This window comes from Nicotiana sylvestris, chromosome 10 (assembly GCF_000393655.2).
Source record: "Nicotiana sylvestris chromosome 10, ASM39365v2, whole genome shotgun sequence".
NCBI classification, from domain to species: domain Eukaryota; kingdom Viridiplantae; phylum Streptophyta; class Magnoliopsida; order Solanales; family Solanaceae; genus Nicotiana; species Nicotiana sylvestris.
Genome location: NC_091066.1, coordinates 84791403 through 84863491, shown reverse-complemented (window position 1 = coordinate 84863491; position 72089 = coordinate 84791403). Strand labels below are relative to the sequence as shown.

Below are 72089 nucleotides of genomic sequence, written 5' to 3'. Positions count from 1 at the left end.
ATTGTTAAAAGGATTTGAATGTATCCTTTATTTTATTTAGTGTAAATACAGTGGTATTTTGTATTTATCATGAGATCGGGCCATGTTTGATTGTATTCTTCCTTTTTAAATATGGTGTATTTTGTATTTTCGTCGGAGATTTGACCGAATTTGATTATATTCTTTATTTCGTCATTTTTAGTATAAATACATTCAAATAGAGTCGAATACGTTCAACCTTGCAACATCAAATAGGGTTGGATACAACTGAACATGTATTCAAATACACTCAAATACAACGAATTGTCCAAAACTAACTACGAAATGTAAATACATAAAATATAGCTATGGGTTGTTAAAAGCTCCTTAAAAGGTAGTGGACTAGTGGTTTATGTAGGTTAAACTACTACGCCCATTGAATCTCACATCATATCAGGTTTCCCTTCTATTCACCGCTCAAACCGTCAAACATAAGGATGTTGAGCCAACAGTTAATCTCTCAATATGAACTTTAATCTACCATATATTTTTTTGTTTTTTCTTGGTGCTTGTACACGTATTAATTATTTAATGAAAGAATAAAGAAAATCATTCTAAAATTAGAGTTTGAAGCTACGTCAAGGTAAGTAAATAAATTGAAGAGCGCAATTTATATCCATCATGGTGTTAAATGAGTGTGACTACCAAAGTTATTTACAACATGTTTTTATTTAAAGAGAGATCCATGCATATAATTTGGATGTCCAATCTCTATATAGTGAAATGAAATATGTATCATGCCAAGACGTTAACACATAATTGTGGAATGGTTAGCATTTATCCGTGGGTCTTGAATTCGATATGCTCTAGAGTCTTTTTTTCCCCCTATTTATAAGAAGGATCTCTTCCTCTCTTAGAAATCCTAGAAGACAGATTTAGAATTAAATATGATTTCCTTTTTACAACCAGTGGTAAACATTTGAAACTAGATAATGGACTTGCGACCTTATCACTAGACCAAATCCAAAAAGTCATATAAGCTGGTACGGTGCCAAGAACGAACTCTATGGAAATTTATGGAGAACCTACAAGCGAGCATTCAACATGTAATTTTCATATTCATTAAAATTACTCACGTAGAGGATAGGCTGATGGCATTTACAACCCAAAAAAGAAAAAGAAAAAAAGCAAGCGATTCAACCCTTTAAAAACTAAAAAAAATTATTATTTGTTTCCAATGTTTTAAAAGGCGGGGGCGTGAGGCGAGGCGTTTTACCTCTGACGAGGCGAGGCATAAGCCCTGAGACATGGGGCGGGCGTAAGTCCTACGGATCTTTAAATTTTACTAATTTCAAAAATTTTAAAATAGTATAAAATAAAAAATAATTATAAAAATTACTTTAAAATCACAAAATTATAACAAATAATCTATTTAAAATATTTATAAATTATAATTCAACTATGAATAATACGAAAAGTATGACATATATCATAATATACAAATTAGCTACAACGTCGTTACAACTCAAACATCAAAAGTAATGTATTCGATACGAAATCTTATACGTATCTCTTAAGGGTAATGAATCTTGAAAGAATTTCGATATTATAATTTGATATTTTTCTTAAAATACTCCTTTTATTTAATATGCTTTCTATTTGAAAGATAATTTATAAAACATAATTCACAATTTAAATATGATTAGCATCATTTATTTTTAAGTTTCAACAAGTTAATAAAGTGACATAATTCACCATACAATACTATAATAACTAATTATTTGTAAATAGTAACTAGCTAATACTGAGCTATTAAATTAATAAGTATTGTATCTTGCAAACGTGAAAAAAGTAATATTTAGAAAAAAAAATTATTAAAAAAAGTTATGGACTATTATATAGTAAAGACATAACAAAAGTTAATACATAAATACTTTTTAAATGAAAGATTTATTAAAAATTAACTATCATAACAGTCTTAGTGGATAACATATAATAATTTTTATTTTAATTATGACATAAAATACTCTTAACTTAATGATTTATAAATAAGAAAAAAGTAATTTTGAATAGTCAACGATTTACTAAGAAAATTTGAGGATTTACAAGGTTAGTTACATACAATTGCATAAAGTTCCATTAGGCGAGCCCAATACGCTGGATTTACAAGGTTAGTTACATACAATTGCATAAAGTTCCATTAGGCGAGCCCCACATTACATATACAACTATTCCAATGTGGGACACTAAACCTACACAAAAACTATCTAACGCTCCCCTCAAGCTAGTGCATATAAATTATTTATACTGAGCTTCTTGCAGATATAACTAATACTAGCACCAGTCAGTGGCGAAGCCAGGATCTTCCTCAAGGGTGTTCAAATTTAAAATAAGTAAAAAAAAATCCGACAAGAGCAAGAAACAGAATGTGGTCCTCGATCTACTGCAGAAGCAGAATATCGAGCAATGGTTGTGGCTATATGTGAGCTAGTTTGGATCAAACAGTTGCTTAAAGAATTAAAATTTGGTAAAATCAGTCAGATGAAACCAGCTTGTGTGCGATAATTAAGTTGCTCTTCATATTGCATCAAATCCAATGTTCCATGAGAGGACTAAACACATCGAGATTGATTGTCACTACATTAGAGAAAAGATGCTCTCAGGAGATATTATTACAAAATTTGTGAAGTCAAAATGATTAGCTTGCAGATATTTTTACAAAGTCCCTCACTGGTCCCAGGGGCGAAGTCACCCTATGGTTATTCTACTTACCAACTAGACGCCTATATCTTAAAGGATCGCTAAGAGGCTCCCCCTGTCCTAGGAAAAGTTTAGCAGTCGGATCCATAAGAGTGTCAATGGGTCTACAACCCGCCATTCCTGTCTCATGAAGAATGTCTAAAGCATCCCATCTAAAAACTTAAGCTGTTAGAGAGAGCACACTTTTATTTACTTAATTATATCTTCAACACGCCTCCTCACGTGCGGGCTTGATTCTTTTTGATGAGTCAAGCACGTGAAAATTCTTTTTGATATTGGGTGGCAATGAGACTCAAACCCAGGACCTCTGCCTGCTCTGATATCATATGAGAAAGCACGGGAAAAATATATTACCGATATGATATTTTGATATTATAAGAAGGAGTCCTATGTATATCTATGCTTTACACAATACATATACAACTATTCCAATGTTAGGGATGGCAATGGGACGGAGCGGGGCGGGGTTGGCGCGCGACGGGTTTGTCCTTGTGCGGGGTGGTGTGGGTTGAACCTTTTCTAAAAAAATCTAACACGGGACGGGGCGGGTTGTGGGTTTTCTCCCTTCACATTTGGAAACTGACTATGTTTGGAGGAAAACTTGCTCCAATCTGTTAATTAAATTGAGTTTAAACGTATCTGGTTCTTATGGGAAGAAAAATTCGACCTAGATGTAATATCAGATTTTCTTGCTAATGTTGATACGTTTCAAAAAAAATTATTAAAATAAAATAAAATCAAACAGAAAGCCATAAAATTCATTACTTTCCAGTAATGTTTGAACTTGTAATTTTGCTTTTTGGAAATTATCTTTTTAGAAACTGCACCAAATATAAAATTAACTAGAATTAATTAAAGCTTACAAAATTAATAAGAATGAAATTTCGTATAATATTGAAACATATTTAAAGATGATACATTTGATATAGGTATTTGTGTGTGTATGAAGAAAACAATTCTTTAATTTATACAAGTATATAAATATAATAATTATAAAATAACTGTAGACGCCAAAATAGTAAACTAATCAAAGAAAAGCAAAAAAAATAAAGATAATTTTTTTAAAAAAAAATTAAGAGGCGCGGGGAGTAGCCTCTCTAATCCCTCGGGGTAGGGTAAGGTCTGCATACAAATACCCTCCCTCGGGTTGGTGTTTTCAATTCAAGAGACTCTTGCTTTTCAAATCAGTGCACCCTTTCTCCTTATTTCATTAGTTCCACTCAAAAGCCAAACCAACTACCCCACACTTTAACTTTTACAAAGTTCATAAACAATTCAAGTGCTCATGAGAGGTTACAATGGTTCAATAGATGGTTAATTCAAACAAATGGGTAAGGCTTGTAATGTGGTTGCCAAAGAAACAAGATTACAGGCTCAAAGGGGTTAACTACGATACATAACAATTAGGTGGGTAAAATATACATATCTGGCTCAACAAAGAAATGTCTATATCACTTCCTAGACTGAATAAAACTACTATTTCGCTTTGCAAACACACGGGGCAAGTTCTAGGCATCAAATGCAATGCACAGAATACAACAAATTCTTACACATACATGGCACATGACTCACTCAAGATTGGATCATCAAGACACTCTAGTCAAAGCAGTTAAGCAAAGTTAAGATCATATAATTTAAGGTACTTCTACAAGAGTCAAAAACTGAGCCTAAGCGTCACAACCAAAGTACTCACTATTCTCAAGGCATAACAAACTCAAGAGATATTGCTTCAATTCAATTCACAACACAATGGCTCCTACTCCCAAAAAAAAACTAACTACACCCGGTTCAAATAAAACCCTTGGAAAAAAACTGTGGTTTAAAGAAAAACCAAAGGGTAATTATTGCACTACCTAACAAAAGAAAATCTTTTTGTACTTTTTCTTTAGACTTAAATCCCTCAAGAAAATTGTCTAATAGATCCATCGTCGGGAAAAGTCCAATCTTTTCTATTTAAAAAAAATTGTTCAATTAAACTAATACAACTAAAATAGCATAGAAAGTTACCCAGACAATCTTCTCACCCCACACTTAAAATTGTACATTGTCCCCAATGCACACCATAACTAATAAAAAGAGTAAAAGAGCTCCCTGGTAGGCCAAAGGCCGAAACATTAACAGCTCATGGGGTACTCAGACTTCTCCCAAGTTTGGTCCTTTGTGCGGGTACCTCACACTTAGTTTCAACCATTTGGTTTGTTGTTGCATCCTTCCAATACCTTTGCTTTCCATGCTCCTAGAAAATAAAAAATTGACACTACAAAAATAATACAATTAAAAAAATAAAAAATAAATAAAAGAAAGCAATAAAGTTAGGTTGCCTCCCAACAAGCGCTTGATTTAACGTCGCGGCACGACGCGGATCACTTTTTGCCTCCACCTCGAGTTTATGAATTGAACCCCAAGCTTTGATTCAAGCTTATGATTATGGTCATGGGGCGGTGGAACGAATCTGACTGGCCCAATAAAATAATGTAGTATTCTGCACTTCTTGGCCTTTAGATGAGGTGTGTAATCCCGACTTTCTGGAAAGAAGAATTCCAGAATGTAAGCACTTTGTTCCTCATTCCTTGACTCCTCAAGTGGCTCGGACGACTCTATTTTCATATCATCATCTAAACACAATGTGGAAAAATGCTTGGAGTGAGGACCAATGCGCTCAACTACATGAACATTGGGACAGTCTACATTCTTAACACTAATGACAATAGAGTCAACTAAATATGTATCCTCAATATCCTTGATTGACTCTAGTATCTCCTCTACGACATCGACATCCTCAAAATCTAGATGGTTAAAGTGTTGGGGTTCTACTTTGGATTCCTCCATTGGCACCTCAATTTCCGTCTCTAATGCAAATTGCTCCCGGCTACTATCCATAATATTGACATATTGAGCATTAAAAGCTTCAACTAGTTGACTCACTTGAGCCTCTAAGTTGCGAATAGTTTCATCTTGCCTTTCTACCTGCAACTGTATTTTACTTTGTTGTTCTATAATGCACTTTAACATATCTTCGATCTTCTTTAGGTCAGCTTCCCTAGGTTCTTTGTTCCTGTTATCCTCACAAGAAAACGTAGAATCATCATAATAAGGGGTTGGGGGAAGATAAGAAATATAAGCACAACCATGAAAGTGACCATCTTGACCACCACACATATCACACACATTCCACACATAAGATTGAGTTGGTGCACATAACTCGCTCTCGGGAATATTTTGATAATTTTGCCAAGGGTAGTTTTCATCACAATATTCGTAAGGAGGATTAAAAGTAGAATTACCAACATCAAAAATTTCATAATTCAATGATGCCATGTTTTTTTTTAAATCAACAAGTTAAAAAAAAATCAAATACCAAAAAATAAAAATAAAAGTTCAAACTTGAAACCTAGCAATATGTACACCTACAGCTACACCGTTAGTTCCCCGGCAACGGCGCCAAAATTTGATCACGCCCAACTATGCCTTATAAAAAGGACAATGCGGTCGTTGCAAATATAATCCGGTTTACAAGTCCGGAGTCGAATCTCACAGAGAACTAAGGCTTAGCTACAGCTGTTCACTATCACCAAGAAGACAAGCTTGAACAGTTCCTAACTTATAGATATTTAGATTCTTGTGTTTAACTAATTGATTAACAAATTAAAATAATAAATTAACAACTAAAGATACTAAGAGTTAGAGACAAGATTAAGGAGGTCTAGAGTTATGATTTCCCCAATTGTCGGAATCCTTCCCGCTATGTCTTCTATAATTTCGCCTAAGTATTCTCTACCGATCATGAGCACTCTTATTACCGTAAATCTCTCCCGAGTAATCACGACAATTTACTAGACGCACTCTCCCGAGCTACGCTAGCTGGCTTTTGATACAGCTCACTTCAGATCGCACCCAAGGCTTCGTTATCCCTAATCCCGCCTTTAAACCCTCGGTTATTGATCCCTCATATACTCTGGGAGTGGTGTTGTTCAACAATTACCTAAATATGCACTCTCTCCCGAGTTATGCACACTAAATAGGCACAGCTAATTGAGAGCTCTTCAATTAACTACAATAAGAACGTAGTTGAACAAATAGAGATTATACTACGGCTCAATTATATAAAAACATAACAAGAATTTATCCTACAAAAGGTTCTATCAAAACTCTAGATAACAATTTAGCTATTCATAATAGTATGTAAAACTACAATACTAAAAGTCATAACCAACAATAAAAAATAGGAAGAGAAAAGAAAAAACTTGTAGAAGCCTTGCTCCTATTGTGTCTCTGCCTCCTTAGGTCAAATCTATGTCAAAAATATGTCCTATCCTTTTCTTGGCCGGCTTCCTTGGTCTAATATAGGGTTTAGGGCTTAAAATCCCGTGTTTTGCACCTTGGTCCCTGAAATTTACGCATCCTGCCGCGGTTCCACCGCGGTCGCGCCGGAACCGCGGCCAAACACCCTCTCAGATTCTTCAGTTGTCCGCGACTGCCCTCTGCCGCGGTTCTGCCGCGGTCGCGGTTTTGACCCTGTTCCCTTTGGAATTTGGAAAAACTTAAAACATGAAAGTTGTAGCCCTTTGAGTTAGCTTTCTAACCATATATTGTGGAGCCCAAATGGAGTTCTGAGTAAAAAGTTATGTCTATTTTACTAGACAGTGCGCAATATGCCTCTTTGAGTTTTCGTTTTGTTGTTTTATCATCCGTTGATCCCCGAACGCGATCCCGGCTTAATTCCTTGAGCTCTTACTCAGACTTCAAAGCTCCAAACCACTTAAATTTATTACATAACATCTATATAGCTCGGAATCACACCTACAAGGCATAAAACACACAATTAGTGCAAAACACTAGCGATTAAAGCGCAAACTCAACTAAAGTGCAGTAAATTAGAGTGTAATAATCGACTAAAATACGTAATTATAGCCTATCATCACGCAGGTTGGAAATTTTGTGGGTTAAGCTCAAATCTGCCCCGCACCCGCCCCATTGCCATCTCTAAAAATTTCCAACGTGGGATGCTAAACCTACACATGAACTATCTAAAATAAAATATAGACCGTAAATATATCTAAGACGGAAAGAAGGAACATCAAGGAAGTTAAACATTTCGAATCATGGAAAACACCAACCTCGCGTGGCATGTAATTGGAGTAGCAGCAGCTATAAAAGCTCTCTCTATATGCCTCAAGATTGGGGTGGCAGCATTCATAGCAGCTAATACTGGCACACCCAGAATCGGTAACAACCTACAAAACACAAAAAAATGCTACAGAAATTCATCCTATGGATTAACAATTATTTTTGAGAGAGAGAGAGAGTAATGACTCCATAGAGTTTACTTGAAAAATGATTGGTACAAGCAATCTGTTACACTACTAATAAAAATTATCATAATATTAAGAAGCAACCTACTACATTACTCCCTCAATCTCAAAGTTACTTGACCCGTGTCTCTTTTTCATTTCTTCCTAGTTTACTCACTCACTTCTCGCCAATACCAAAGCTAATACAACCTCATACCATTGTTATTATATTAACACTTCTGCCTAAATTAATTTCCATGCTTGACAAACTAGGTCATCCATCTGGGTTAGCAGTGTAAACTACTCCGAATATGTACTAGCTTGTTCTAAGCTACAACTATAGCTTTGGAGGTGCTCCATCAAAATTGCCAGTATACTGAACAACATACATAGAAAGGACCAACAACAAGTTACAAGAAGGAAACACTAGGATCAAAATTTTAAAGTTGGAGGAATTGAAACCAGATGCCAAACAATAGAAATGCTTAACTGCACAGGGAAACCACAAACTAGAAGCCCCTTCACAAAGCATAAAGAAATGATATTTGGTCTTACCCATATTAGCTCAATAGCCACCTATGCAACTTCTGCTTGCAACTGTTTCTATTCACTGCCAGGAGTACGGTTACCTGAATCACAGATGAGCTTCCACAAGTTTTCCCCAACCTGGAACAAACAATATTATTAAACAAGTTTATCCTGATCCAAACCACCGAGGTCCAAAACTGAAGACCACTATATATAAAACTGATTTATCTGTGGCCAAAGACAGCTATAGCGCAGGTCTTGAACATATTGAAATTCAGGTTAGACGAAATCTGAATAAATGTTCAGTGACTAATCGACTTGGAAAATGAACTAGGATGAAATTCATAGGACAATCAAACATCCTGTACAGATGCGATATGACACACATTCGCTGCCATTATATGGACCACATAAAGAAAGGCTTCTGGAAACCAGACAATGCCCTGGAAAACCTGAAAGGGTAGTTCTTTTTTTCCCTTGATCTCCTAAAAGGTTATCTAAGAGATTGGAAATTTATTGTATATACCATGTGATTTTATCCGTCACCTCGTTCTCACATACTCTTCTCCACTGCTATCTTTGTCGGACACTGTGACGTAGCTATTCCAAATTTTCTGATATGTTGAATCTAGATGCAAAGAAACTTCTGTCCAAACAGACTCCTATAAGTCACTTGAACAGATACCAAAAAGCCTAACGATTATGTAGAACACAACACAATCTTGGAGTCCTAATTGCTTCTTTTTCACTTTAATTACCTTTCAGAGTACTAACACTTCAAATTCCCCATGTTTTAATAGAAATGAAGGGATGCTTGATTAAGAGTCCTTACTGGAATTCATAAGGATTCATTGTACCACCAGCGTTATCATTTTTGTTGACATAAATTGCAAATTAGCAATTCATATGGGAGGGTAAGGGTAGTGTTCAATGGGTCCCATATTTGTATTTTTAATTTTTTTTTTTTTATCTTTTTCCTTTATTGGAATGTATATTTACCACTTTGTACAAGAAAGTTGTTGGAATAGTGTTTGAATTTAAGGGCAAAACCATCACGCAGATTTTGATGGATAAATTTGTAATTTAGCTTTTGACTTGAAGTGTTCCCGCTTTTAATATAGTATGATGTTCTTCACATTTAGAAACCACCAAAGCATTTCCACAACAAATGCCACCACGTCCCCTCCCCTAACTTTGGATATACTCTTGTTTCTTGGGTTCTTTTTGGGGAGTGGGGGAGGGAGGGAGAGGGTAGGAGGAGAGAAGATGCATGTGCGGTCCTTGGTGGTGGAGTAAGTGAATCACAGGTCTGCTTCAGGCTAGAGAGAGAGAGAGACAGGGAACATCTAATCAAACTTAAATAAACTCTTCCTAATCAAGACTTCAAACTTTAATCACATTAATACATTTTAATGAAGAGGTAGAGTAAGTTTTCTTTTTTTTCCTTTCAATTTCATCCCTTCTTTGTCTGTCGGATCATCATCTGATTTAATCTACTTTGGTCCTTCTCCATCCTTCATGTTACGCACTAGTATCTCCACTTTATCAAAGAAAATAGTGCAGAAGAGTAGCCGTTTCAGATACCCTATTGGTTGGAGATATCCATGAATACGCACAACAAGAATTTTCATAATGGAAATCAATTACTTCCCTATAATTCATGAAGGATTTGCAGCTGAAATCTAAAAATATGACTATCATTTCACCTGAGTTCAAGATACTACTGTAGAAACAGGTGCTTGAGAAGTACCACTGACTGTGCTTGAGAATGTGCCAAGAACTCTGTGCTGCCTGGGACTACCAAAGCAGATTCTTCATTTCGGTGTTCATGCTGGGTGGTAACATCAACACCTCGATTTGGAATGCTCCACTCTACATTTCTGTCAATTGTCTCACTCCACTCTGCATTACTTTCTCTAGTCTTGATGAGCTCTTTACTTCTTTCTCTAGTCTCACATCACTCTGAAGACAGATACAATTCCGTTCAGGATGTCAAGATGTACTGTGTTCTTCTATTTCATTTTTGGTGTAAAGAAAGTCTTGTAGAGGATATAGAATCTTCGGTAGACATGTTAGGCTTTTTGTAGTTAAGATAGATCAAGATTGATCTATTATTCCCTGCACATATGGAAAGGCACTGCCTTAGTGCCTTTTTTTAAATACAAATGTTACCGTTCTCAAAAAAGAACATCGCTCTGCATTTCTATCTCCAATCTCACTCAAGTCTGCATTTGTCTCTAGTCTCCACACCAGGACATTTGCAGATTGGATGGACGCATTTTGCCGTACTTGAGTGGTGAAAGATGGTTTCTTGCTGATTGAAGGTGAACGACATACGAGACAAATTAACACATTCAGTGTTGTTCAACAGTCTACCAACGGAAAACAAAAATGAATAAGCATATATATAGCTATAGGGCAGGGGTGGGTTGCTCTGATGGTAAGCACTCTCCAACCAAGAGGTTGTGAGTTCGAGTCACCTCAAAAGCAAGGTAGGGAGTTCTTGGAGGGAAGGATGCCGAAGGTCTATAGGAAACAGCCTCTCTACCCTAGGGTAGGGTAGGTCTGCGTACACACTCCCCTCCCCAGAACCCACTTGTGGGATTATACTGGGTTGTTGTTGTTGTTGTTGCATCTATATAGCTATAAAGGAAACAATGAATTTAGTTCATTGAGCCCTTACCTCAGGTTCAACATAACCAGCACTGTATGCTGCATCGAGAATAACAGCTATACCCACACAAGCATTATTTAATGTTGCATTTACGGTTTGCGGATATAACGCATGAAGGTGACTATATGAAGTACACCCAGAGCATATTGAAGCAAGTCATGCTTATAAAGTTCAACAGTGCCTACTGCAGGGAAAAATAGTCAATAAATAAGAGAACATCTATTAGTACAACAGAGAAACCATTAAAATACATACACTACCTGACATAATTCCAACATGATAATATGCCCGTTAGAACTCAAAAAACTTGTCAACCACATGCCAAAGGGCCCTTACAAGTTACAAGTGCTGGGCCAAGTTCACGATCTTTCTGTATTTGATGTAATACTGCATCCTATAACCTCATTACTAATGTCAAGAGGCTTATATGTAGCTCTAACAGACACGATATTTCGGCAGTACTTCATACATATTTATTAGAATGAATTGAACCAGCAACAGAAGATTTGCTCTGAAGTACTGTCCAAGTGCGACACGTGTGATAAGCTATTTGTTTTTCATAGGAGGTCAGCACTTCTGGAGCAGTTAACGCCCCAGAAACTCCAGATCTTACTGATGCAGCACCATGCAGAAGATTAAGCTGTCCCTGTAAGCAGACCTGAGCATCAAAAGTATCTAGAGCAGCTCTGAAAACGAATGCAGCAGCAGAAAATAAGGCTGTTTTTTACCCTGGCTTGATCTTGGGGACACTCAAGAAGCTGAAGGGCGCAAGCACGTTCCATTATCCCCTGAACAGTCAGAAGTTAAAGGCTTCTCTGAATCAACAACTAAAACAACAAGACTCACAAGAACATCTAGAATATGTCACTAAATATTAGGACATAAGGATATGATAAAACCAAGGGCAAAAACCGCCAAACTGTTAAATCAAAGAGTAAAAGGAAAAGAGTATACACACAGACACCTGAATTGAACCTATAGTGAATAAGCATGAGGGAAGGACAAAAAAGTCTGAGGAGCTCTTGGACAGAGAGCAATTTTTGCACGCCACCACGATCCTCAAATACTGCAGCAAATTCATGATAAACGGCGAATGTACTGATCAGCATTCAGCTTCTGCATATCAGGAAAAATAAGAGAAATCTTTGAACTCTCTTTATATTAAGAACTTTGCTGCAATAGCACAAGACACATCTATCCCCTTTTCGTTCGGCACAGGTTCAAGCACTTCAACATACTCTCCCAAAACAACAAGACATTGTATGCACAACTTCTCTTTCAAGAAGGAAGTTTAAGACCACCAGAGTAAACACATTGAAGAGTGACACTTACAGCATGAGTAAGTGTAAATTACTGATAAACCAAAGAGAAATGTAGAAAGCAGCAGCAAATTCTAATTTCTGTATCAAAGAGAACATTTCCAACCACACAGAACTCATTATTCCTGTAAAGATGAAATACGATAGAAGAAGAGGCGACAGAGAAGTAAAGACAAAAAAAAACTGTCAAAAACAAATCACAACAATAAAAATAATAGAGAAGGAAGCTTGACCGACTATGAGTTTAGTTCTTGAAGTAGGTAATGATTCTCCTTAGGACAGTAGGTTTCCCAATAACAAGTTCCAGGATTGAATGCTAAGTTGTTCAGTACACAACAAATTAAAGATATTTGTATTCTCTAAACTGAATGAGATAAATAAATTAGTCAGGGAAAACAGGTAACTGAGTCTTGTAGTTCTGCAATAAGAAAAAAATGTAAGTACGCTAATAGAGGGAGCTGCATCATGGGGTAAACGCAAGAAGATATTTGGTTATTGATCTAATACGGAATGCATCTGGAGTTCCACTAACTCCATTTGCACTTTGTCTCACGTAAATGGTCTATGAAGACATACTTTCAAATAGAGTCAGTGGCATCCTCTCTGCAAAACTGATCTGGAACGAAAGGAAAAGGGAGGGAAGTGGGAGGAGTGCTTCTCCAAATAACCAAACTAGTGCTAACATGATTGAGAACGAAGATACAATTAATGTGAATCTTTCTGGAGAAAACTCAGAAGAAATAAAGAATTCATTGATTTCTAACAGAAAAAGCTAGTTTCTTATTCATTTTATCACAAGTTTCAGTTGAAATCCCGCAATCTCTTCTTCAGCACATCCATTGATTTCTTACGGGCACTCTGCTTTGTATTTCTGCTTGCAAGACTTCCAAAGAGTCCATCAGCTGAGTCCTTATACTTGTCACAGATAGTGGCAACCTTTTTATAATCTAGAGCATTATAGTTCTTCTCCCTTATGACAGGATTCATAAAGTTCTCTGGTTGACTGCTTAGAAGGAGGTTTATCAATTGTCTAGCTTCTAGCAAGCAACTTCGAAAGCTACCGTCCTTGTAAACTTCACTCAACCCAGTACTGTGAAACCTCTCATCGGCAAATGACTCCAATACTTTCAAATCATGGTTGATGCTCATTACTGCATTAGCATTGAATCTCTTTATCGAGTCACTGAGAAAAGTTCCCACAATTGAATTGGAGATATGCTCAAGAGCTCCAATCCCAACTTTATACAAAGCATCAAGAGGTAAAATTTGTTGAGCAGTGGACAAGAGGGTGTCAAGATATATAACGACCTCATTCATGCATTCATTGCCATTCTGAGGTGCATCTTCTGCTGTCCAATGGACATTTTCTGTGAGTGACATGAATTCATCCAATTTCGCATTTACTAAGCTTAGCAGTGCAATATAAGCAGCATCTCTTGAAGTTTTGAGGACAATCTTAGCTGTTAAACTGCCTTGAGGCCTTTCAACTGAACGGACTGGAATGCCACATTGTTGGGCTGCATGTTGAAGAAAAAAATCACAAGCCCTTTCTAAAACAGCTATATTTGCAGCAATTTGCATTGCCTGAGACACACCAGTAGTACCGCTGTAAATAGTCTCAAGTAGGACTTCATTCAGTACATCAATCAAGAGCTTATCCAAATACTTTTTGACAAAATCAAAAAAGTTCATTTGGCTCCCATATGATAAATAATTGACAGAATCTTTGATGAATGACTTAACAATGCGACAGCATTCAGGCACCATGGAAGAGAATGGAGCAATAAAAGGGAAAGCTGGCATTATATCAGAGGTCTGTAGATGGAACAATAGGACATTTGCCTGATAATCTGACTCCCTCTTCATTACCATCTGCTCAAATGTATCATTGGTGACTACAGCAGTTATTTGTTGCCTACACTCCGCCAAAAGAAGTTCATGATATTTTTCTCGACTACTATTTAGAGTCCCAAGAATTGGGCTCACTTCATAACCATACTGTCTGAGGGTTGCCCCAAGAAGAGTCACATAATCCTTGACCATGAGGAGATGGCTAGCAGTATCCATGTGGGAAAATTGCTGTTCCAAGAGTGATGTTACTTTACCAACAGCTGTTTCCCACATTGTCTCAACCTGATTTGGCAAGAGCAGCCCACCAGCAGTCCTTAATACCCGATCCTCGACAATGAAATAACCTGCAATCTGAGCCAAGAAGGTTTGATGGGATTCTAGAAATGGTTGTGACAAGGAAATCTGCAAATCTGAACTCAGCTGCAATAAGCGGTTCCTGTAGTAATATTCACGAAACTGTTCTTGGATCCCCAGACAACCATGAATGTGATATGCTCGATAAAGAGGCGTTAGGTCAAACTTTAGAACAGATTCTTCATTAATCTCTTCAACATCAAGGGTATAAGTGAAGTCTCCCAAACCCAAACAACTTTGTTCCTCAGCTTTTCTTTGACGGGCTAGCATATCCTCATCCCTCTGACGAGCAGATGCAGCATATCCTATTGCTGTTTGCCCAATATCCTTTCCTGTACTCCTTATGTGAACAAGCCATTCATTAACTTCACTAGTTACTCTCTTCTCAATGTGCGATTTGATCAGTGGTATTCTCTTCTCTATCATAGTCCTGAGTGGCTTGACAGGAATATGCTGCAAATAATTTTTCTCAATGAGATCAACAGCCTTCAGAGCAGGGTAAAACCGACCTTCAGAAATGTGGTTGTTACATTTGGCACAAAGTTCCAACACTTGGACACAGTTGCCTGACATCTTAATCGCTTCTGTAACATTTTTCTTAATTGAATAAGATTCAAGAAACTCTTCAAGTTTTAAAAGAAGGGTACTCCCAACATCTTGCAGCTTCAGATTATCAGTTTGCAACTCAGCTTTTAACTCTTCTGCATCAACCAAGACACCACGCAGCTCATCCACTGCAACAATAAATTCCTCATAGTGAAGCTTACAAAGCTCCTCTATTTCAACTTCTTTCTTTTTGACGACATTCTTAAGCTGCTGTAGAAGGGCATCAGGCTTCCCGCTTTCAAAAGAAAGCCTGACCATAGGACCTAGATCTTCCCCATTATTGATCATAGTCACAAGAACAGAATCTTCTGCTGTGGCTGTGTCTCCATTTTCTGTGGCCGTTCTCCTCTTGGTTTTAGCACTCATGGTTGCTACCTCGCCCTTCACATTTCAAATTCAAGAGACTTCAGTCAATATGTGACTAAGTTTCTACCCAAGATTCCACCAGAGTAAGAAGCTTAAAGAACACATCATTTGCAAAACAACTTGTACAAATTCACATCTTATAAAAAAATTGTACAAATGCACAGATCCATATCTTACTAGTTTCTCTGCAATCAAGATGTTTAATTTTTTTTTAAAGGCAGCGAAATGGACAATTAGCAAAGTGTTTAACATCGACGCAGAATTAGATTTCAAACATTAAGCGAAACAAGAAATACTAAACACACTAAAATCACCATATCACAAAAAATAAGCCAGGATACCTCAATTTTGGGTCCACATAAGAAAATATCAGCCACTATATTAGATTGAACCCATAGAAGGAAGAAACAAACAAACAATATAAGCAATCAATGTTATAAGCAAATAACCTCCTTTACTTAATCTCAACCCAGTAAGCAAGCAAATAGCAAATACAGCAAAATCATCAAATTTCAAAGCATAAACCAAAATCTGAACATAACACACAAATAAGCTGCAACGCCATTAGCAACAAAAAATATAAAGTTTTTAACTTTAACGCAAAAATTGAGTAAAAAACACTGAATACAATCAAGATCGTCATATCACATACAATGTGCAAAAAAGACCCAAATGGGTCTACATTGTAAAACTTACCCTTGATGGAAAATGAAAACAAAATCAGGAGAGGAAAAAAAAAACGAAACAAGAACGAAGCTGAAATGAGATAAGGGATTTCACTACTTACCCAAAATTAGAAGAACTGGTTCCAGAAAGTGCTGTTTTTGCCTTTCTCTTTTCTGATATAAATAAAGAATCTTGGGTAGATTTGCTACCTTGTGATTTCCTTCAGTGGCATTTCTTTCTGTTCGGCACCTAATGCAGTGCTCTGTTTTCTCAGATGTTCTTTAGGTTTGATTTGGGAATAATAATAAAAATAAAATGAATTTTAAAATAGCTGGAATTATTTTCTTATTATTGATTTATTCGCTATTCCTTTTTCTCTTTATTCGGACAACATGTGTACTGAATATCAATGTCGTCAAACGGAGCAGAGATGGTTTCCCTTTGAAGCAAAGCCAATAACTCCCAGCACATGTTTAGGTGTGACACCTACCGTAAGGGATTTATGTTACAGCTTGTTTGACTTGTTATTACGTGTCATTTCATAATGTATTTTATTGTATTGTTTGATGAATACAATGTTTGAATAGATTGTGTTGTTTGTATCGTTTCATGATGTCACGCACAAACAAGAATAAACTTGCAATATTACTAAGAAAAAATAAGATATTGAGTAGAATTATTATATAAAAAAGTAGGATAAAGAATAAAATATAATTATTTAATAATAAAGAAGGGCAAGATGAGAGGAAAAAAAGCAAAGAAACGACGTCACCACATCAAATCCATCGTTTAATAAAGTGGCATTTTTCGTCGTTACATAACTATGAATTTAACGATACGATACAATAAAATTAAAGTAACAATCAAAACAAACATTATATTTAAAGTAACAATACGATAGGTAACAACCATCCAAATAAGTTGTTACTATTAAGGAGCCGTTTTGGTACGATGGATAAGCAAAAATAATTCTTGGATAATAATTTAGTATCGCCTTATTCTTTATTTGGTTACTAATCCTGGAATAAATTATTTAAGGATTAAATATAGTACCAGAGTAACTTATACTTGCCAAAGGGTGAAAATTAGAATAGTAATTTTAGGATGGCAAAATACATAAGTTGCCACCTGACCTATGACCCAAATCCCCCTTACACACTTTTTGCAAACAAAAATTATTTTACACACGCAATCTTTCTAAAGTGTATCTAAGACACACTACTTTTGCCAGATGAGGCGCGCGTGTTTAATAAATAAAAGTGAGCGTGTCAGATCTATACATATTTTGTCAACATGCCCATCTGCAGCTTTATTCCAACGGCTCAGATTTAATAAAGTCGATCTGATGGCCTACATTATTCTTTTCTTTTTATCTTTTTTCTTTTTACCAAAAAATATCTTTCTAGCCTCCATTTCTTTTTCCTCAAGGTACTGTTCACTCAATCTCATTGGATACCACAATAAACTCCGGCGAAAGAACTTTACGACGCATGTTATATTTTTATTTCTTTTGTTTGCTAAAATATACTCTGGCGAAAGAACTTTGTGGCGCAGGTACAACGCCACTATTATTTCCAGCCATTAACGGCGTATCTCGCTGTTAATTACTTCGATCATTTTCTCTACTCTAGAAGCTTGTCGGTAAACTAGTCATTTTTAAATTTTTTCTTTTCCTTTTTTATTTTTTCTTTTATAATGAGAGGAGCGTATGACCGGAATAAAGGGCCAAAATAAGTTTGACTTTGATTTTGGTTGCAGATTTTGAATCTACAGTTGCAGATTTTGATTTTAATTTTGGTAAATAGAAATTTCAAAATTTGATAAGTTTGGGTGCTTCAATTATATGGATAGGTTCTTGATTCATGTTAATATTTTGTTCTGGTGGAGATTTTCCATGGCTGTTGGAGTTTAGAGGAGGAGGTCAATGGGTATGGGGGGTCAGAAGAAGTTGAGAAACGTGGGGGAGGGGGCTTTGTTTCTTTTTTGTTTGTTTTCTTTTAAATATTATCAGTTGGTGTAAATTTAGTATTTTCTTTTTTTTTTCTTGAGTTAGGACACGTGTCACGACCTTATTGGCGCGTGACCTTACACATATTTTGAAAAGCTGGTCAAGAAAAAAGTGGTGTGTACTAGCTACACTTTAGAAAGGTTGCGTGTGTAATATTATTATCGTCCACAGAAAGTGTGTAAGGGGGATTTGGGCCATAGGTCAGATGGGTACTTATGTATTTTGCCTTTCATGATAAGTTATTCTAGGATAAAGCAGTAAAATTGATAATCTCAGGATTAAAACAACATACCAAACAGTCAATAAGAAATAATACCAAGATTCTTATCCCAGCATATTAATCCCACTAAACTTTAACATAATTAATCTCACCATTACTTGTCTTCAAATCCAAGACCCCTTATTGTTTAACCTCATCCCTACCCCCCACCCCACCCCACCAACCCAAAGAAAGAAAAGGGTAAAGTTTTCATAATGGGGTTAAGTATGTGACTTTGGATTATAAAACGGAAAAGGTTCAGATATGCCATTGAACTGTAAGAAATAGCCTATTTATGTCATCCGTTAAAAGTTGGATATATTTTTGCCACTAACGTTACACTATTGGCTCATATATGCCATTTTTCACTAATGGAACTCTACTACTACTACCATATTTTGCCATGTGGCATCATCTAAAACCTTCATCACTTACCACCCCTCTTCCCTCACCCCCCCCCCTCACGTGTGGCATAGGTAAGCCTTTTCATCAAGTTCAATGCCATATTTGGCCATTTTTATCAAGTTCAATGGTGTATTTGAACTTTTTCCCAAGCCATAACTATGTCCTAACCATTGTAACACCCCAAATTCACCATTAAAACACATACACTCTTAATTCACACACTCATATGTACTTCCATACCCCAACTACACTTCATTAGTGTACTCTCTTTTAAGCTTGTCTCTTTTTTTCTTAAATAATTTTTATGTAATTTTTTAAGTCTTTTTAAGAGCTAATGCACAAGAAATTTGTGAATGATGTAAAATAGGATTAGATTCATAGTCCAATTAAATTAAATAAGAAAATATAATTTTTTCATAAAAAAATAATGTTTTTTATAATATAACGGACAAACTTGTCCTTATAAATTTGTTACATAAAAATATGAGTTTAGCACATAAAATTAGAAAAAACGAAGGTTTTATATAGGAATATGATGCTAAAAGGTCGAAAGTCATGCATCGAATAAAGAATAGGGAAAATGCTCAAATATGCCACTGAACTTAATGAAATGGCTCATATATGCCACTCGTAAAGTGGGAGAGGGTGAGCGGGGAGGGGACTGGTAAGTGCTAAAGGATTTAGATAATGTCATGTGGAAAAATCTGGTAATAGCAGGGTTCCTTTAATGAATAACAGCATATATGAACCAATAATGTAACGCTGGTGGCATCAATATATCCAACTTTTAAAGTATAGCATAAATAAGCCATTTATTAAATTCTGATGGCATATTTGAGCCATTTTCGAATTTAAAAAGTATCCCCAATTTAGTTAAACCATATGACGGTTTGGTAAATATATTATTTATAAAATATTATAATTTAAGGATAATTTATGCAATAATTAATAATAAAAGGGTATTTATCTATATCTATATTCTATATATTATTAAAAGAAAGGAAGTCTAGCCTAGGATTATGACAAGTGGCAATATAGGAGAATGTCATGTGTTAGTTATTAGAACAAAACTTAGTTATTAGTTATTAGTTTTAATAATAAATTAAAATACTTAAATATCTATTATTTGAAGAAGGGGTAGTTATTTACTCAATTCAAATAAGTAATTAATAATTAGGAAGTTACCATTAGAAATAAAATTTCTAATGGTTGCGTAAGAACCTAAAATTAAGGAACATCCCACGAACTCCCATCCCCCAAAATGTGATCTGCATCCCCTTCTTTTTCCCCTGAGATTTCTTAATAAATTAACTAAGTATCATTCTAAAAGATATTACAGATTTTTTACATTAACTTTTTAAATTTAAAAATAAATTTTAGTTATACTTTTTAAATTAAAGACAATTACAACTTCTATTCACGTGTTAGGATTATCCAATATATCATCCAACCTAAACTCAAATTTAACCGCTATGTTGTTATCTAATTATCTTCGATCCTCAAATATCTATAAGAAAAGAAAGATGCTTGAAGATGCAAAAACATGATTTTCACCTTTACACGTAAATAAATTTTGCTTATATATATTAAGTTATTTATTTTATCTATCTATATATTATTAAAAAGAAGGAAGTCTAGCCTAGGATTATGACAAGTGGCAACGTAGGAGAATGCCATGTGTTAGTTATTAGGACAAAACTTATTTAATTAGTTATTAGTTTTTAATTTTAAATTAAAATATTTAATTATCTATTATTTGAAGAAGGGGTAGTTATTTACTCAATTCAAATAAGTAATTAATAATTAGGAAGTTGCCTGATGATAGGCTATAATTACATATTTTAGTCGCTTATTACACTCTAATTTACTGCACTTTAATTGAGTTTGAGCTTTAATTGTTAGTGTTTTGCACTAATTGTGTATTTTATGCCTTGTAGGAGTGATTCCGAGCTATATAGATGTTATGGAATGAATTCAAGTGATTTGGAGTTTTGAAGTCTGAGTAAAAGCCCAAGAAATTAAGCGTGGATCGTGTTCGGGGATCAGCAGATGATAGTTAAGAACGAACAAAGAATCGAATAGGCATATTGCGCACTGTCTAGTAAAATGCACATAATATTTCTCTCAGGCTCCATTTGAGTTGCACAATATATGGTTGGAAAGCTAATTTTTGAAGGGCTACAATTTTCAGGTTTTACATTTTCCAAATTCCTAACAAACCAGGGTGAAAAATGCGCGACAAGTGTGCGGCCACGCACTGGTCGCAGATGTGAGGCAGAAACTGGCCAAAATCCGCGATTGAATTAGCGGCCGCGGACGTCTTGACTTGGAAAAGTGTCCTTTTTCGCGTATGAGAAGATATAATTGTTTGGGTCCGACCCTACTTGGTATATATACATGGAAAAACGGTATTTTGAACACCTTTGACAGACTTTTGACATAACTTAGACCTAAGGAGGCTAAGGAGACCAGAGATTTGACCTAAGGAGGCAAGAACACATTAGGAGCAAGGCGGAGAATTCTTCTACGTGTTTTTCACTTCCTTCTTCTTATTTCTATTATTGGTTATGAATTCTAGTAGTGTATTTTTGCATACTATTATGAATAGCTAATTTGTTATCTAGGGTTTTGATGGAATCTTTTGTAGGAGAAATACTTGTTATGTTTTTATATAATTGAGTCGTTGGATTTCTCTACTTGTTCAACTACGTGTTTATTGTTGTTGATTGAATGACCATCAATTGATTGTGCCTATTTAGTGTGTACTGCTCGAGAGAGAGTACATATTTAGGTAGTTGTTGAACAACGTCACTCCTAACGTATGTGAGAAATCAATACAGTGGGTTTAAAGGTAAGTTTAGAAATAACAAAGCCTTGATGTGGCCATAGTGAGCGGTTAGATGAAGCCAACTAGCGTAGTTCGAGAGAATATGTCTAGTAAAATGTTGTAGTTGCTCGAGAGATAATTACGGCACCTAAAGTGCTCACGATCAGTAGAGAATACATCGGCGAAATTATAGGGAACATACTTGGAAGGATTCTGATAATTGGGGAAGTCATAACTCTATACCTCCTTAATTTAGGCTCCAACCTTTTGTCTCGTTAGTTGATAATTTTACCACTTTCTAGTATTTGCTAGTTAATTAGTTAGAAATATAAATCTCAATCTTTATAATTTAGAAAATTGTTCAAACTTGTCTTCTTAGTGATATTAAACAGATATAGTTAAGCCTTAGTTCTTTGTGGGATTTGACTCCGAACTTTTAGACCGGATTATATTTGCAGCGGCCGCTTATCCTTTTTAGGACTAGGGTTGGACGTGATCAAATTTTGGCTCCGTTACCAGGGAACGAACGGTGTAGCTGTAGGTATACATAGTGCTAGCTTGCAAGTTTGAACTTTTATTTTTGTTTTGTTGTATTTGATTTTTTTTATTTTTGTTTTACTTGTTAATTTGAGAAACATGGCATCCTGGAATATGAGAGTTTTGATGTTGGTAATTCTTCTATTGATCTTCCTTGTGTGAATTGTGGCGGAAACCACCTGGGTCAAAATAGTGAAAATACTCCCGAGAGCGAGTTATGTGCACCAACTCAATCTTATTGTGGAATGTATGTGATATGTGTGGTGGTCGAGATGGTCACTTTCATGGTTGTGCTTATATTTCTTATCTTTTCCCAACCCCTTACTTTGATGGTTCTACTTTTTCTTGTGAAGGTAATAGGAATAAAGAACCCGGAGATGATAATCTGAAAGAGATCAAGGATATGCTAAATTACCTTGTGGAACAAAATGATGAAAGACACATGCAGATAGAAAGGCAAGATGCTACTATCTGCAACCTGAAGGCACAAGTGAGTCAACTAGTTAAAGCATTTAATGCTCAACAAGCAAATATTGGGGATAGTAGTCAAGAAGAGCATGAATTAGACACTGAAATTGAGGTGCTAATGGAGGAGGTTAGAGTGGAACACCAACAATCTATCCAACTAGAATCTAAGGATGCCGATGTCCAAGAAGTAACACTAGAGTCAGCCAAGGACATTGAAGATACAAATTTAGTTGACTCTAGTATGATTGGTATTTAGGAGGTCAAAAATCATGAAGTTCATGTATTTGAGCGTGTTAGACTTCATTCCAAACACTTCTCTACATTATGTTCGGATGGTGAAAAGGGAATGGATCCTTACGAGCATAAAAAGGAGTCCAAGGAAGAGGTAGATAAACCTTATATTTTGAAATTCTCAAGGCCGTCTAGGCAAGGTGACACTCCTCGGCCGAGAGTCAAAAAGTGCATAAGACTTTATCTAATTTTTGGCTCGCAAGAATTTGTACCACCCCAAGAGCATAATCATAAGCTTGAAGCAAAACTTGGGGTTCAATTCATAAGCTCAAAGTGGAGGCAGAAAGTGATTCACGTCGTACCGCGACGTTAAATCAAGCGCTTGTTGGGAGGCAACCCGGCTTTACTTTTATTTATTTATTATTATTTTTAATTGTATTATTTTTGTAGTGTCAATTTTTTACCCTAACCGGGGTGTCACAAGTCACGAACATCTAACAACACTGAATACTCAAATTTAACTACAGAGTTTAACACTGAACTATGGACATAAGGAAAAGAGATAGGGAAGAGCTCCGGGCTGCGAATGCCAACAGCTACCAAAAGACTCCTCGAGATCCGCCTGAAGCTGGAGTGAATCAGCACTCGTGAGCGGGACCAGCTACGCCTGAATCTGTACACAGGATGCAGGGAGTAAAGTGAGTACTCCAACTCAGTGAGTAATAAATGTAAATAACGACTGAAAGTAAGAAAACAGGAAGGTACAAGGCATTATATAATGAAGTAGTAAAATCATTTAAAAGCAATAAACCAGTGAAAGTCAAGTAAAATCCTCTTTCAACAAGTAAACAAGTAATTGATAGGTAGTGAAGGTAAGGTAAACAAATAGAAGTTGTCCCCTCGGGCACAGTATCAACAAATCCGCCCCTCGGGCAATATCTCAGAATAATACCAGCCTCTTGGGCTCAATCTCACATCATAATGGGTACCAGCGCTCACTGGGGGTGTGCAGACTCCTGGAGGGTCCCCTTACGGCCCAAGCGCAATAACAAGCCATCTTGTGGCATCAAAAATAGGCCCTCGGCTTCATATCAATCAAGACACCTCGTGGCGTACATATCTCAGGCCCTCGGCCTCAAATTAGTATCAGTGTTTCCTCACAACATAGGCCCCTGTCCTTACTTAGTCAAAATCCTCACAAGCCCCTCGGGCAATAGTAAAATAGTGTTTCTCAGCCCAAACATCATTTAAAATGTCATTTAAGTATTAAAACTGAGTAAATATGGTTGAGTATGAAAATAGTGAAAAATAACATAACTGAGTTCAAGTGTAAAGTCAAAACAGTGAGGAAATATCAATAAAAAGCCTCGGAGGGTTCAAATAGTTGGCACTAGGCCCAAATATGACATTCAGCACAAATAGTAATGATAGCAAATAATTTTTAGTCAAATATGCGGTAAAATCATCGATCAGGATGGACTAAGTCACAAATCCCCAATAGTGCACGACCACACGCTCGTCATCAAGCGTGTATCTCACCTCAATATAGCACTACGATGTACAATCCGGGGTTTCAAACCCACAAAACATCATTTACAATCATTACTTACCTCGAACCGGCTAAATCTCTAGCTCGCGATACCTTTGACCCTTGAATCGGCCTCCACGTGCGTCGAATCTATCTAAAATTAGAACGAGGACGTCAAAATATGCTAAGGGAATGAAGCCCAAGCGAAAACAATCAATAAAGGGCACAAATCTCGAAATTATCAAAACCCCGGCCCCGGGCCCACATCTTAGAATTCGATAATTTTCACATCAATAGATTCCTTATCTCCCTACGAGTTCATACATATCAAAAGTTCTCAAATCCTACCTCAAATGGTCCTCCAAATCCCCAATCAAAAGTCCAAATTTTCAAGCCCTAGTTCTTCAATATTTTGCTTAAGTTCCATGATTTTCTAGGTGGAATTCACATAGTAATCGAGTTTTTTGTCCAGAATTCTTACCTCCAAACGTTTACCCTTGAATCTCTCTTCAATCTCCTTCAAAAATCTCCAAAAATGATCAACTATGGAAGAAATAAGCCCCAAAATCACGGACAAGACGAGCTTAAAAAACATTCTTCCCATGCATTTATTCCTTCTTCGCGAATGCGGTCAAACCCTCGCGTTCGCGAAGCACAAATTTACTTTGACCAATTTTCTCCTATGCGATCGCGACCAAGACCTCGCGAATGCGATGCTTTACCCAGACAAACCTTCGTGAACGCGCTCCCCCTCCCGCGAACGCGATGAACAACTTGACCTCAAACCCAGCTGACCCAATACCTCTACGCGAACGCGAAGCTTCACTTCCCAACCCTCCGCGAACGCGAAGCCCTTCTCGCAAACGCGAAGGCCAAAATTCCACTAACTTCCACTGACTCTTCGCGAACGCGAGGGTCTACTCGCGAATGCGAAGAGTAAAAACCTGCAACAGTTGAACCTGCAACTTCTGCAATTTTCTTAACTCCAAAATGATCCGTTCAACCCCTCAAAACTCACCCCGAGGCCCCCGGGACCTCAACCAAAGGCACGAACACATCCTAATACCTTATTCCAACTTGTTCCAATCATCAAAATACCTCAAATAACATCAAATCACTCAAAACACATCGGATTCAAGCCAAACTTTCTAAAATCTTCCAAATTCCGCTTTTGATCAAAAACCCAACCAAATCACGTCCGAATGACCTGAAATTTTGCGCACACATCCCAAATGACACCACGGAGCTACTGCAACTCTTGGAATTCCATTTCGACCCCTATATCAAAATCTCACATACCAACCGGAAATCTCCAAAATATCAACTTCGCCAATTCAAGCCTAAATATACTCCGAGACTCCAAAACTCATTTCGATCACACTCCTAAATCCCAAATCATCTCCCAAAGCTAACCGAACCAACAGAGCTCACATCCGATCCCTCTAACATAGAAGTCAACATCTGGTTGACTTTTCCAACTTAAACTTCCTTAAAAGAGACTAACTGTCTCAAACCTTACCAAAATCATTATGGATTCGATCCGACCAACCCGATACCACAAAACACGGATAAGAAGCATAAAGAATCATAAATGGGGTGAAATGGAGTGATAACTCATGAGACGACTGGCCAGGTCGTCACATCTCTTTTACCCTTTTGTATTTATGGGTGTGCATTGGGAACAATGCACAATTTTAAGTGTGGGGTGAGGAGATTGTTTGGGTGACTTTCCATGCTAATTTAGTTGTGTTAGTTTAATTGAATAATATTTTTTTTAAAGATTGGACTTTTCCCGATAATGGATCTATTAGACATTTTTCTTGAGGGATTTATGTCTAAAGAAAAAGGACAAAAAAAAATTATTTATAGGTAGTGTAGCAACTCCCCCTTGGTTTTTCTTTGTGTCACGGTTCTTTTCCAAGGATTTTGTTTGAACCGGGTGTAGTTAGTTTTTTTTCTTTTAGGAATATGAGCCATTTTGCTGTGTTTTGAATTGAAGCAATATCTCTTGACTTTGTTATACCTTGAGAATAGTGAATACATTGGTTGTGACGCTAAGGCACATTTTTTTTACTCTTGTATAAGTATCTTAAATCGTATAAGCTTAACTTTGCTTAACTGCTTTGACTAGAGTGTCTTGATAAAACCAATCCTGAATGAGTTATGTGACATGTGTGTGTGAGGTTTGTGTGTTATTCTGTGCATTGCATTTGATTTCTAGAACTTGCCCCGTGTATTTGCAAAGCGACATAGTAGTTTTATTCAGTCTTGGAAGTGATATAGGCATTTCTTTGTTGAGCCATATATATATTTTACCCGCCTAATTATTATGTATCGTAGTTAACCCCTTTGAGCCTGTAATCTTGTTTCTTTGGCAACCACATTACAAGCGTTATCCATTTTTTTGAATTAACCATCTATTGAACCTTCTAACGTCTCATGAGCACCTGAATTGTTATGAACTGTGTAAAAGCTAAAGTGTGGGATCGTTGGTTTGGTTTTTGAGTGGAACTAACGAAATAAGGAGAAAGGTGCACTGTTGTAAAAAAGTAAGAGCCGCTTGAATTTAAAAAAAATAAATAAAAGGAAAAAATAGTTGTATTGCTGTAAAAAAAATATTCCTTGATAAGTGATGACTCTTGATGTAATTTTGCTTAAAGAAGAATGGAGTTAATATATATTGAAGTGAAGATGGAGTTATGGTTCCACATAAGTGTGGGATTTTAAATGTTAAAGTATATGTATTAAAGTGCTTAGGGAGGTGTAGTCACTCTTATATCTAAATATATCCTACCCGTCCCGCAGCCTACATTACAACCAAATAAAGTCCTACTTGATCCTAGACTGAATGAGCTCGATTAGTAGAGTAGTACACTACGGGCAAGCCTATGGTGCATCTTTTGTGGCATATTAATGTTATTTCTGAGAGTGAATGAATTCTTTCTATCTTGAGTCCTAAGTGTTGTTAAATTTTATTTTATGGAACTACTCTCTTTTGATGTGTGAGGGCACTTGATTCATGAAGAAAAGGTAATGTCAGTGACCTCTATGGTAGAGTAAGTGGGTGAGTTGTGAATAATGCGTGGTACTTGTAAGTCAAATCTTGAGGTGAAGATGTTATACTTTTGTGCTTAGTCTATTTTAAGTATTCTTGGTGTAATGAGTTAGGAGAATTATTTAAAAAGGTCGTATCTATATAAAGTGTAGTTTGATTACTCAAGGACGAGCAATGGTATAAGTGTGGGGTATTGATAGTAGGTGGTCACGCCCAACTATGTCTTCTAAAAGACAAAGCGGTAGTTGCAAATATAATCCGGTTTTAAGTCCAGAGTCGAATCCTCAGGAAACTAACCTATCTATCAAAACTTTTTGGCAATGGTATTATCAACTCAACCACTTTCTAGATGTAAGATTTTGATCAATAAAGATTTGGTTTTCGTTTAACTACTTCAAATAATGTTAAAAATAACAATAAGCTTAAGCAAAGATAATTCAATGGTAAAAGGTCTAGGGCAGTGATGTCCCCAATTGCTAGTTTTAGATCTTGACTCTTTCGCTATAATCTCGTCGTAATATTCTATAAGGATTAAGAGCTGTGGGTTATCGTAATTATCTCTCGATCAACTACAATAATTTACTAGAGCATTCTCTCGAACTACTCTAGCTGACAATGTGTACAGCTCTAAATTATCCCACCAAAGTTTCGTTATCTCTAAGCCCACTTTTCAGTTCAAGTAATGAATCTCTTCAATTATCCAAAAGTGGTGTTGTTCAACATCAATCTAACCCAATATTCTTTCTCAAGCAATAAGAGGTAACTAGACACGATTAATCAAGGGCCCATTCAATTAATCACCATACAAAACATAGTAGAACAATCATATAATAAATCCGGCTCGATTATAACCAGTTGAGTCAAAACTTCAACCAACAATTGGGTTCATCAACCCTAGATAAGTATTTAGCTACTCATAACAAAACAAGAGAAAACTACTAAATTGTCCATATGTAAGATTGCAAGAAAATAAAAGGTAGATAGAAAAACTCTAATATTTGGTTGATCTTCTCACACTTGTTCTTCCTCCTTTAATGTCTAAAAACCAGATAAGCTCTATTGTGGGCGAGCTTCTAAAGTATAATAAGGGTTTGGAACCAGTTTTCCCGATTTTGCAATTTGGTCCCTTAAATTTTTGGCAAATGAATAGTTCACCGCGATCGCGGCAGAACCGCGGTGAACAATAAACATTCTGCCCCGCCACTTGATCTGCCGCGGTTTAACTGCGGTTCCACTGTGACTGTGGTGGATTTCCTTCAGTCAATTCGCCACTTCATGCTCGGGTACTTCTTGATTGGGCGTTTTCTTCACATTATTGACTTCAAAACACTCCTTAGTGCTTCCTCGCTTAGATTATTCCCTGTGAAGCAAAAGAACACTAATTAGAGCATTTTGTTATTAATTTGCCTATAAACCCACAGTAAAGTATGGTAATATTGAGGTGTAAATATCATCTATATAGCCTAATATCAATACCCCACACTTAAATCATTACTAGTCCTCTAGCAATCCACCACACTCTATCAAAGTTCCTTCCCTAAGCTTTCCCTTAATGAATCACATCTTGAACAATTTTATCAAAGTTGCACCTAGAAGTGAACAACCTTTGCCTCATAAGTCGAATCCCCATACCATGCAATACTTGCACTCACTCAAACTACTCTATACAGAAGTCAAGATTTACCTTTCCTTTGTGAGTCACATGCCCTCACATCACACAAGAGAGTAGTTCCACAAATAATATGAGTAAACACAATTAGGAACTCAGATGGACAAAATTCGCTCACTCTAAAAAAAATTATTTTCACATGCCGCAGAGATGCACCATAGGTTTTCCCTTAGTGTAATACTCTACTAATCGAGCTTATCCAGTCTAAGATCAATTAGGGCTTCACTTGGTTGTAATGTAAGCTAAGGGATGGGTAGGATATATTTGGATATAGTGACTAACCTCCCTAAGCACTTTTAATACAAAACACACTAATATTCCATATCATTCTTATGTCAACCAAACATTCCCCACAATTTATTCACAACATCCCTTTTCTTTAGGTGCATTTGCATCAAGCCACCACTTATCAACTACTATATATATATATATATACATATATTCGTGGTGCTTCTTCTTTTATTCATCAAACTGCACCTTTATTCTATTTCATTGGCTCTACTCAAAACCAAACCACCACCCTACACTTTAACTTTTGCATATGTCAAGGTCATTCAAGTGCTAATGGGAGGTAAAAAGGTTCAAACAGAAGGCTATTCAAATAATTGGGTAAGGTTCACAATGTGGGTGCCAAAGAAACAGACTTATAGGCTCAACGGGGTTAACTAAGATGTATTACATTTAGGTGGGTTTACGTTATATATATCTGGCTTAACAAAGAAATGCCTATATCACTTCTAAGACTGAATGAAACTACTATTTCGCTTTGCAACACACATGGCAAGTTCTAGGCATCAAATGTCAAGCATGGAATACAGTATAGCTCACACACACATGACATATGACTCACTCCGGATTGATTTATCAAGACATTCTCTTTTGAGTGTTCAAGTTAGCTACAAGCATACAATTTTAAGGCACTTTTAGCAAGAGTCAACCACTGAGACTAGGTGTTACACTCTAGTGTCGATTGTGTTAAGGTGTACCAACACCAAGGGGTTCTCTTTATAATTCAGCTCGTAGCCCATCAATGGTAACTAAAACTAAAGACAAAATAACAAAACCTACCTATACCCAGTTCAAGATAAACCCTTGGAAAAGAACCGTGGCCCAAAGAAAAATCAAGGGGGAGTTACTATACTACCTAAAAATAAAATATATTTTTTTTGGTATTTTCTCTAGACTACTTCCCTCAAGAAACTGTCTTAAATATCTGTCATCAGGAAGAGTCCTTATATATATATATATATATATATATATATATATATATATATATATATATATATATATATATATATATGAAACTATTACTCACAACACCAAAAACAATCAAAGCAAAACCAAAGAAAAATTCAACAGTTAAATTGTTACAAACACATATATACATTGAAGTATCCCCTACCCCACACATAAAATGTAGACATGTCCTCATGGCATAAAAATATAAAGAACAGTGAGGTAGAGGCACTTCCCTGGAAGATCACTCCTGATCGGAGACGATGTCTGGGTTCACATTGCATGCATGACCCAGAGCTCTTAGCTAGCCTAAAAATTTCTTCTCCGACTTCACTTGCTTGTCAGCCACTGCGTCTACGCGGGCACCCAAATCACTAATTTACGCAACCCAGCCAGATCCTGCTCCAAACCTGTCAGGCGTGTACTTCGGCGGGGCTGGGAAGGGCCTGCCTCTTCAACTCTCATAGGTGGTGGGACCTCAGCTGCTTCAGAATCATCATCATCAGATTCATCATATGATTCATCAACATTCACCATCGCCTCCATCCCAATTCTGATTTTTCTTGCCATGAACGGGGCTTCGAGTGGTAATTTCCCATCAACTCTAAGGTCTTCAGGGATCCTAGCAATATGGCACAACCTGGTGACGAGAGAAATAAAGTAGAAGCCTTTGAGTAGCTCCGGTGATCTAATCAGCATCTCGTCATGGAGGAGCCGTACCACATCAAAATCCCTGTGGGCCATGAAACAGTAGATCAATGCCACTCGTGGTAGATTGACATCAGTGGTATTGCTAGAGGGCAACAACCGACTAGTGATAATAGTTAGCCAACACTTAGCCTCCCAATTGAGAGACTGGGAGTTAAGTGTGATCCTGTGCTTTATCCATATGTAATGTCTGTCTGGCACACATATCGTTTCAAGAATAGTTCCCCACAAGGCACTTGTTCGGCTAAACATACGATAATCATCATATTCTCCCCTGAACACTGGCAGCCTGTACACCCAACGGATGGTCTCGAGGGATACATTTACCGGTATATTGCGCACAGTAACAACCTCATTCTCACATTCCGGGCAGTTCGCATAGAACTCCTTTACCATCTGAATATTGGCCTCCCCCGGTAGCTCGAAGAAGATGTCCAGCTGACGCCTCCGTAGCTCGTTGAAGATATTTGGGCATTCCACCTCTAAGGCATCTCGGTCAATATGCACCTCATGTAGCAACTTCTTATCTGCCTTGGCATTGTACCTGTCCTCCGCCTGTTTGGAGACAAACCTAGTGTTGTCAAATCGCGGCGTACTAGCTTGGCCCCTAGCTCTCGAGGAGCTGCCCGGTCCACTAGCGGAGGACCCGGTGTTGCGTCTCTTCCTAGAAGGATTCATTGTACCCATCAAATAGAGTAGCGCCTATCAGTGAGTGTGTGAATTGTGTGACTATGGGCAGTTACTCAGACTTCACCACAACCATGTCACCTTAGCCCTTATAACTCCATTGGGGCAATTTCTCAAACACCTTATGGGCAAGACAACTTCTTTAAACATATAACCCATATGACATATCTAAGCCTCCCCCAAATCAAAGATTTACTACCTCATTACACACCACAAATATTAGTGCAATCACCCACAAATTTCCACCTTACTACCACTTTATACACACAGCCCCTTCACCAATACATCTAAAAACGAATTTCAAAAGAAAACAATAAGAAAACTAACAAAAATCTACTAAATATTACTATACTATTAAAAATCACTACACAATTACTAAAATGCATACAACTACACAAAATACAAAAAGAAAAGATAAGGGAGAAGGAGTTACATACCTGGAATGATGAAGGAATGAAGATAGAAGAAGAAGAGAGGAGGGATTTTGGGGAGTTAGGGTTTAGAGAGAGAGAGAGAGAGAAATTGAGAAGAAGTGAGGGGGGCGGGTATTTTGTTATGTTTTATTAAGGGGGGGGGGTAGGGGTTGAAAATAATAAGGGTAAAATAAAAGAAGAAGAAATAAAGAACAAAAAAATAAAAAAGTATCTGGTGCCCACTGCAGTCCTACCACGACCGCGGTGGGCTAAATAGTCCAAAACAGAATGTTTATGTTTCAACGCGGTAGATTGGACTACGCGAAGCAGTAAACTCGCCTCTCACCGCGGTCTTACCGCGGTGGTGCCCAGATTATTATTGTTATTATTTATAATATTTTTGTTTTATATATATGTAGGACGTTACATACAAACAAATTCTACAAACAACATTCGTGGGTTGCCTCCCACGCAGAGCCTAGTTTAACGTCGCGGCATGACACAGTCTTTGAGCATCACTCCTCATTCACGTACTGGAGCTCTTCCAACATGATTATCTCTTTGTACCCTTTGTCATTTTCCATTCCAAGGTAATATTTCAACCTCTGACCATTCACTGTGAACTTATTCGTCCCATCATCGGATTCAATCTCAACAGCTCCACCTTGGTAACATTTGCACTACTCTGAAAGGTCCTGACCATCGGGACTTCAACTTACTCGAAAACAATCGCAATCTGGAGTTGTATAATAACACTAGCTCTCCGGATTTGAAGTTTTTGTCCACGATGTGCTTGTCATGCATCAACTTCATCCGTTCATTGTATAATCTAGCACTCTCGAATGCTTGGAACCTGAATTCCTTTAGCTCATGTAATCCAGTGACTCTGTTAGTACCTGCTATTTCCATGTCCAAGTTCAACTGTCGCAATGCCCAAAGTGCTTTGTGCTCAAGCTCCACCGGTAGGTGGCATACCTTACCAAAGACCAATTTGTACGGTGACATATCAATTGGGGTTTTGAAGGTTGTGCGGTACGCCCACAATGCATCATCTAGTTTCCTTGCCCAATCAGTCCTTGTTGCATTCACTGTTTTTGCAAGGACACTTTTAATCTCCTTGTTGGACACTTCAGCTTGCCCGCTTGATTGTGGATGATATGGGGTGGTCACTTTATGACGAACTCCATATTTTTCAAGCAGTCATGCGAACGCTTTATTACAGAAATGAGTTCCGCCATCACTGAGTATAGCTCTTGGGGTGCCAAATTGTGTGAAAATGTTCTCCTTCAGAAAGCCTGTTACCCCTTTAGCATCATTGGTTGGGAGACCTGCTGCTTCGACCCACTTGGAGACGTAGTCAATTGCTACCAATATGTACATGTTACCATATGAGCTGACAAATGGCCCCATGAAGTCGATCCCCCACATGTCAAAAACCTCAATCTCTTGAATTGTGGTCATTGACATCTCATGTCTGCGAGATATATTACCTGTCCTTTGGCATTCATCACAGCTTTTGATCCAAGTATGGGCATCCTTGAACAGAGTTGGCCAATACAAGCCCGACTCCAACACCTTAGCTACTGTCCGAATTCCTCCAAAGCGCCCACCATATGGTGAGGCATGGCATGCCTGCAAAATGGAATTTTGATCTTTCTCGGGGATACACCGCCGGATCATATTATCTATATAGATTTTAAACAAAAGAGGTTCATCCCAATAATAAGACCGACAATCACGAATTTTTTTTCTTTTGAATAGAGGAGAGCTCATGAGGTACAATACCACTTGCTAAATAATTAGCAATGCCAGCATACCATGGTGTTTCCTCCATTGTCATTGCTAGTAACTATTCATCCGGGAATGTCTCTATTATATCCTCAACCTCTACCTTCTTTTCAGCTCCTTCCAACCTTGAGAGGTGGTCAGCTACTTGGTTCTCTGTCCCTTTTCTGTCACGTATCTCCAGATCGAATTCTTGTAACAGGAGAACCCAGCGAATCAAGCGTGACTTTGACTCCTTCTTTTCTATCAAGTACCTAATTGCTGCATGGTCAGTGTAAACAATAACTTTTGAGCCAATTAAGTATGACCTGAATTTGTCGAATGCAAAAACGACAGCCAACATCTCTTTTTCCATCACGGTGTAATTGAGTTGTGCACCGCTACGCATTCTGCTTGCATAGTAAATCAGGTGCATCAGTTTATCCTTTCTCTGCCCCAAGACTGCTCCTATAGCATAATCACTTGCATCGCACATGAGCTCAGACGGTTGCTCCCAGTTGGGTGCAACAATGATGGGTGCAGTCACCAATCTCTTTTTTAACTCCTCAAATGCCAACGTGCAATCATTAGAAAACAAAAAAGGGTGATCCTTTTCAAGGAGTTTGCATAATGGGTTAGCAATTTTGGAGAAATCTTTTATAAATCGCCGGTAGAACTCGGCGTGCCCAAGGAAACTTCTCACTGCCTTGACTGAAGTAGGCAATGGCAACTTTTCAATCACGTCAACCTTAGCATGGTCAACCTCGATTCCCTTACTGGACACTCGATGTCCTAGGACTATCCCTTCTTGTACCATAAAATAACACTTCTCCTAGTTTAGTACTAAATTTGTCTCCACACATCTTTTGAGCACTCTTCTTAAATTGTGAAGACAATCCTCAAATGAATCCCCCACTGCGAAGAAATAATCCATAAAAATCTCCATAATATCCTCCACCATGTTTGTGAAAATGGCTAACATGCACCATTAAAATGTCGCAGGTGCATTGCAAAGCCCCAAAGGCATTCTTCGAAAGGCGAAGACGTCATACGAACAAGTGAAGGATGTTTTTTCTCTATCTTCGGGGGCTATTAGGATCTGATTGTACCCCGAATATCCATCCAAGAAACAGAAGTGTGATCGCCCGGCCAGCCTGTCCAATATTTGGTCAATGAATGGCAGAGGGAAATGGTCCTTCCGGGTGGCTGTGTTCAATTTCCGGTAATCCATGCAAATCCTCCATCTCGTGACTGTACGAGTTGAGATCAACTCGTTGTTCTCATTTTGTACAATCGTCATCCCCCCTTTTTTGGCACACATTGGATAGGGCTGACCCAATTGCTATCAGAGATGGGGAAGATGATTCCCGCATTTAACCATTTGATCACTTCTTTCTTCACCACCTCTTTCATATTCGGGTTCAGCCTTCGTTGATGCTCTCTGGAAGGTTTGTGCCCTTCTTCCAAGAGAATCTTGTGCATACAGAAGGCTGGGCTGATACCCTTTATGTCTGCCAGGGTCCAACCAATGACAGTCTTCTATTCTTGTAATACCTGTAGGAGCTACTCTACCTGCACATCTAGCAAACCGGATGATATAATGATAGGAAAAGTAGAGTCAGGGCATAAGAAAACGTACCTGAGGTGAGCTGGGAGTGGTTTCAGCTCCAGCTTGGGTGGTTCTTCTACTGATGGCTTTGCTGGAGGTGTAGCTCTTTTTTCTAACTCAAGGGACTCGTACTGAGGTTCCCTCTTCTAGAATCCTCGGCCTTCAAGTGCCATGACCCACTCAGCTAACCCGTTACCATCCATTTCCTCTAAGTTTGTTAGGCAAGCCTCTAATGGATCTTTAGCAGTCAAGGTCACATCATCTTTGTGCAGGATCACATCCACTGCCTCCACTAAGGAGCAATTAGCATATTCATTGGGTTTCCTCATAGATTGCTGAACGTTGAATATGACTTTTTCATTGTTCAGCCTCATTTTTAGTTCCCTAGTCTCACAATCAATCAATGCTCTCCCAGTGGCTAAGAATGGCCTCCCTAAAATGATAGGTATATCCTCATCTACTTGATAGTACAGAATAACAAAGTCTGCAGGGAACACAAACTTCCCTAATTGTACCAACACATCATCAAAAATCCCAGTCGACCTTTTAACCAGGCGGTCTGCCAGCTACAACAGCATAGAAGTCGGTCTAGCTCTGCCAATACCCAATTTGGTGTATACAGCCAGAGGCATCAAATTTATGCTGGCTCCTAAGTCACATAATGCCCTTGCAAAGGCATAACTCCTTATAGTGCATGGAATTGTAAAGCTACATGGTCAGACATCTTTTGAGACATAGGTCTTGTCACTACTACGCCGCAGGTCTACGTCAGAGTCACTGTGGATAGGTCCTGAAAATCAAGCTTTCGTGACATTATATCCTTCATCATCTTCACATAACCTAACATCTCCCTCAAGGCATCCATCAAGGGAATATTCAACTGAATTTGTCACAACATCTCCATGAATTTCCTGTATTGATCTTCCTTCTTTTGTTTTACCAGTCTCTTAGGGAATGATGCAGGTACCACTTTTTGTGCACTACTTGCTGGCTTCTCTTTGTTTGGGTTCTGTGGCATAAGAGGCACTTCCTGTTGCAGCTTGTTCACTCGCCTTTTCCTTACCCTTTTCACCCTGATCCAGTTCAACTACCACTTCAGTAAGTTCTGCTGGTTCATCTACCTCTAGTGGAATTGGCGTGGCTGGCGTAGTCTCTTTGCTGGCTTGTGCCATTTCCTGCTCTTTGTCTAAATCTCTCCCATTCCGGAGACTTGCTGCCATCAACTAATTCTAGTTTTTCTCCTTGGGGTTGATATTTGTGTCCGCTGGCACCGTTCCCTGGGGACGGTTGTTTAAATCCATAGACAGCTGCCCCAACGGAGTTTCAATATTCTTTATAGCAGAATCATGCACTGCCAACTTTTCCTGCATCTTACCATTTGTCCCAATGAGTTGCTGAAGTATACCCCTGATCTCTATCATGTTGTTATCTTGTTGCTGAGGAGGTGGCTGATATATCAATTGTTGCTAGTTCTGCTGTGGATAACCCTGCTGCCTTTGGTATGGCACCACTTGGCCTTGAGGTTGCATACCTCCAGACTGTTGTATATTTGGCTTGTATTGCTGATATGGTACCGGTCTCCACTAATGTCCTCCTGGTCTCTGACCCCCAAAGTTCTTGACATAATTCATATCTTCTCTTATCCCTTGATTGTCACCTTCTCCACTCCATAAGAACACATAAGACTGATTAACACAGGGTGTGCACAGTCCTCTATTTGTTGTGTCAACAATATGCACCTGTTTCGTACCCAGCTCATCAATCTTCTTTGTCAATATACTCATCTGAGTTAGGAGTGTGGCCATGTTCTCTGCATGCGAATTATTTCGGTCAAGAGGAACAGAATGCATTATGGGTGCTAGTGTTGTACCTCTAGTCATCCACCCCGAATTTTGGGACATCTTGTCAAGAAGGACTTTGCACTCGGTGAATGTCTTACTCAAAAATGCACCTCCAGCTGAAGCATCCACATTGGTAAATTGTCAGCTAACCCCATGTAGAACCTCTGCCCGAGCATTTGATCCGAAATACCATGGTGAGGACACTTCACTAGCATCCCTTTAAACCTTTCCCAAGTTTCCTACAAGGTCTCAGTCTTCTGCTGCTTGTACTGCAATATTTCATCAATCTGCCGTGCAATTTTGTTGGGCGGGTAGAACTTATTCAGGAACTGCTTGACTAATTCCTCCCAGGTGACAATAGAATTGGGAGCGAATTTAGCCAAGTCTGAGCTTCCCCAGTCACAGAGAACGGAAACAGTAGTAGCTTGATAGCTTCTGGGGTCACATTCGGCTGCCTTTGGTCCACACAAATCGACAATTTTTTTTTCAAGTGTTGCTGAGGGTCTTCAATGTGTGACCCGGAGAACAATCTTTTATTTTGCAGAAGGTGCAGCATGTTGTTGGTGACCTGGAAAGTCTCCGCTTGAATTAGGAGCACAACAATGGCAGTAGCCAGGTTGTCAGCTGTAGGTTGTGCCTCATCATAAAGTGTAACTTCTGGCACAAGAGGTGCCACTACTCCAACATTTGTGGGAGCTGGCACATCCCCGACATTTCTATTGATGTTCTCTGCATCACCCATGTCAAATTCGAGCTGGTGTAGGTGCTGTGATTGGTAGATCCTCTTGTTGGCACAGTTCAATGCCCTGAATGTTTTCTCAGGGTCTGAGAATCCTTCAAGCAGTTCTCCAGTCCTCGAAGAGTTTCTAGGCATACACTTGAAGTTCACAAGAGTTCAAACGTGAGAATTTCAATAAAAAGGTTGTTTAACACCTTCGAAAATTGATTTAAACTAATAATTCTAACACTACTTCTAAGTTGTAATAAATACACTGTTAGTCCCCGACAGCGGCGCCAAAATTTGGTCACGCCCAACTATGTCTTCTAAAGGACAAAGCGGTCATTGCAAATATAATCCAGTTTTAAGTTCGGAGTCGAATCCTCAGAGAACTAACCTATCTATCACAATTTTTTGGCAATGCTATTATCAACTCAACCACTTTCTAGATGTAAGATTTTGATCAACAAAGATTTGGTTTTTGTTTAACTACTTCAAATAATGTTAAAAATAACAATAAGCTTAAGCAAAGATAATTCAATGGTAAAAGGTCTAAGGCAGTGATGTCCCCAATTGCTAGTTTTAGATCTTGACTCTTTCGCTATAATCTCGCCGTAATATTCTATGAGGATTAAGGTCTATGGGTTATCATAATTATCTCTCAATCAACTACAATAATTTACTAGAGCATTCTCTCGAACTACTCTAGCTGACAATGTGTACAGCTCTAATTATCCCACCAAAATTTCGTTATCTCTAAACCCACTTTTAAATTCAAGTAATGAATCTCTTCAATTATCCAAAAGTGGTGTTGTTCAACATCAATCTAACCTAATATTCTTTCTCAAGCAATAAGAGGTAACTAGACACGATTAATCAAGGGCCCATTCAATTAATCACCATATAAAACATAGTAGAACAATCATATAATAAATCCGGCTCGATTATAACAAGTTGAGTCAAAACTTCAACCAACAATTGGGTTCATCAACCCTAGATAAGTGTTTAGATACTCATAACAAAACAAGAGAAAACTACTAAATTGTTCATAATGTAAGATTGCAAGAAAATAAAAGGGAGATAGAAAAACTCTAATGTTTGGTTGATCTTCTCACACTTGTTCTTCCTCCTTTAATGTCTAAAATCCAGATAAGCTCTATTGCGGGCGAGCTTCTAAAGTATAATAAGGGTTTGGAACCAGTTTTCCTGATTTTGCACTTTGGTCCCTTAAATTTCTGGCAAATGAACAGTTCACCGCGGTCGCGGCAGAACCGCGGTAGGATCGCGGTAGGACCGCGGTGAACAATAAACATTCTTCCTCGCCACTTGATCTGCCGCGGTTTAACCGCGGTTCCACCGCGACCGTGGTGGATTTCCTTCAGTCCAATTTGCCACTTCATGCTCGGGTACTTCTTGATTGGGCGTTTTCTTCACATTATTGACTTCAAAACACTCCTTAGTGCTTTCTCGCTTAGATTATTCCCTACGAAGCATAAGAATATCAATTAGAGCATTTTGTTATCAATTTGCCTATAAAACCACAGTAAAGTATGGTAATATTGAGGTGTAAATATCATCTATATAACCTAATATCAGTAGGCTATAATTACGTATTTTAGTCGCTTATTACATTCTAATTTACTGCACTTAATTGAGTTTGAGCTTTAATTACTAGTGTTTTGCATTAATTGTGTGTTTTATGCCTTTTAAGAGTGATTTCGAGCTATGTAGATGTTATGGAATGCATTCAAATAATTTGGAGCTTTGAAGTTTGAGTAAAAGCCCAAGGAATTAAGCTGGTATCGTGTTCGAGGATCAATGGATGATAGTTAAAAACGAACGAAGAATCGAGTAGGCATATTGCGTAGTGTCTAGTAACATGTACATAACTTTTTTCTCAAAACTCCATTTGAGCTCCAAAATATATGGCCAGAAATCTAATTCTAAGGTCTACAACTTTTACGTTTTACGTTTTTCCAAATTCCTAACAGAACAAGGTTAAAAATGTGCGACAAGTGCGCAGCCGCACACTGGCCGCGTATGTGAGGTAGAAACTGGCCAATATCCGCGGTTGAATCCACGGCCGCGAACGTCCTGATGTGGAAAAGTGTCCTTTCACATAGGAGAATGTATAATTGTTTGGGCCCGATCCTACTTGGTATATATACATAGAAAAACGGTATTTTGAGCACCTTTGACAGACTTTTTATACAATTTAGACCTAAGGAGGCTAAGGAGACCAGAGATTCGACCTAAGGAGGCAAGAACACATTAGAAGCAAGGCGGAGGATTCTTCTACGAGTTTTTCACTTTCTTCTTCCTATTTTCATTATTGGTTATAAATTCTAGTAATGTATATTTGCATACTATTATGAATAGCTAATTTGTTATCTAGGGTTTTGATGGAACCTTTTGTAGGATAAATACTTGTTATGTTTTTATATAATTGAGTCGTTGGATTTCTCTACTTGTTCAACTACGTGTTTGTTGCTGTTGATTGAATGACCATCAATTGACTGTGCCTATTTAGTGTGTACTGCTCGAGAAAGAGTACTTATTTAGGTAGTTGTTGAACAACGTCACTCCTAACGTATGTGAGAAATCAATACAGTGGGTTTAACGGTAGGTTTAGAAATAACAAAGCCTTGATGTGGTTATAGTGAGCGGTTAGATGAAGTCAACTAGCGTAGTTCGAGAGAATATGTCTAGTAAATTATTGTAGTTGCTCGAGAGAGAATTACGACACCTAAAGTGCTCATGATCAGTAGAGAATACATTGGCGAAATTGTTGGGATCATAGCTGGAAGGATTCCGACAATTGAGGAAGTCATAACTCTAGACCTCCTTAATTTAGTCTCCAACCCTTTGTCTAGTTAGTTGATAATTTTACCGCTTTCTAGTATTTGCTAGTTAATTAGTTAGAAATATAAATCTCAATCTTTATAATTTAGAAAATTGTTCAAACTTGTCTTCTTAGTGATATTAAACAGATATAGCTAAGTCTTAGTTCTCTGTGGGATTCGACTTCAAACTTTTAGACCGAATTATATTTGCAGCGAACGCTTATCCTTTTTAGGACTAGAGTTGGGTGTGATCATTACCATTAGAAATAAAACATCCCATGGTTGCGTAAGAACCTGAAATTAAGGAACACATCCCACGAACTCCCATCCCCCAAAATGTGATCTTCATCCCCTCCTTATTTTCCCCTAAAATTTCTTAATAAATTAACTAAGTATCATTCTAAAAGATATTACAGATTTTTTACATTAACTTTTTAACTCTAAAAATAAATTTTAGTTATACTTTTTAAATTAAAGACAAGTACAACTGATATCACGTTTTAGGATTATCCAATATATCATAAAACCTAAACTCAAATTTAATCGCTATGTTGTTATCTAATTATCTCCGTTCCTCAAATATCTATAAGAAAAGAAAGATGCTTGAATATGCAAAAACATGTTTTTCACCTTTTGCTTATTAAGAATAGCCAAAATTTACAGAGTTTTTAAAAGTTGGTTACCTAGTGTCAAACTTCAAACCTTCGAGAAGATGAAGAAGCAACAGCTGGATTGGTGTGAAATTTACCAAAATTGGCTAAAATTATAATAATTTCTAAAATTAGATACTATGTTTTAAATATGATGCTAAAAGAGGCTACATAGATGTCCCGTGGCCACTCCCTGACTTTGAAAAATAATAAATGTCCATTTCACAACTAATAGCCCGGTTTGATGAAGCTTTTTTTGGCCAAAAGTGCTTTTTTTGTACTTTTGACCAAAAGTTAAGGTGTTTGGCCAAGTTTTTGAAAGGAAGAAAAGTGCTTTTGAGAAGAATAAAAGGTGATTTTTAAATTAATTAGCCAAGTACAAACTGGTTCTCACAGAAAATACTTGTCAAAATAATAAATTGCTGTACTTATCAAAATAAGGTGCTTTTAGAAGCTTGTCCAACGAGGCTATAAGATTCATGACAACTTGTAAAACTTAAAACTGTAAGACAATGGCTATTTGTGAATTTTACACTTACCTATTGCCATTTCTACCATAGATCCATACATAACTTAATGCGGGTATACTGTCAAACCAAATTCCTGTTTGGTTGTACTTATGCAATAGTTTATATTTTCTTATATGGCCAAAATACACTATATTATCATATAAGGAAATTTTATGCAGAGATTTATTATTCCAATATGATTAACCAAACGACCCAACATTTTCGTTTACAGATAGAGATGTTTAGAATAATTAATTTATTCATTTTTAATGAAGGGATCGATGGAAATGTCTTATTTGGTGCATATCTCACGGGCTGAGGAAGAAATTGTGGAAAAGTTATGAACGATGACAAGGAAGCCACTTCTTCAGAGCGTAATTGCTCTACTGAATTTCAGAGTCCACAACAAATGGATTGGGTACGTACCAATTTTCAATATCCTCTTCCTTTATTATGCTTTTGTAGTACTAATTCGCACAAGTAAATTTTGAACCTTTTACAACTTGGTACTGTTTTAATCAGCTCAGGATTCAAGATTCTTTAAAGAGACAGTTGATCACTGAAGATGATTTCAAATGGAGATTACCCCCCAAAATGAATGAAAGAGAAAAAGAAGGAAGTAATTGTGAAATATTGCTGAAGTATGTTGGTGGGGTTGACTTGAGTTTCTCAAAAGAAGACTCATCGATTGCCTGTGGTACACTTGTTGTTTTGGACTTTCAGACCCTCAAAGTTGTTTATGAAGATTCTTCTATTGTTAGACTTCACATTCCATATCTTCCTGGCTTCCTTGCCTTCAGAGAGGTCTCCTACATGTATCTTTAGTCAATATATAATATAGTCCTTATTTGTTTGACACTTTTCTTTTTGTTCATCAAGAAAGATTAACACATTTCTATATTTGGAAACTAGTTAATTTTGCATTCATTTTGCCATTGATATGACTTGCTCTAGGTTATACCGGATGTAAAAACTATCGTTTGGTACAAGGGTACTTTTGATATATTATCCGTTTTTAGCTTAAGCGTAAAGTTCCATATTTTTCATTAAACTCATGTTTAGTCAAACAATTCCAGACAAATTGGCATAGAGGGAGGGAGTATGTCTTATTGATTGTTTATTTCTGCAGTGAGTTCCCATTTTAACTTATCAATTTGCTAAAACTTTGGAACATATAAGCCCCCAGTTTGGTCTAGTTGGTCTAGTTGTAAGAGCGTAATAAGTGATGTGTGCGTTAGGCGATGTGTGCGTTAGGCGCAAGTCACAATTCAAACCCTGCTGCAGACAAAAACCTGATACTTAATCCATTGAGTTTCAAAACCGTGCGCCACTGACCTTGGAGATTTCTTGATTATAAAAAAAAATTAAAAAAAATTGAAACATATAGTGATGATCTTCATTGAAATTGTTAAAAAGAAGAACATGATTAGATTTGGTAGGATGTTGTTTTTATGTTTGTTGTGAGAGAGTAATCTTGGAATCTTACTTATATTAATTATACAAACTCAACATTCTTGTGAGTAATGTGAACTGACCTGGTATATTTGCCCAACTGATTCTTTAAGGCCCCTGTACTCCTGGAGCTTTTGGATAAAATGAAGAAAAATGCTCATCCTTTTTACCCACAGGTGAATGTTGATGAATTTCCTCCACTCTTCCCCTCTCTCCTTGCTTATTTCGCATTCCGTAAATGGTGCAAATTTTGTTCTAAAGTCAATATACTGGCTCAAATCAGCTAAATGTTATGATACAAGTGTTGTTTTTCACATTAAGCTTACTCTAAGTTTGTTATCTACCAAGTAAAAGAAACATTGAAGCCATAATTCTCTTCAAGAAGGGCAGTGAATTGGATTTTGGCTGGTTAAACCAAATCTTGCACCTTCCTTGTACCGTTAGTGCTCTACTCCACACCCAACCCAACATCAACCTCTACCTCAAAATAGTGACCTGCCTACTTCTATCCTACCTTCTATTATTTACTCAAGAGGAAAAAAGGAGAGGGGGAAAAAAGCTAAGAGATATTACCTGCTAATGCCTAATTAATAGTCAGTAGTTGTAGAAGATTTTGTTCCTAACTTGCTGGAACTGTCAAGTTCTACAAACGAAAGCCTCATGGTTCCTATTTAAATCAACTAATGGGCAGCATAAGATGACTAAAAACATCTATGCAAGTAGTAGTTTCATTAATTACTTAAGGGGCAATTTTCTCTTGTGAGTTAGACTTCCAATGAATATGCAGCCAGGAAAGTGTTTATGCTACAAAATGTGTTGCCTACTGGTAATTCTAATTCTGTTTCCTCCCTTCCTTTTCTTTTGTACATAGTCCTCTCGTAGGTTCAATATACATTATTGAGTTGGATTGAGATTCTTCCCCTACCATGTGCTGTGATGAAGCTAGAATCTTATGCCTTTTCCTGCGTCTGAAATTCTGAATTTTAAGAAAGTTGATAGAAACTTGTTACCCGAGAAATGTGAAAAGAATGAAATAATTCTAAAAGAAATAAATTTTTCGTTGTATGCGTGGAAAAGAGGCCTAAAGTTAGTGTTAGAGATAGCTATGTAATTGTCCCACATTGGAATAGGAGTAGTATCCCCTTTGTATAGAGTAGCTATAAATAGCACCTCTTGTATTGCATCACATACAACAATATCAATATATCATATTTTCTCCCGTGCCTTCTCACATGGTATCAGAGCTATCGTGAGAGATTTATCGCTGTGCATAAATTCCAGCGATTCCGGGAAGTAAAATCAGTCACCGGAACCCTTTTTTTCCGGCGACTTTCAAAGTTGTTTTGCGTCTGCTTTGTCTCGGTCAGTGTTGTGCACAAAATCCAACACTACCACAAGAGTAGTCACTGTCCGGCGACCAAATCCCAGTGAAAATCTCCGGCGGTACTGTAGCTGTCCAAAGAAAATTTTCCGGCGAAGTTCCAACGTTGCGTGGGCCACCTTCCGGCCACTTTTTGGCGACGACTCTTCAGGACAGATTGTTTCCCTTGCAATTTCGAGCCTACCCATCCAGGTTACACCAAATTCCGACCACTTTTTTATTTTTCCGGCGTGAATAGTGATTTCAAAAAGTTGACTTCCGGCCATTTTTTGAAAAAGTTCCTTCAGAACAGTTGGGTCTTCTGGTAATTCCGATCCTACCCCTACTGTTTTTATTTCATTCCGACCACTTTGAATATTTTCCGGCTGCAACAGTAACTTTCCAACTGCTACAGTAGTTTACTATTCTGGTTCAGTATTCCTTACTCTATTTTCAGTGGATTACAGTTGATTATTTCTCTTATTTGGTAATAATTTACAAGATGTCTTTGGGAATTGATGTTTTTGGGTCTAAAAGCATGAGTTCTGGAAACTCTAATGTTATGATTACCTCGGAACCTTTAATGGGAGGTTCAAACTACTTAGCTTGGGCTTCATCTGTCGAGTTGTGGTGTAAAGGTCAAGGTGTGCAAGATCATCTGATTAAACAGTCTAGCGAAGGAGATGAAAAGGCGATAGCGCTTTGGGCAAAAATTGATGCTCAATTATGTAGCATCTTGTGGCGTTCTATTGATTCTAAGTTGATGCCTTTGTTTCGGCCATTCCAGACATGTTATTTGGTTTGGGCAAAGGCTCGTACGTTATACACTAATGATATATCTCGCTTCTATGATGTGATATCACGGATGACAAACTTAAAGAAGCAAGAATTAGATATGTCTACTTACTTGGGTCAGGTACAGGCAGTCATGGAGGAATTTGAGACATTGATGCCAGTTTCTGCTAGTGTGTCAAAACAACAAGAGCAGCGACAGAAAATGTTTCTAGTTCTTACACTCGCTGGACTTCCTCATGATCTTGATTCAGTACGAGACCAGATTTTGGCGAGTCCGACTGTCCCTACAGTTGATGAATTATTCTCTCGATTACTTCGCCTTGCTGCAGCACCAAGTCACCCAGTGATTTCATCACAGATACTTGATTCCTCTGTTCTTGCATCCCAGACAGTGGATGTTCGGGCATCTCAAGCTATGGAGAATAGACGAGGAGGCGGTCGTTTTGGGAGATCTAGACCCAAGTGTTCTTATTGTCACAAACTTGGACACACTCGCGAAATGTGTTATTCCTTAAATGGCCGTCCACCCAAAAATGCCTACGTTGCTCAGAGCGAGACTACAGGTAACCAGGGCTTTTCTGTATCTAAAGAAGAATATAATGAGCTCCTTCAGTATCGAGCAAGTAAGCAAACATCTCCACAAGTAGCCTCAGTTGCCCAGACTGACACTCCTATTGCTGGTAATTCTTTTGCTTGTGTTTCCCAGTCTAGTACTCTTGGACCATGGGTCATGGACTCAGGCGCTTCTGATCATATCTCTGGTAATAAATCACTTTTGTCGAATATTGTATATTCACAGTCTCTTCCTACTGTTACTTTAGCCAATGGATGTCAAACTAAGGCACAAGGAGTTGGACAAGCCAACCCATTGTCTTCTATCACCCTAGATTCCGTTCTTTATGTTCCTGGTTGTCCTTTTAGTCTTGCATCTGTTAGTCGTTTGACTCGTGCCCTCAATTGTGGTATATATTTTATTGATGATTCTTTTATTATGCAGGACCGCAGTACGGGACGGACAATTGGTACAGGTCGTGAATCAGAAGGTCTTTACTACCTTAACTCGCTCAGTCCTTCCACAACATGTCTAGTTACAGATCCTCCAGATCTAATCCACAGACGTTTAGGACATCCGAGTTTATCCAAACTTCAAAAGATGGTGCCTAGTTTATCCAGTTTGTCTAGATTAGATTGTGAGTCGTGTCAGCTTGGGAAACATACCCGAGCTTCCTTTACGCGTAGTGTTGAGAGTCATGCAGAGTCTGTTTTCTCCTTGGTTCATTCTGATATATGGGGTCCTAGTAGAGTCAGTTCAACCTTGGGATTTCGTTATTTTGTTAGCTTTATTGATGATTACTCAAGATGTACTTGGCTTTTCTTAATGAAAGATCGTTCTGAGTTATTCTCTATATTCCAGAGTTTTTGTGCTGAAATCAAAAACCAATTTGGTGTCTCTATCCGCATTTTTCGCAGTGATAATGCCTTAGAATATGTATCTTCTCAGTTTCAGCAGTTTATGTCTTCTCATGGAATTATTCATCAGACATCTTGTCCTTATACCCCTCAGCAAAATGGGGTTGCAGAAAGAAAGAATAGGCACCTTATTGAGACTGCTCGCACACTTCTAATTGAGTCTCGTGTTCCGCTGCGTTTTTGGGGCGATGCAGTTCTCACAGCTTGTTATTTGATTAATAGGATGCCTTCATCTCCCATCAAGGGTCAGATTCCACATTCAATATTGTTTCCCCAGTCAGCCTTATACCCTCTTCCACCTCGGGTTTTTGGGAGCACATGTTTTGTTCATAACTTAGCCCCGGGGAAAGATAAGTTAGCTCCTCGTGCTCTCAAGTGTGTCTTCCTTGGTTATTCTCGTGTTCAGAAGGGATATCGTTGTTATTCACCTGATCTTCATAGGTACCTTATGTCAGCTGACGTCACATTTTTCGAGTCTAAACCTTTCTTCACAACTGATGTCACTTCTGCTGACCACCATGACATATCTGAGGTCTTACCTATACCGACTTTTGAGGAGTTTAGTAATCCTCCTCCACCTTCAACCACAGAGGTTTCACCCATACCAACTTTTGAGGAGTCCAGTGTTATCCCTCCTAGTTCCCCAGCCACAGGAACACCACTCTTGACTTATCATCGTCGTTCGCGCCCTACATCAGGCCCATCTGGTTCTCGTCCTGCACCTGACACGGCTCCTACTGCGGATCCTGCTCCTAGTACACCGATTGCACTTCGAAAAGGTATACGGACCACACTAAACCCTAATCCTCATTATGTTGGTTTGAGTTATCATCGTCTGTCATCTCCCCATTATGCTTTTATATCTTCATTGTCCTCGGTTTCCATCCCTAAGTCTACAGGTGAAGCATTGTCTCATCCAGGATGGCGACAGGCTATGAGTGACGAGATGTCTGCTTTACATACAAGTGGTACATGGGAGCTTGTTCCTCTTCCTTCAGGTAAATCTACCGTTGGTTGTCGTTGGGTTTATGCAGTCAAAGTTGGTCCCGATGGCCAGATTGATCGACTTAAGGCACGTCTTGTTGCCAAAGGATACACTCAAATATTTGGGCTAGATTACAGTGATACCTTCTCTCCAGTGGCTAAAGTGGCATCAGTTCGCCTTTTTCTATCCATGGCTGCAGTTCGTCATTGGCCCCTCTATCAGTTGGACATTAAGAATGCCTTTCTTCATGGTGATCTTGAGGATGAGGTTTATATGGAGCAACCACCTGGTTTTATTGCTCAGGGGGAGTCTCGTGGCCTTGTATGTCGCTTGCGTCGGTCACTTTATGGTCTAAAGCAGTCTCCTCGAGCCTGGTTTGGTAAGTTCAGCACGGTTATCCAGGAGTTTGGCATGACTCGTAGTGAAGCTGATCACTCTGTGTTTTATTGCCACTCTGCTTCAAGTCTATGTATTTATCTGGTAGTCTATGTTGATGATATTGTTATTACGGGCAATGATCAGGATGGTATTACTAATCTGAAGCAGCATCTCTTCCAGCACTTTCAAACTAAGGATCTAGGCAGATTGAAGTACTTTCTAGGTATTGAGGTTGCTCAATCTAGCTCAGGTATTGTTATTTCTCAAAGGAAATATGTGTTAGACATTCTTGAGGAAACAGGGATGACAGGTTGCAGACCTGTTGACACGCCGATGGATCCGAATTCTAAACTTCTACCTGGACAGGGGGAGCCGCTTAGCGATCCTGCAAGCTATAGGCGGCTGGTTGGTAAATTAAATTATCTCAGTGACTAGGCACGACATTTCTTATCCTGTGAGTGTTGTAAGTCAGTTTATGAATTCTCCCTGTGATAGTCATTGGGATGCAGTTGTCCGCATTATCCGGTATATAAAATCGGCTCCAGGTAAAGGATTACTGTTTGAGGATCGAGGTCATGAGCAGATCGTTGGGTACTCGGATGCTGATTGGGCAGGATCACCTTCTGATAGACGTTCTACGTCTGGATATTGTGTTTTAGTAGGAGGAAATTTGGTGTCCTGGAAAAGTAAGAAACAAAATGTAGTTGCTCGGTCTAGTGCAGAAGCAGAATACCGAGCAATGGCTATGGCAACATGTGAACTAGTCTGGACCAAACAATTGCTCAAGGAGTTGAAATTTGGTGAAATCAGTCGGATGGAACTTGTGTGCGATAATCAAGCTGCACTTCATATTGCATCAAATCCGGTGTTTCATGAGAGAACTAAACACATTGAGATTGATTGTCACTTCGTCAGAGAAAAGATACTCTCAGGAGATATTACTACGAAGTTTGTGAGATCGAATGATCAACTTGCAGATATTTTCACCAAGTCCCTCACTAGTCCTCGCATTGATTATATATGTAACAAGCTCGGTACATATGATTTATATGCTCCGGCTTGAGGGGGAGTGTTAGAGATAGCTATGTAATTGTCCCACATTGGAATAGGAGTAGTATCCCCTTTGTATAGAGTAGCTATAAATAGCACCTCTTGTATTACATCACATACAACAATATCAATATATCATATTTTCTCCCGTGCCTTCTCACGGTTAGAATAAAGTTACTAGCTTGGATTTCCCTCAAATCCTTCAGCCTCTCTGGAACCAAAATTGTAAGGAAGTTTTCTTACATCATAAACGAGTTCTCAGGTTTCTTGCTAACTAAACAAAAGGAAAGTGCATGAAAGTTTACTTCTTATCCCGAAAAATAAAATGCAGGAGAGTTTACTCCACCCCCCCCCGCGCGCGCGCGCGCTTTTCCTTTATTTTCTTGTCTTTCAAGTTCACTCTTGGTGATTGTTATAATTGCTGTGTGTTGGTTTTCGTTATTCTTGGCTAATAATTCATTCATGCCTTGAATTAAGAATCCTGTGGTTATCTTTCAGTCATCTTTCATTAAATTTGATTAGTTAGAGGATTTTTGATTATTTCATGCTTCCCCTTCCACCTCCAGGCTTCAAATGGTAAAACTTTTGAAAGTAGTGGTGAGATCTAGGATGTATTGGTACCACAGCTTCCTGACCCCTTTCCTCCCCCACCACTGGCATTTGTTCTGGTGAGCTGGCTACTAAAAAAGTTAATACCTGACATCTATTTAATGCTTATGTTCACAGCTACTGATGGTTGATGGCAATGGATTGCTTCATCCTCGAGGCAAGTTTCGTTGTTATTTCTAGCTGGAAAAAAGATAATTCCTAAGTGTTGCAGATTGTTTATGGTGACTCGTCATTAGAAGATACCATACTCGCTCCATTTTTCGTGTATAAGATACTCAGAAACATTAAAAATATCGTCCTTTATCATGATCACATCTAGCATCATATTCTACATCTTTGCATTTTATAGCCAAACTCGTGTCAATTTTCCAACAATTACTAACTTTTATTCCTAAAACCCACTTTAAGAAAAATGTATAACTAATTGGACTTGCTTAGGTAATTTGATACACACGGAGTTTTCCATCTCTCTGTACCTTTTTGGCTATCTTGTAGGCTCGTTACACATATTGGCTAGTTGGTTCTCAGTTAATAAATCAGGGAATAATTATTCTCTTTGGATATTTCTCTATTTTAGATCTTGGATTTTGTATATGTGCGGCTAATGCATTCTTCAAAGAAAAGAGACTAGGAATTAATTTGCTCTCCGCTTAATTTATTACTGTGACTGTTTTGATCATTCTTTAAGGCTTTCACTCACATGTAGAGATCAATGCACTAAACCTGTGGCATTAAGTTGACTCTGCGGTATTTGTATTATCAATAGGAGATGATTAATGACAATCATAATCTTCTTGAACCTGATGATAATTTGACTGGATTGAAGAAGGCAATCATATGCTGGTGCTAAGAGTACCTTTTTTAGGTAAATTAAACTCAGTAAAGGACTAGATGCATTTTCCAGATAATAATTTGAATTATAGTTCATAATGGTGTTTCAGGCAAGTTGCAGTCTTATGAAGGACAGGATGCAATAGAAACTAAGTGATTCTTGCACATCTTTTATACATGTAATAAATTGAAAATGCACGAGATCAACTCTAACTTGATCAAGAAAGTCATTCAAGTGTCCAAACAAGATGGTATTAGGTACTCTCATGTTTTGAAAAGGAATTTAAGTAGTTTCCTGGCATTCTGAAGCTAGTTGACAAGGTCTGAACTGTTTGAACCCTACTCCTGCCATGGCTTTGAAAAGATATTTCAGCTTTACTTATCCTCTTGCGTGATTTTATTTTTAATTCAGCTCTTGTTCGATGCTGTTTGGCTTTTAAATAGCTGTTAAAATTTAATAAGAGAACTAGTGAGTTTGACTTTACTGATTAGTTCATCTATGATTGGCTTTTGTATCACTGACTGTTCAACTTGGAAGATTTGGCATATTTGACTTCATATGGACATGAATCAACTGGGGACTGAGTATGCAGATAGGGGTTCCTCCTGTTTTCATTGTTCCAACAGTACCTTTTCACACTTATTTTTGCTAAAGCCGCTGCAACACCAATTATCTTCTGCAGCTTTTGGTTTGGCTTGTCATATTGGTGTCTTAGCTGATCTTCCTACTGTTGGAGTGGGAAAGAATGTAAGTTTAAACTTCTTTGTCCACTTGAAGTTTCATGGAAAATCTGCATAGATTCAGTCCTCATGTGCTTTTGTTAGTTCCCACTTCTTGCCCTGGGATTCAGAAATGATCAACTGACAATTATAGCCCATTTGGCCAAGCCGCAAAAATCAACTTATTTTGAGAAGTGTTTTTTCTCAAAAGTGCTTTCAAAAGTACTTTTGGTGAGAAGCAATTTGTGTTTGGCTAATTAATTTGAAAAGTACTGCTGAGCAACAATTAGTGTTTGGCCAAGCTTTAAAAAACTGTTTCTAAGTGTATTTTTCTCAAAAGTGCTTTTCAAAAAAATGCTTTTGGAGAGAAGCTACTTTTTTCTGCTTCTCCAAAAACTGCTTCTGCTTCTCCTCAAAAGCACTTTTTTTCTTTCAAAAGCTTGGCCAAACGCCTTAATTTTAGAAAAAAAACACTTTTGACAAAAAAAAAGCGCTTTTGCCTCAAAAGAAGCTTGCCAAACAGGCTATTACTCTATGTGGAATACTTAACTGGCAAATATCTCCTAGTATTCTTCCCGTTGACTTGTTTATATAGTTTTCACTTCTTATTGATACTAAAACTTGGCTATTGCATTATTTTTGTATAATTAGTTGCCTCATTTGTGCACTGGTTTATAGATATTTTCTGTTCTTATCTGTTTCCAGTTGCACCATGTGGATGGTCTTACACAATCTAGGGTAAGAGAAATCCTTCAAGCAGCGGACTCTCCTGAAAATGTCTTACCCCTAATTGGGGACTCTGGATGTACCTGGGGAGCGGTAAGGAGTTAGTTAATTATTTTGTGTCCATGAAATAATACAATTATGGTGTAAACTGTAATGTTCAATTATTTTCTAATGAATCCTTCCGTGAATCACTCTTCAGAAAAGGTGTGGATTTTGGAGGCCTTTTGTTTTCTAACTAGCAACTACACATTATACTTAATGTTTCCAGTATGTTGTATTGGTTTTCCGGTTGATATTCTGTGAAATATTAAGTTATAATCTTACTACACACAGAAGATTATGATATGCTGGTCTCACGGGAAACGTAAAATACTCTTTTAACTACTAGTTCCAGAAATCACAAGGTCCAACTTTGGGTTGAGTCAACTAATTGTGAGCTTTTATCGTAGTATTCATCACAAGGTCCAAATTAGGTGCAAGTTGATTAAATCTTTATGCAGGCAATGCAATCATCTCAGGGCTCTTTGAAGCCCATATTCATTTCAGTTGGTCATCGTGTATCTCTTGCCACTGCAATTGAGACTGTGAAGATGACTTGCAGATTTCGTGTTCCAGAGCCCACCCGACAGGTAGGTCCAAGAAGTTTGAAAAGAAGCAATACATTGTTGTCATCATTATTCCTTGGTAGTGAAGGAGTTGATAGGGACTCAGCACTATTTATTCAAATTGTGCTAATTGGTTTGTGAATTTACATATTTTATAACTCAACTTGTACTTCTGATGTGTAGGCTGATATAAGATCAAGGGAGCGACTGAGGAACCATCAATGATTATGTCCGTACTTATTTCTCTATCTATTTGGTAGGTTTTCATATGATTAGAGTGCCGATAATATCATACCATTTTTAAATAGGACGCGAAAAGGTTATTAGAGGTTGAGTTCAAGAGCTGTTGAAGTCTACATAAATATCTGCAGATATACTTCTATATCTGCAGATAGAGATTGAGAACCTCCTGCTTCCATATCTGCAGATATACTTCTACATAAATAGTCTTCCAACCTCCAACACCCCCCCCCCCCAACACCTTATATTTTATCAGGAACTTGTCCAAACATGGTCCAGTTAAGCTTACTTTGGTTTTTGTGTCATACAGGATGATTATGCTTCATCTTTAATTTGGAACTTCAGTTGGGCCACGATTGAAGTGTCATGTTCGTGACATGTCTTATGTGTAGTGCTCCGTTGTTGATACCATGGAATGCTCGACTGAACGAGAACTGCACTTATATATATAGAGGGGCAAATGGAGAAGAGGAGAAGGGAAATATCATTAGATTCTGAGTGAAGAAAACATAGTGAAAGAGCATTAGATTATGAGGAAGATAACATTCATACAGATACTATTTTCCATTTCATCTTTTCTTTATAATATCAGCATTTTGTTGGCCTTTTTGCAGTTCTCCCTCCCCCCCCCCACCCCCACCCCACCCACCCACTCATTGTAAAATTATTTGGTAAAAGTTTGTATATAATTGTTAGACATGTTTGACAAGGGTCATTTCAAGTTATCCATAAACTCTCTCAGGAAAAGCCGACAGTCATAGTTTACGGTGTCTACTTTATCAAATCACACTAGTTTATCATAGTTGGCCTTGGATATAATTTCTAATATTTCATAAAATGAAATACTTAAACTTCTTATAATAGAAATCTCACACAGGTATACTCCGGTTTTCTTAAATTTCAAATTTCAAAAATAAACACTTTAACTTTCAATATGGAAAGGAAATTTAGCAGTTTTGCTCCCAAGATATTGTTTTATTTTGATTTTTAGCCTTCTAGGAGCGTCTATGGTTCCGTTGGTTCGATTTTACTTAAAGAGAAACCAAATCAACTGATATATCTTTCGCATAGGGGGCGGCTAGAGGGTATAGCACCTAAAGCAAGTGTTTTAGGGGCTCGTTTTTTATTTTATTTTTTATAAACAAAACGTGTAAATATTAATTTTTCCCCAAAATGGAGATCACTAGACGATGAAAATGCAAAAAATATAACTTTGAATGTTCTTTAAAATATGATAATCACGATCATATTGATGGTTTAAACATATTTTCTAATTAAACGTTTTAAGAAAAATAGTACGAGTAGAAAATTAATGATGCACTTAATCAAATACAAAGATCTGATTCCCTTCATTATGTTTATATTACTTATAGAATGATATTACCTCAGCAGAAAGTAGATTTTCAATATTAAAATTAATAAAATCTTTCTTGAGATTATCAATGTTTCAAGAGAGATTAAATAAATTAATATTATCAATCCAAACAAACTTATTATAATTAACTTTATGGTACGCGCTTTGCGCGTGTATCTATATTAATAAATATATAATTTAAAAATTTAGAACATTATTTTTGATTAATATATTTGAATTATAAAATAAAATTATATTATAAAATATAAATTTCGGAAAATGATAGAATATTGATTCCAATTAGCTAGACTGTCTCATGTAAAATTTATTTGTGAAGAGTAAAAATGTCGATCAATATTTCGCGAAGAGCGTCCTTTTAGAGTACGCGCTTTGCGTGTCTATCTATATGTGACATTCAATTCTTATGTGTCATTTTGAAAGTATTTGTTGGATTTGATGTTGAGCTAAAGAGTATCATAATTATGAATATTGAGTTAGTTTATATCTAATTATAGTATTTAGTAAAATGTGTACTTACATTTTAGTACATAAATTATTCCTAATGAGAGTTGCACATTGGACCAAAATTATTCCTAATGGAATTATTATATTTTAATAAAGCTTACAGAACTAAATTATGTGTCTATGGGAACTTTTATACCTTTCTAAACACTCAAATTGATTCTAAGGATTCACATCCCTCTTATTCACTTTGGACCGAGTGGAACTTGCAATAGGATTGGAAGTTTGGAACTCTTTCTCGCATGTCCAAATGCAATTTGGTGAATACGGAATACTTATTTGAAAATTTAGTTGATTTACATAGGGTAAAAATATTTATTAATTTTAGAGTCCTAAATATTAAGACTTCGTACATAGTTCAAATAAGGAATAATTTAATAAGCAAAATTTTAATTGATTTTAATGTCCTAAATATTAGGAAATTAATTAAATTGATTATTTTGTCCAGTATAAACTCTATTATTAAGGAATACAAAAGGCGAATAACATTTCACTAAAGGCTTTCATGCTTTTAATATAGTATAGATATAGATAAATCGATCATAAACGTATTACTAATAAGTTTACATCTAAAAAATCTAAAGAAATATATTTCCAAAAAAAAAAAAAAAATACTATAAAGTTTTTTGAAGCCAATGCATCAAGTTTTTCTTGAATCCTAACAATGTCAAAGCCAAGGAAGAAGAAAGTTAAGAAAATCTAAGCAAAACCTTCATTCATAACCCTGAAAATGACTTCTTTACATATAAGGAAATTAAGACCTAGGGTCAAAGTGAAATAAAAAAAAAACTTAGGAATAATAATATAACTAACTTATTGGACTCAAATGTAAAAACCAAAACATAACAAGCCTCAATAATTTTTTTTTCTCAATCAGAAGAAGCTTGCCCATTTCGAGCAAAATCTGAACCGAAATCTTTGAGAAATCCCAAAGTTCTGACAAAAATCTTTGAATTGGAAAAAGTGAAGCTTTGTCATCACCAACGTTCGAGTGCTATTGTGAGCCCCTGCCATAGAGCTTGTAGTTTAGCCTCTAAGCTGGTGGTATGTGGCCGGCCTGTCATATAACCTAGTACTCAGTCACCCCTGCTATTCCTTATGACACCCACAGTTCCTCCTACTCTTGATTTTGGGCATGAAGCCCCATCAATGTTAAGCTTATAGGATCCTATAGGAGGTGGCTCCCAATTGATATGGATTACAGTTGATTCACCTTTATCCCTATGTTGGACAGCCACATGGTAGTATTCAGTGGCTCTGGCAATGGTTTGTTTAACAGGGGCAAGGTTCTTTTTCTTTTCAAAAAGATTGTTGTCTCTTGTGAGCCATAGGCTCCAAAAACAGAAAGGCAAGAGGGTTTTCCAATTGATAACATTGTTGAACTGCATGTTCTTGACCTTGTGCCATGTATCTTCCCAGTGGATCATTGGGAACACAAGGTATGGATGAGAGGTCTTGTTAGTACACTCTAGTGTTATGGATTGCCAGAATGCTCTGGCATTTGAGCATTCAAAGAAGATATGATTGATGTCTTCCACTCCAGAGGAGCAGAAATGGCATATTGTGTTTACATTTAAGCCTATGCTACTTAAGTACTTGGCAGTGGAAGTCTGTTATGCTGCATCATCCAAGTGAAGAATTTTATCTTATTAGGGACCTTTAGCCTCCAGATCTAGTTGAAGGTATCATCATGGTTTGAATTGGAGTCTAGCTCAGAGCTGATCAGGTTGTAGGCAGATTTGGAGCTGAAGCCCATTACCATTGAGGTTCCAATGAGCTTATCCTCAAAGTTGGTAGAAAAAGGATGAAGTTGGATTGAATAACACATATGATGTCCCTGGGATGGGGTAGTGGATAACATTAAATGTCCATTCCCCATTGCCGAGGATAGAGCTGATATTAATGATCAAGTCAGAGTTGTGCCAAGGCCCCTGGAGGATTGTGTTGAGGGGATGCATAATGGGGATCCTTTAATGACCTATCCAGTCGTTTTGAGAATTTACACCCCGATCTCCTATTAACTGATTCTCCGTATCTATTTTCTACTATTGTGACTTGTCGTGATGATTTATTTAGAGTTCCGGAGTGTTTTGGGACACTTAGTCCCTAATCGGAGGCTTAAGTCTTAGAATATTTGGAGCGGTAGTGAACTTTTGATATCGGGGTCGGAATCCGATTTCTGAAGTTGGAATAGGTCCGTAATGATAATTATGACTTTTTTGTGTAAAAGTTGAGGTCTATCGGACGTGATTTGATAGGTTCGACACTCTAATATGGATCTGATGATCTTGAGAGTGCGGACGCAATAGAATTGTGCGGACCGCAGTGGCGAAAGCCTAAGGAGTGCGGACGTAGCAGAATTGTGCGGACCGCAGTGATTGGCAGAGTGCGGCCGCAACGGAATTATGCCGACCGCACAATGGAGGTTTAGAGGGCACTATATAAAGTCGAAATTTAGGGTTTTATTTCATTTTTGGACTTTGAGAACTCGTTTTGAGACGATTTTTTGTGGGTTTTTCAAGAAATTCATCGAGGTAAGTGATTTTGACTCGAATTTAGTAAATATACATGAATATATCACAAATTCATACTTTGATGGAAATTGGGGAAAATTTGTAGAAACTTCAAATCCCAATTTTATGGTTTATGAAGTTTCTACAAATTTTCCCCAATTTCCATATCAAAGTACAAATTAAATGATGAAATCCGTGAAGTGGAATTTTTTTAACAGTTCCATAGCCTCTCGAAGATAAGTATAGACATCTCCGTGCCGATTCACGAGACTCTAATAAACCGGCTTGTGACTCACGACTCCTAGACCTTAGGAGCCTTATTATGCACCTCCAGTATCTAGTGCGCCTCCTGCACGGTGTGCTTTCAGTGGTCAGTACAGCAGACCTGGCCCGAGCCAGTTACAACCGCCACACCCTCTTAGAGCTTGTTTTGAGTGTGGCGACACATGCTATATGATGAGGGATTGCCCTAGACTTAGGAGGGATGCACTTCCACAGACTTCTCAGCCACATCGTGCTCCACATGGTTCCTAGGTTATGATCACTGTAGACATGTGATTTTTGACCCTCCCCGAGATTTCACCCATTTTAGCATAAAATATTTAGTTTAGGCCTAATATCGATATTTCAATTAGTTTTGACTCTTTTACTTTATTTTATCAAAAAATAAAAATTACAAAAGTATTTCTTCTTTTTAGTTGCTGTTAGTTTATATACCTTTCGTAAAACTAAAAAATACCAAAATTAGTACCTTATTTTTATTTTAATATGATATTTGAAAATACAAAAAAAAAGGTTTGTTTTAATGATTAGTTTTATCTTAATAGTTATTTTACTTAAGTAGGATTAATTGGTAAATGAGGTCGTATTTTTAGTCTTGTTCATGGAGAAAGAATAAAATTTGGGCTCAAACAACCCATTTTAAGCCTAATTTTCGAACATAGCCCATAATTCCCAAGCCCATAATTTATAGGCCCATACCACTTAACCTAAAAAACCCTACAAAACTACCCTAGACCCCTAAGATCAGATCCGTCGCAATACACAATAGGCACCCCCAGCATTGCATCTCCTTTTTCAGTGTTAGAACCTAAAGACTGAAAATCTATCTGCCGTTTTGAATAAAAAGAGACCCTTGAAGCATCAGACCTATACAATCTAAGACGCCGTTACCCTAGCTTCATCTTCTTCATGGAGAACACTAAAGAACCCTAATAAAAAATAAGACCTTTCAGCTGCAGTAGCCATAAACACATGACTCCCTCCAGCGTTGCTTCTGCTTCCTCTACAAACCATAAGCAACCGTTGAGCTTCATCTTCTCGAGACCCGATCTTGAGCAGCAAACAAACAAAAAACCCTCATTATCTTCTTCACAAATAAGGGACAGCAGCAGAACTCCATGAACACCCCTAAGCTTCAGCAACATTAACCAGTGACCACCACGCTGATGACCCTAACAACAGTAATGGACTTTCTTTTTCACTCAATCTCACCAGCTCGCCGAAAAAATGCGAACGACCTTAAGCAGCCGGCCGAATCTCGACCATTCTCTAACACCCATCGCTACTCCTCCTTCTCTTTACCATAGCTCGTCAAAAAATACTCACACACAGCCACACACATGTACATAAACGAGAAAGGGATAGCAGCAAACTAGTTGAGCTTTGTGAGCATGAGAGGAACTTGCATCTGGTTTCAAGCTTCGCTTGGCTTATTTCAGATATTGTCCATTCAATTTGTTTTGAAATCGTGATTGAGATACTGTTGAAGTCCGAGGTTGTTTCGTTGAGGTTTCCGGTCGGGTTTGTCCGTGTCTAGCTTCATCGGCATGAGTTTCTTTGTAAACAGGCAGCATGTTTCTTTGAAAAATTGAAAGTAATTCAGGTCACTCTTTTTCTCCTATTCATCGCTTGTTTCATTTATTGACTGTGTTAGTCGATTTTGTGTAATTATTTGATTCCATGACAATGTTAAGTCAATTTTGAGGCATTTATCTGACATGGGTGTTACGCCAAATTCTATTTTCGAATCTCTTATGGATACGTATCGTCTTTGTAGTTCGAACCCTTCTGTTTTTTATATTTTAATTGGGGTTTTAAGTGAGTTTAAGGTTTGGTTTTGCTGAAATTTGCGAGAAACTAGATTAATAACTTTAACAACAAACCATTAGGGTAACAAGTTGTAAGTTAGACCATCTTTTACAATTAATGGATATCAAAATAGCTCAACAGATAAAGTAGTCAGTGTTAAACATTTCTAAGTGTGAATAACTAGCATATATGATCATGATCGAGTACATGTTCACGTGACATAATTACAGTCCTAAAAACAAATTGGAGTATACGTTCGTGCAACTTCGACTAAACTTTCTTAATAATAATAAAACATTACTAATTGTGGACATGTTCGCGTGACATGATTTTTAACATGCCAAACAAATGGGTACACGTACGCGTGACCTGTTTTAAGATAATTTCTTAATTAAAAGAGGCAAATGCACATAGGTTCTAAAAATGAGTAATTAGACAATTTGATTAAGCCAAGTATGATCAAAGAGACCGTGCTAAAACCATGGAACCCGGGAATGCCTAACACATTCTCCCGGGTTAACATAATTTCTTACCTGGATTTCTGCATTCGCAGACCGTAAATAGAGTCAAACTTCCTCGATTCGGAATTTTAAACCGGTGACTTGGGATACCATAAATTATCCCAAGTGGCGACTCTAAATTTAATATAAATAATCCCATTTAGATTGTCACTTACATTGGAAAAAACTCCCTTATAACCCTTTCGAGGTAGAAAAAGGAGGTGTGACAATCACAATACCAGCTGCCACCACACCTGCTCAGCCAGCTAAAGGTGGAGGTCGGGGAGGTAGAGGTCGCCCTAGAGGGGGAGGCCAGGCCAGGCCAGATACTATGCCCTTCCTGCCCGTACAGAGGTTGTTGCTACCGATTCTATCATTATAGGTATTGTTCCGATCCGTCATAGAAATGCTTCAGTTCTATTCGATCCAGGCTCCACTTATTCCTATGTGTCCTTTTATTTTGCCCTATATTTGGACGTATCTCGGGATTCTTTGAGTTCCCCTATTTATGTGTCTACTTCGGTGGGAGATTCTCTTGTTGTGGACCACGTTTATCGGTCATGTTTGATTGCTCTTAGGGATTTTGAGACCAGAGCCGATTTATTATTGCTCAGCATGGTATATTTTGACGTTATCTTGGGCATGGACAAGTTGTCGCCCCATTATGCTATTCTTGATTGTCATGCCAAGACCGTGATGCCGGCTATGTCAGGTTTACCCCGATTAGAGTGGAGGGGTACTTTAGATTACACTCCCAGTAGAATTATTTCATTTCTTAAAGCTCAGCAAATGGTTGAAAAGGGGTGTGACGCGTATCTAACTTATGTGAGAGATGTCAGTATTGATACTCCTACAATTGATTCAGTCCCAGTGGTGCGTGATTTTCCTGATGTGTTTCCGGTTGATCTTCCGGGCATGCCGCCCAACAGAGATATTGATTTTAACATTGATTTATTACCAAACACTCAGCCCATCTCTATTCCTCCTTATCGTATGGATTCTCCTGAGTTGAAAGAGTTGAAGGAACAGTTACAAGAGATGCTTGATAAGGGCTTTATTCGTCCATTGTGTCACCTTAGGGTGCTCATGTCTTGTTTGTGAAGAAAAAGGATGGTTCTATGCGTATGTGCATTGATTATCTCTAGTTCAACAAAGTTACAGTGAAGAACCGGTATCCTTTTCCTCGTATTAATGACCTATTTGATTAGTTACAGGGTGATCGAGTGTTTTCCTAGATTGCTTTGCGTTCAGGTCATCATCAGTTGAAGATTCGGGAGCCAGATATCCTGAAGACAGCTTTCAGGACTCGGTATGGTCATTATAAGTTCCTTGTTATGTCATTTGGGCTAACCAACGCCACATCAACATTTATGCACTTGATGTACAGTGCATTCCGACCATATATTGACTCATTCGTCATTGTCTTTATTGATGACATTCTGGTGTACTCCCGGAGTCGAGAAGATCATGAGCAGCACCTGAGGACAGTGATTCAGACCTTGAGAGAAAAGAAATTATTTGCAAAGTTCTCAAAATGTGAGTTTTGGTTGGATTTCGTGGCATTCTTGGGTCACGTAGTGTCGAGTGAAGGGATTAAGGTGGATCTGAAGAAGGTGGAAGCAGTGCAGAGCTGGCCTAGACCATCCTCAGCTACATAGATCTGGAGTTTTCTTGGTTTGGCGTGTTATTACTGTCGGTTTGTTGAGGGATTCTCATCTATTACAACACCTATGACCAGGCTGACCCAGAAGGGTGCTCCGTTCAAGTGGATGGAAGAGTGTGAGGAGAGCTTTCAAAAGCTCAAGACAACTTTAACTACAGTCGCAGTATTGATATTGCCTACAGGTTAGGGTCTTATACAGTCTATTGTGATGCGTCGCAAGTTGGCCTTGGCACGATATTGATGCAGGACCATAGGGTGATTTCCTACGTGTCCAGACAATTGAAGGTGCACGAAAAGAACTATCCTGTCCACGACCTTGAGTTAGCCGCTATTGTTCATGCCTTGAAGGTTTAGAGGCACTATTTGTACGGTGTCCCTTGTGAGATCTACACTGATCATCGGAGTTTGCAGCATCTGTTCAAGCAGAAGGATCTTAATTTGCATTAGAGAAGGTGGTTAGAGCTACTTAAGGATTATGATATCACTATTTTGTACCATTTGGGGAAGGCCAATATGGTGGCTGATGCTTTGAGTTGCCGGGTAGAGAGTTTGGGGAATTTGGCTTATCTACCTACAACAGAGTGGCCCATGGCATTGGATGTTCAGGCCTTAGCTATCCAGTTTATGAGATTGGATATTTTTGAGTCTATTCGAGTATTGGCTTGTATGGTCTCTCGGTCTTCTCTTTATGATCATATTAGGGAGCGTCCGTATGATGACCCCATCTGCTTGTCCTTGGGGTCACAGTTCAGCACGGTGATTACTAAGGAGTTTACCATTGGGGATGATGGTGCATTGAGGATGCAGGGCAGGCTATGTGTGCCTAATGTTGATGGTTTGCGTGAGTTGATTCTTCAGGAGGCTCACAGCTCATGGTACTTTATTTATCGGGGTGCCGCAAAGATGTATCAGGACTTGAGACAACATTATTAGTGGCGTAGAATAAAGAAGGACATCATAGAGTATGTTGCTCGGTGTTTAAATTGCCAGCAGGTGAAGTATGAGCATCGACGACCAGGTGGATTGCTTCAGAATTTAGAGATTCCAGAGTGGAAATTGGAGCAGATCACTATGGATTTCATTGTTGGACTCCCATGGACTCAGCAGAAGTTTGATGCAGTTTGGGTGATTGTAGATAGGCTGACCAAGTCGGCTCATTTCCTTCTGGTAATGACTACCTACTTTTCCGAGCAGCTGGGTCGAGTTTATATCCATGAGATTGTCAGACTTCATGGCGTGTTGGTATCTATCATCTCTAACCGGGGCATGCAATTTAGATCACGATTCTGGAGAGCCGTACAACATGAGTTGGGTACTCAGGTGGAGTTGAGCACAACATTTCTCCCCCAGACGGATAGACAGTCTGAGTGCACTATTCAGATTCTTGAGGATATGCTCCGTGCGTGTGTGATGGAGTTCAGAGTTTCTTGGGATCAGTTCTTGCCATTTGCGGAATTTTCCTACAACAACAGTTATCAACCCAGCATTTAGATGGCACCGTATGAGGCTCTGTATGGTAGGCGGTGTAGGTCCCCAGTGGGTTGGTTCGAGCCGAGCGAGGCTAGATTATTGGGAACAAATATGGTTCAGGACACTTTGGAGAAGGTTAAGGTGATTCAGGATTGACTTTGCAAAGTCCAGACAAAAAAGTTATGCAGACCGGAAGGTTCGTGATGTTTCATTTATGGTTAGAGAGCCGGTCTTGTTTCGGGTTTCGCCTATAAAGGGTGTTATGAGATTTGGAAAGAGGGGCAAGTTGAGCGCAAGGTTTATTGGCCCCTTTGAGGTGTTGAGGCGTGTTGGGGAGGTTGTTTATGAGCTTGCCTTACTTCCCAACTTGGCAGGAGTTCATCCGGTATTTCATGTTTCGATGCTCCGGAGGTATCACGGCGATCTGTCTCACATGTTGGATTTTAGTTCAGTCCAATTGGACAAGGATTTATCTTATGTTGAGGAGCTAGTGGCTATATTGGACAAACAGGTTCGAAAGCTGAGGTCATAGAACATTGCATCAGTAAAGGTTCAGTGGCGGTGTCAGCCGATCGAGGAGGTGACTTGGGAGATCGAGCAGGATGTGTGCAGCCGTTATCCTCATTTTTTCACCACTTCAGGTATGTCTCTATACTCGTTTGAGGATGAACGAATGTTTTAAGAGGGGGAGGATGTAATGACCCGGCTAGTCGTTTTGACAATTTATGCCCCGATCCCCTATAAACTGCTTCCCCGTATCTATTTTCTGCTATTGTGACTTGCCGGGATGATTCGTTTAGAGTTCTAGAGTGTTTTGGGACACTTAGTACCTAATTGGAGGCTTAAGTCTTAGAATTTTTGGACCGGTAGTGAACTTTTGATATCGGAGTCAGAATCTGATTCTGAAAGTTGAAATAGGTTCGTAATGATAATTATGACTTGTGTGTAAAATTTGAGGTCTATCAGATGTGATTTGATAGGTTCGGCACTCTAATATGGATCGGATGCTCTTGGGAGTGCGGACAACACCAAAATGGTGCGGACTGCAGGAGAGGAGTGCGACCGTAGCAGAATTGTGCGGACCGCAGTGATTGGCAGAGTGCGGCCGCAACGGAATTATGCGGACCGCACAGTAGAGGTTTAGAGGGCACTATATAAACCCGAGATTCAGGGTTTTATTTCATTTTTGGATTTTGGGAACTCGTTTTGAGATGAGTTTTTATGGGCTTTTCAAGAAATTCATCGAGGTAAGTTATTTTGACTTGGATTTAGTTAATATACATGAATATATCACGAATTTCATCATTTAATTCATACTTTGAGATGGAAATTGGGGAAAATTTGTAGAAACTTCATAAACCATAAAATAGGAATTTGAAGGTCGAGTTGTGATCGGAATTGGCTAATTGTGGTATGGTTGGACTTGTGAGTGAATGAGTATTCATATTTTATGACTTTTGCCCGAATTCGAGACGTGGGCCCGGGGAGACTTTTTGGGAGTTTTCTATTTTCTTGCCTTAGCTTTGATTCCATTAGCTAAATTAGTTGCTTGTAGCTATATTTACGTTATGTAATTGATTTGATTAGATTTGGGCCACTTGGAGTTGGATACTCATGGCTAGAGCGTGATTTCAGATTGATTTGAGCTTGGTTTGAGGTAAGTGACTTGCCTAACCTTGTGTGGGGAACTCCCTATAGGATTTGGTATTATTTGATATATGAATGCTGTGTACGTGACGTGACGAGTGCGTACCGGGCTATTTGTTGCAAAACTCTATTTTCATTAAGTAATATATCTGTTTTCCCTTTTATCGAGCAATACTAGTATATGTAACTATCCTGTTTAGTCTAGGAAAATTTGCGTACGTGCCTTAATTGTCTTAACTGCCTTAACTGCTTCCCTGAACTTTGTGCAACATGTTTAGTGCAAAATTACCTGTCTTCTTTGATATGAATTTAATATAAACTATAGAATTCCTTGTTGAAATTGTTATTTATGTTGATTGAGCTGTATATTTACTTTGGGACTACGGAAGGGTATTTCGAGAGATCCCCTTACACGTTTATGTTTGGTACTACGGGATGGTATCCCGGGAGATCCTCTATAGATTTACGTTTGGGACTACGGGACAATATCCCGGTAGATTCCCCTACACATTTATGTTTGAGACTACGGGATGGTATCCAGGAAGATCTTCTATACATTTACGTTTGGGACTACGGGACGGTATCCGGGAGATCCCCTGTTTCTATCTCTTTGTACCGAGTTGTTGTTTTTCTGTGATTTCATTTTTGTTGAATATTAGTATTTATCTTTACTGCGATCTTTCATATTGTTTTGTCTTATTCTACATATATATCAGTAGGGCCCTGACCTGATCTCGTCACAACTCGACCGAGGTTAGGCTTGGCACTTACTAGGTACTGCTGTGGTGTACTCGTGCCCTTTCTTGCACATGTTTTTCGTGTGGAGATACAGGTACCTCTTCCCATCCATATTTCCAGTGAGGCGAGGCAATCTTAGAGACTTTGAGGTATATCTTACGCGTCCGCAAACCTAGGAGTCCCTCTCTACTCTTCATTAAGTTAAAGACTTCTTGTATTTTCTTCGTTGATAGTTTTCTGGAGTTTAGAAGCACTATTTACTTCTGTAGCTTTGTGACTCATGATATTCCGGGTTTCGGGAGCATTTATGATCAGTTTGAGAGTATTTATTGTATATGCCGAGCGACATATAAACTTCTTAATTAAATTTACCTATTAAATTGTTGGCTTTCATGTTTCGTTCCTTATCCACAAATGTTAGGCTTACCTAGTCGTAGAGACTAGGTCCCGTTACGATAGGTTCACGAAGGGAGAATTAGGGTCGTGACAAGTTTGTATCAGAGCTCTAGGTTCATAGGGTCATGACATATCTAATTGTCAATAAGAAAGTTGACTCTATCCCTTTTATGGACAACCCATCTAGAGGCTTTAAGACAGACTTTCCAACCTTCCTGAATACACTGCCAAGTCATAGTTTTAGGTTTAGCTCTAGGATGGTTACCACTACAGTGCTTCCTAATCAGTTCCCTAGTCCACACGGTGTTAGTGTTCTTGTAGAATCTCTAAGCTAGACTGGTCAGGCTAGCTTTGTTTTTCATGTGTGCCTGTTGAAGGCCTAGACCCCCTAGTTCTTAGGCTTAGTAATAGTATCCCATTTAATCATGTGCAACTTTTTTTTTCCAGCAATTGTTTCCCATATAAAGTTCGTTTGAATTTTATCTATCTTGTTGGTGATGTATGAGGGTAACTTTATATAGCTCATCACATGGTTGGGAATGCTCCCCAGGCTAGAATTTGCCAAAGTTGTGCGGCCAACCATGTTTAACATTTTAGTTTTCCAGCCAGCCACCCTAGTATTCATATTGTCAATGATGAATTGAAAATCTCTGTTGGTAGGCCTCTTATGGAAGATGGGAAAACCTAGGTATTTACCAAAATCTTTGCTTTCCTAATTCCTAACAATGAGCTGCAACTATTGGCCCAATCCTCAAGACAATTGGTTGCAAAGATAACCTTGGATTTTTGAAAATTGACCTTTTATCCTGATGCACTATTAAACTCATTTAGGATAGCTAGGATGGCTTCACAACTCTTCTTCTTGGCTTTACCAAATAGAGTGAGATGATCAGAAAAAAAAGGTGAGAGAATTTAGGGTCATTCCTACTGATGGTGATTGGAAACAAGTCTTTACTTAGGACCGCCTGGTCAATTTTTCTTGAGAGCCTCTCCATGCAAATAATGAATAGGTAGGGGGATATGGGGTCTCCCTGTTTGATACCTCTAGTAGGATTGAAAGGCTCAGTTTGGCTCCCATTGACCAGGATGGATATGGAGCTAGTGGAGATACATGAGAGGATCAGTTTGATCAATTTAAGTGGGAACTTGAAGAATATAAGGGATTCCCTGATGAAAGACTACTCAATTCTGTCAAATGCTTTTTCTAAGTCTATCTTGAGGATCATGTTGGCATTTTCCCTTTTATCTTTTGAAAATGAGTGATGTATTTCTAGAAAATTATGGCATTATTAGCAACCCTTATGTTAGAGAGGAAACTGGCCTATGATGGCCCAATAATGGTCTGGAGTAAGGGCTTAATCCTATTCACTATGATTTTGGTGACAAGCTTGTACATAGTGTTGCACATCCCAATAGGTCTACAGTTCTTGAACATAGTGGCATTTTGGCATTTAGGAATCAAACATAGGAGGGTCATATTAACTTCAGGGGGTATGGTTGAGGTGTTAAATATCTTTTGGAAAAAATGGTGGACATAGGCAGACAAGATGGTCCAGTATTTCTGACAGAAGAAAGGGTACAACCCATCAGGCCCAGGTGCCTTAAAGGGCTTGAAATAGTCCATGGCTTTCTTGATTTTATAGTACCTAAGGGGTTGATCAAGGTAAGTCCACATGCTATTAGTAAGGACTAGAGGATTGTCCTCACCGTAGCATCTCTTGTAAGTGGAATAGGCCTGGGATATAGTAAAAAGATACTCAAAGTAGGCTCTGATAGTCTCTTTGATGAGGTTAGGGTCTTTGATCTGATTACCTACTTCATCTGTTAAACTAAGAATCCTATATCTCCTTCTTCTGTTGAGGGTGGTTGTATGGAAGAACCTAGTGTTAGCATCCTCTTCACATAACCAGTTGATTCTGGATTTCAGCTTCCAAAAATCCTCTTCATTTTTAAGGATAGCTGAGAACTCAACTTGGAGATTGGATTCTAAGTTTTGAAGGTAGGTGAAGGTAGGTGCTAGATGGGTAGACATTAGAGTTTTGGATGACATTCAGCCTAGAAAGGATGTGTTTCTTCTTATGGAAGACATTGCCAAAGACTAGTCTATTCCAGGTAGTCACATTGGCTTTAAAAATGTTGGTGTCCCCCAACAAATCTTCAGTAGAGCTGAAGCTATTTTGAACAATGGAGGGGAAGTCAGAGTGACTACAACATATAGTCTCAAGCCTAAAGGGCCTACTATGATCAATGTATTGTTGACTAGTAATGTTTAGGAGTAGAGGACAATGGTCAGAGTCCTAGGTAGGTGGGTAATAATAGATTCTGGATATGGCTCAATCCAGTCATCAATGGCAAAGCACCTATCCATCCTTTCTAGGATAAGGTCTTGCTTATAAGTGTATCTTTGATTAGACCAAGTGTATTTTGAGCCTTTGACACCTAGGTCCACTAGTCTACATTGATTCAAAAACTCCAAAAATGATTGCTTCTACTATTGTTAATGTTGTTGGCTCCAAATTTGTCCCTGGCTTTTAGGACTTCATTGAAGTAACAATCCGCCATTGAGAGGTTTGGTATCTTGTGGTTCCCTTGCTGTTGGTGTCGGCGGTGGGTGTTGCTTGATGGTTTCCTTGGGTGGTGGTTGAAAGAAATTCACAGTTTCATAGGTTGTGGCCAATTCTCCCACATCCCGTGCAAAGTATCCTTTCCCCTTCGTAAATGAGTGATTGGTTGTGGGTGCTAATAGTGACGTTCGTTGTTACCGGAATGTCCAAAGGAACATGGAACATATTCGGGCGTACCTTCCTCGTAGGGTAGAGGAGATGCATGTATCAATCATTAGAAGCTTACCCACTCTGTTGCCTACTTATTCTAAAATTGGCTTGTCTTAGAATTTCGTTGGCAATTGTGGTAGTCTTATCCAAACCACCGTTATGGCTAGTTTAGATTCTGCTGGGACAAAATTTGGTTCCCATCTGCGAATTGATAGGAAGTGCCTAGTTACAAACCATGTCCGCTCACTTAGGACTTTGCTCATACTCTCCTCCTTGTTAAATTTGGCGATGAAGAAATCCCAACCTAGATCAATTAGGGTGAGAGGTTCATTTGATTTCCATAGATTGGAGAGTTTGGCCTTGAGTAGGTGGTGTGGGATTTCCCTCCAAACACTTTGATAATCAAGGAGTATTTCCAAGGTTTGTAGAGCCTCATTTTATCTTCAACTTATAGTGGGATTGCTATGTTCCCCGTGTTTAATTCAAAGGCCTGTGCATGCAAGCCGGATTGGAGTAGATCATAGCTTGTGAAGGAGACCAGTTTTTATCGAGTATGGCTTCCTTGAAGGAATTCTTATCAGTACTATCTTCGTCCAAAGCAGAGTTTGGATCTAGAGATGTTATATCAGGGGTTCCGCTAGGTGGATCACTAATTGGGAGTGGGGATGTGGCCATACTTGGGTGGCTGGGTGGTTAATATATAGTTAGAGATTGGTGGGTCTTTCTCTTACTAAAATCGTACCTAACCTTAAGAACCTTCATGTATAACTCTTCTTCTCAATTAGAAGAAGCTTGCCTATTTCGTGCAACATCTGAATCGAAATCTTTGAGAAATCCCAAAGTTCTCAAAAAAATCTTTGAATTGAAAAAGTGAAGCTTAGCCATAATCAACGTTCGGAAGCAAACGACTCTATTTTGAATTTCTTGAGTTCGAATCCCACATAAACCCTATCCCTAATTTGCATTTACAAATACTAAGAGCCCATTTGGACATACGAAAATTTTCCCTTTTTTTCCAAAAAAAATTTACTTTTTTTCGAAATCAACGTTTGTTCATAAAATTTTCAATTTTCACTTGAAGATGCATTTTGAAAATTTTCAAAAATTTGAAAAACTCCAAAAACTTGTTTTTCAAAATTTTCACTCAAATCACTCATAAAACTTCAAAAATAACCCAAAATTATATTCATGTCCAAACACAAATAAAAATTTCAAATACCATTTTCACTTGAATTTTTTTCACCCTTTCTTAGAATTTTACAATTCTTATGTCCAAACGCCCACTAAGGCATTGTAGCCATTTCACACATGGTTCAGCCACCCCTTTTCAGCCCTCAAGCTCACGGTTCAGCCAACATTCCCCTCATTTTGTTCACTTTTCAAAAGCTCTTCCAAAAACTAGTAAACTTTTCTTTTAATCTCTCGGCTTCTGTTGGTTTATGACCAAAACATAGTGCTTTTCGTTAGTTCGAGCGAATTCGAGGTCGGAGTTCGGTAGTAGATCTAAGACCTTAGTTCACTTCCCTAAAATAAAAAAGGTTAGTGATATCTCTTTTATATTTCGATTCTGGAGTTTAAACGTCTTCAATCTTTGGTAGATATTGTGAATATTTCATTGTTTGCTCTTGGTGATTCTGTTTAGATATTATGAAGCAGAGAGTTATTATGCATTCTTAATCTTGAAAGTATAAGGGGTAGAAGGTGAATTGTGGTCTATTTAAAAATTAGTCGACTAACGATGATTTTAGTTGACTAGATTTTGTGCAGAATGAAAAAGAAATAGTAAATAGAATGAGACATACACACAACAGTTTTTATACCTGTTCGGTACCAGTGCGGTACTTACATCCAGTTTCTCTTGGGTCATAAGGGTTCCCTTAGATCTTGAAAGTTATTACAACAAGTACGGTTTTAATTTGTTCACCATCAACGAAGTATAACAACAGTGTATCTTGAATGGTGACACAACTCTCTTTTGCGTTCTAACTCTTCCTATATTTTGCGACACTGATAAACTGAGGAATACAATGTTTAGGCTAAGAAGTATAGAGATTTAGAAAACAATGTTTGTAGTTGCTCAAATCTTCCAGTTGATCTTAGCAGACTTCTTATAGAAGAGTTGAGAGCCGTTGAACCTTGACTGAGTTAGAGGCACATGATCTTCAAAGAGATTTGACCCAAGGGGTGCCTCTCAAATCCTGCTCTTGGGAAGGGCCGGATTCGTTAATGACTTTCCTTATCATGATCTTACATTATGGAGAAATTCGAGCCTTCGATTGAGCTAATTGAGGATACAGAATACTTGCTGGAAATAGCTCCTGATTTGTAGTCTTGATTTCCTTCGATTGAGGCTGAAAGGATATGATTCCTTTTTCTCTGTAATCTTGATTTCCTTCAATTGAGGCTGAAAGGATATAACAAATTTGGATTCCTTTTTCCTGTCCATGAATTCAGCAACCCATCGTTGGATAACTTCTCATTAGTTTTTTTTTATTTTGTTGATTCTTGATTTCTGCAAAACAAGGTAAGTAAATTTGTCATCATTGAAACTTGGATTTTCACTTAACAATCTTCCCCTTTTTGATGATGACAATCAAGAGAGTAAACACATCATAATTGTGTAGACTTCCCTTTTATTTCACCTTCTACGGTGCTCCCCTTGAGTTGATGCTGCCTCCTCCTAAGTGGTTGATTTACTTCTCTACTATTCTCCCCCTTTGACATCAATCAAAAAGGGAAAGAAAACAAACAAGACAAGTAATATAGGAAGTAATATACATAATAACTAGCGAGATAGTGCAACAAAAGTAATGCCTTCAGCAGAGGCATATTTTATACAGACTCAAGCAAAAAAAAATAGTT

General features: G+C 38.0%; 2 protein-coding genes across 8 annotated transcripts; one reads left to right on the top strand and one right to left on the bottom strand.

Moving 5' to 3' along the window:
- Positions 1-6515: 6515 nt before the first annotated feature.
- Positions 6516-16829, bottom strand: LOC104218321 (exocyst complex component SEC15A). 2 transcript variants are annotated; one of them, XR_708960.2, is made up of 5 exons: positions 16495-16823; positions 11472-12327; positions 8565-11395; positions 7836-7952; positions 6516-7518 (listed from the first exon to the last, which is right to left on the bottom strand). XR_708960.2 is itself a non-coding variant. In XM_009768783.2 (2 exons), exon 2 carries the CDS (start codon positions 15705-15707, stop codon positions 13332-13334), a length of 2376 nt encoding a protein of 791 aa, XP_009767085.1. In that variant the 5' UTR covers positions 15708-15722; positions 16495-16829; the 3' UTR covers positions 13186-13331. The 2 variants fall into 2 exon arrangements, 1 of the variants encoding a protein (XP_009767085.1); XM_009768783.2 differs by lacking the exons at positions 6516-7518; positions 7836-7952; positions 8565-11395; positions 11472-12327 and adding an exon at positions 13186-15722 and having other exon boundaries at positions 16495-16829.
- Positions 16830-42336: 25507 nt separating this feature from the next.
- Positions 42337-54164, top strand: LOC104218320 (uncharacterized). 6 transcript variants are annotated; one of them, XM_009768781.2, is made up of 10 exons: positions 42337-42411; positions 42614-42756; positions 42866-43142; positions 43904-43966; positions 50555-50594; positions 51952-52016; positions 52694-52807; positions 53215-53343; positions 53503-53575; positions 53870-54164. In XM_009768781.2, exons 2-9 carry the CDS (start codon positions 42686-42688, stop codon positions 53542-53544), a joined length of 801 nt encoding a protein of 266 aa, XP_009767083.1. In that variant the 5' UTR covers positions 42337-42411; positions 42614-42685; the 3' UTR covers positions 53545-53575; positions 53870-54164. The 6 variants fall into 6 exon arrangements, with proteins under 6 accessions (XP_009767083.1, XP_009767079.1, XP_009767081.1 ...); XM_009768777.2 differs by having other exon boundaries at positions 42343-42411; positions 42861-43142; XM_009768779.2 differs by lacking the exon at positions 42337-42411 and having other exon boundaries at positions 42532-42756; positions 42861-43142; positions 53503-53548.
- The last annotated feature ends 17925 nt before the right edge of the window (positions 54165-72089 follow it).

Excerpts from the sequence above, each read along its gene's own strand:
- LOC104218320 (XM_009768777.2), top strand. The coding sequence starts at position 42,679 with ATGAACGATGACAAGGAAGCCACTTCTTCAGAGCGTAATTGCTCTACT. Across the intron at positions 43,143-43,903 it reads GCTTCCTTGCCTTCAGAGAG|GCCCCTGTACTCCTGGAGCT; the intron begins GTCTCCTACATG and ends TGATTCTTTAAG. Across the intron at positions 53,344-53,502 it reads TTCCAGAGCCCACCCGACAG|GCTGATATAAGATCAAGGGA; the intron begins GTAGGTCCAAGA and ends TCTGATGTGTAG.
- LOC104218321 (XM_009768783.2), bottom strand. The coding sequence starts at position 15,707 with ATGAGTGCTAAAACCAAGAGGAGAACGGCCACAGAAAATGGAGACACA.